General features: G+C 44.1%; 2 protein-coding genes across 4 annotated transcripts; both read left to right on the top strand.

Moving 5' to 3' along the window:
* Nucleotides 1–29,880: 29,880 nt before the first annotated feature.
* LOC109751542 (thiol protease aleurain) lies at nucleotides 29,881–34,777 on the top strand. Of its 2 annotated transcripts, XM_073500348.1 has the most exons (9): nucleotides 29,881–30,005; nucleotides 30,811–31,149; nucleotides 31,275–31,396; nucleotides 31,486–31,604; nucleotides 32,260–32,333; nucleotides 33,625–33,889; nucleotides 33,984–34,115; nucleotides 34,228–34,363; nucleotides 34,462–34,777. In XM_073500348.1, exons 2-9 carry the CDS (start codon nucleotides 30,953–30,955, stop codon nucleotides 34,500–34,502), a joined length of 1,086 nt encoding a protein of 361 aa, XP_073356449.1. In that variant the 5' UTR covers nucleotides 29,881–30,005; nucleotides 30,811–30,952; the 3' UTR covers nucleotides 34,503–34,777. The 2 variants fall into 2 exon arrangements, with proteins under 2 accessions (XP_073356449.1, XP_020166016.1); XM_020310427.4 differs by lacking the exon at nucleotides 29,881–30,005 and having other exon boundaries at nucleotides 30,755–31,149.
* Nucleotides 34,778–38,166: 3,389 nt separating this feature from the next.
* LOC109751554 (protein GAMETE EXPRESSED 1) lies at nucleotides 38,167–41,983 on the top strand. Of its 2 annotated transcripts, none has more exons than XM_020310445.4 (6): nucleotides 38,167–38,251; nucleotides 39,393–40,560; nucleotides 40,667–40,793; nucleotides 40,896–41,082; nucleotides 41,192–41,348; nucleotides 41,436–41,983. In XM_020310445.4, exons 2-6 carry the CDS (start codon nucleotides 39,488–39,490, stop codon nucleotides 41,734–41,736), a joined length of 1,845 nt encoding a protein of 614 aa, XP_020166034.1. In that variant the 5' UTR covers nucleotides 38,167–38,251; nucleotides 39,393–39,487; the 3' UTR covers nucleotides 41,737–41,983. The 2 variants fall into 2 exon arrangements, with proteins under 2 accessions (XP_020166034.1, XP_020166026.1); XM_020310437.4 differs by lacking the exon at nucleotides 38,167–38,251 and adding an exon at nucleotides 39,067–39,277.
* The last annotated feature ends 30,106 nt before the right edge of the window (nucleotides 41,984–72,089 follow it).

Raw genomic sequence — 72,089 nt, 5'->3', positions numbered from 1 at the left:
CGATACTCAAAAACAAGAAAAAAAACAGAAACTGGCACTGGGCTCTAGGTTAATAGGTTAGTCCCAAAAATCATATAAAATAGCATATAAATGCATATAAAACATCCTAGAAGGATAATATAATAGCATGAATACTTCATAAATTATAGATATGTTGGAGACGTATCAGCATCCCCAAGCTTAATTCCTGCTCGTCCTCGAGTAGGTAAATGATAAAAGAAATAATTTATGAAGTGTGAATGCTAGCAAGTGCATAAGTTTGATCAATGATAGTTCCAATCACTTTTTCTAGCATCATTATATATCATAACAGTAGCTCATATCATAAAGCTTCTCATAATCAAGTAACAAACTATTCACATGTTAAAGTATAGATCATAAACTTTCTTGAAAACTAACAAACCGTTCTCAGTCATCAAACAATTGCAATTCATCTTATTTTCAGGAAGGGTCTATGTAAGAGCTTTGATTTAGCAAATCGCACATAGTCAACTATCATATAGTCTTCCATGATTGCTACCACTCAAAGCATATTTTTAGAACAAATAGCATCCATCGAACACAGAGAAAGATAGGGGCTTAATGTTTCGCCTCCCAACTTATTTATCATATAGATAATTGTCAACAATAATAATTCATGATCAAATATATTTGAATGGCCATATATGCTTAGATCTTTCTCAACCACATGATGCTTGCCAACTAAAAAGTAGGTTGGAATGAGAAGGAATACTACTGACTCTTGCATACAAGTAAAAGGTAGGCCCTTCGCAGAGGGAAGCAGGGATTTGCAGAGGTGCCAGAGCTCGAAGCTAAAACAAAGATGAAAATAATTTTGAGATGTATGCTTTCATTGTCAACATAACGACCAAGAGTTCCCAATATCTTCCATACTAGATACATTATAGGCTGTTCCCAAACAGAAAGGTAAAGATTTTACTCCCCCTCCACCAACAATCACACTCCATGGCTTGTCCAAAACAACGGGTGCCGTCCAACTATCAACAATCCTGGGGGAGTTTGTTTATATTATTTGCGATTTTTTTATATCTTTTGATCATAGGACTGGGCATCCCAGTTACCAGCCATTTTCTCATGAATGATGAGCGGAGTCCACTCATCGTGAAAATAACCCACCTAGCATGGAAGATACTGACAGCCCCTAGTCGCTACATGAGCGATTCGGGCATACAAAAATTTACTTGGAACGGCAGGTAAATACCGCATATAGGTAGATATGATGGACACTCATGGAAGAAACTTGGTTCAAGGAGTTTGGATGCACAAGCAGTATTCCCGCTTAGTACAGACATTTTGGCTAGCAAAGGGTTCTAAATAGCAAGCACCACATGTTAGAGGATCCATAACAATATAACTTCTATACAAATATACCCAAGCATAACTCATTATGTTGTCTTCCTTGTCCAACTTCAACTAATTTTCTCAGGTTTGAAAATAATTAATGGGGCTCACAATCATAGAAGATGTCCAAGATAGTATATTTATATGTGAAATCTCTCTTCCTTCAATATTCTTTCATGAATTGTTCAAGTGACAAATACGATGTTTGCTAACCTTCAAAAAATTTACCACCTCTACTTCTTATATGCGAAGGCATTACTCCCCATGGGAAAGGCATATGAAACATATATAATTTTAGATTTATGACATTCAAATCATTCAACCATTTACTCATAGGATATAAGTGAAGCACACGAGTAAATGACAAACTACTTCAAAAAGATATAAGTGAAGATCAATGAGTAGTTAAATAATTATGTAGCTTTGTGAAGACTCTCTATCATTTAAGAATTTCAGATCTTGGGATATTATTCAAACAGCAAGCAAAACAAAAGAAAAATAAATAAAATGATGCTCCAAGCAAAACACATATCATGTGGTGAATAAAAATATAGCCTCAAGTAAAGTTACCGATAGACGAAGACGAAAGAGGGGATGCCTTCCGGGGCATCCCCAAGCTTAGGATTTCGGTTGTCCTTGAATATTACCTTAGGGTTCCTTGGGCATCCCCAAGCTTAGGCTCTTGCCACTCCTTATTCCATAGTCCATCGAGTCTTTACCCAGAACTTGAAAACTTCACAACACAAAACTTAACAGAAAACTCATAAGCTCCGTTAGTATAAGAAAATAAATCACCACTTAGGTACTGTTGTGAACTCATTCTAAATTCATATTGGTTTAATATCTACTGTATTCCAACTTCTCTATGGTTCATACCCTCCGATACTACTCATAGATTCATCAAAATAAGCAAACAACACATAGAAAACAGAATCTGTCAAAAACAGAACAGTCTGTAGTAATCTGCATCAAACGCAAACTTCTGGAACTCAGAAAAATCTGCCAAAATAGGAAGACCTAGAAAATTTGATTATTGATCTACTGCAATTGGAATCAGTATTTCATCACTTTCTGGTGATTTTTAACAATTGTTTTCATGAGCAGAAAGTTTCTGTCCTTTTCAGCAAGATCAAATAATTATCATCCAAGAAGATCCTATAGGTCTTACTTGGCACAAACACTAATTAAAACATAAAACCACATCTAACCAGAGGCTAGATGATTTATTTATTACTAAAGAGGAATAAAAAGCAAGGAACAAAAATAAAATTGGGTTGCTATCACGACAGGTTTTCCAATAAAACATTTATTGGGAAACCGACCCCTTTAACGGACCAGTATGGAAGAATCCTTCTTACTGGTAGACAAATCCTTGATTTCAGAAATCCAGAAGTACTAATTATTATACAGGGTTGAGCTGAGGCTTTTCAACAATTTATTACAAGCACGCCGATATTATACATAAAGGCGGATATGACACAAGGGATATGGTGGCATAACTACTGACTCGTAATAAAAGTGGTGGTGGATATGTCACAGTGAAGAGGGTGACATGACTCCTAAATCTTACAACTCATCGAGCGCCGGAGTGAGGCTCGATGACTTTTATTCTGGGTAGCGGAAGCATATATAATACAAGTTACCAATTCCAGGATCGCACGGGACTGACTGGGACTCCTCTAGGTGTCGGACTCGCTATCGAACTCTTCATCCATAAGGTCGCCTTCGTCAACATCTGGCCAAATCAACAAGCCAGGTGAGTACTATGAAAGTACTCGCAAGACAGTTTGGACATAAGATATAACAAATGCAAACATGATGCACATGAGCAGATTAGTAATGCGCACTCAGATAAATAAAATTGCACTGCATGGTAAATAAAAAGGAAGTCGGGCGGTAGTCCTCCCGAAATCCCAATGAAATAACTGAAGACCGATCGAGTGTCTGAAGCGACGCCTCGAAAAGGTAAAAAATAAATTAACAATGCCGCAGTCGGGCGTGAGGGCGACACCACATAAAGGGCTTATATTGGAATGTAAATGACAGTGCGTGCCACAGTTGGACGTCTGAGCGACATCACATAAAGGGCTTATATCAAAAGTAAATAACAAGAGTGCCACAGTCGGACGTCTGAGCGACATCACATAAAGGGCTTATATCAAAAGTAAATAACAAGAGTGCCACAGTCGGACGTCTGAGCGACATCACATAAAGGGCTTATATCAAAAATAAATAGCAAGAGTGCCACAGTCGGACGTCTGAACGACATCACATAAAGGGCTTATGTCAAAGGTAAATAACAAGAGTGCCACAGTCGGACGTTTGAGCGACATCACATAAAGGGCTTATATTTCATTATTCAAATTCAAGTAGCTCATGATTTTAATTCATCTCAAGGAAATACTCATGTACGTAATAATAATCTGGTTAGTCCATCCACAGGAATAACATTCAACCTGGTTTACCACTCATGTTTGTTCACCGGGGATTTTTACTGGGACTGACACAGAGACTGACGCTGAGACTGATATGGATACTGATATGGATATGTTGACCAAGGTCCTTGACCATGGACACGATTACTCGGAAAGTTTTGACTCTGCAGAGTTTGTACTTTTAACCACAGCCAACGGATTTCAGTAGTCACAAGGGACTAGTTCCGTTTATGGTGTTTTAGGCGAAACACATCTAACCAATACACACCCATTCCACATTTCCGCTGCCAGGCATCACCCTAGGCAACGTTCAAGAAAAACCTTGAGACGGGGAGGCTACAACCTCGCGTAGCATGGGATCAAATTTATATCGCGCGCTCTAAGGGGTGCCCCCCTCTCGGTCCCAACCGGAAACACCCATGCCCCCTGACCGGATGACTGGCTTTAATCCAGGGCCATGGAACCCTCATCGCGGCCCCTCTATTTGGTGTGTACCAGGAAAGAGGTTTGCAACTTACTAAACCGTATTCTTGGCAGAAAACATGTGGCAGCACGAAAAGAGGGGACGGACGATAACGTGGCTCGGTCCACGTTGACGCCGGAGTTAAAGGTTGACATAAGACTGGCATGCTTCAACAATACCATCTTACCACATTTCATGTCACCACATGATCAGGTTATCTCCCATCAAAGGATCACATCAAGTTTCGAAACATACTGGTAGTTGCCTGGCATGCAATATAACACTCACTGACACTCTTATAAACATGCCATGCACTTAACTATTCAAGCAAACATGCAAAACACTCATCATATCAAAGGTTCAAACATGCTTGCCTGGTTCGGAGTAGTCGGAGTCTAGCTCGGCGAAGTTCGCGGCTCCGTCACCTCCTCCGGTATCTACGGTATAAAGAAACCGTATACTAACGTAAATACCATGTGTGTATAAAAATCATTCCAATTTTTTTTCAAATAAATACTATAAAAAACTAGACAAAAATATAAGACTAACAGTAAAAGAATCAACCAAAAAGCATCTTTTGTTTAAAAGATATAAGGGTTTTAGTCCAAGGACTAATCTGTGATGAAACAGAAAAGACCCAGGGGTTAGTTTATAAAAACAGAAAACGTTTCGGCTAGAAATACGCCAACCCAGAAGGAAAACACACTTTGCCCGAAGGCGCCTTCAGAAAACGGTTCGAATAAGAAGAGGAGAGGCTGACGAGGGGGTCCCACTCGTCAGGTTCAAACTTTGCAACAGAGCTCGCCGGCGCCTGAGGGCTGCGGTGGTCGCCGGCGTTGATCCACGGCGAGGCAGGGGGATCGGAGGGTACCTAAGGGTTCACGGTGTCTTTCCGCGTCGGTGGGTGGTGGTCTTGGTCGTCGGCGAGCACCACGTCGACGGTGGCCTTAACTCCGGCGGACGGTGGTTCGGGCGAGGATGGTGCTCTCCGACGGAAGCTGCAATCTTCAAATTAGGGCGCGGGTTAGAGAAGTGGATGCACTAGAAGGCTACTGGCATGGTTTGAGAGGCGGGGGTGCCCTCACCGGAGAGAATCGTGTCGGAGCCCGAAGCTGATCGGGGCGGCCGGAGTCGGGGAAGAAGGCCCCCTCGAGGTTCTCCTAGTGGCTGGGCGTGGTTCTGGTGATGTGGAGTGATGGTACTTGGTCGAAGGCGAGCTCGGGGTCGCTATTTATAGCCGGCCCGAGGCGGATGCCGTGAACGGATAACTCCGGCGGGCGATTACGGCGAGGCAGTGGTCGGGCTGGAGGTTTAGGTGATTGGGCATCATCGTGATGGTCCACTGGTACCGTTTCTCAGTTAAATCACGGTCGGACTTGGGCGATACTCCGGCCCTCAACGGAATGGCCTCACGGGCACGCCGGCGGCAGGGGGCGCGCCCTGTGCCTTCCAGTTAACGACGATGGCTCTGCAGCACGCACAGGGAAGGGGATGGCCACGCGGAGGCGTCTGGTGGTTTGGGCGGTGCTGGGTGGCGCCGTCCCTCGCTGTGCCTCTCTGGCAGCCGCAGCGAGTGCTGCTGCCGCCGCTCATGGGGCGATGCACCTCTGCCAGCTTGCCGCCGACGCCTGCAACCTTCCAGGCGACCGTGCGGCGCGGTGGATAAGAAGGAGGAACATGGAGCAAGGCGCCACCGCAGTTACTGGCGAGATCGACGTGGGTTTCTGAAGAAAACGACACTGACGCCTGAAACTGTTCTCTGAAACTCTGAACTTGACAGGAACAGTGCATGCCAGGTGTTCGACGATATGTTTTGGGCACGAGGAAAAATTTTCTGGAGCTGGGACTTGGTGAGGTGACCTCTTGATGCATCTAGAGGCTGCCTGATTTTTCTCGGATTTTTAGGAGAAGAAAACAAATGAATTTCATCAAAAATGAGAAATCTGGTCCAAACTTGCAGCAAGCACATTTTGAAAATTTTGAACTGTGGACCAGTGGATCTTCCTGGATCTTGGTTGAGGGTTCTAAGGACTAACCAGGGAAACTTGTTTGGAAACAAAACTCAAAGGAATTCTAGTGGTTCCTTTGTAAATCTCTAAGGGCCAAAATAGGAGACAGAAAAGATTTTTGATAAAAAAATAAATGGAAAAGAATTCAAGGGGGAGTTAAACTTGCTGGATTTGAAGCTTGACTTGACACAAAGTGGGAAGATGGCTTTTGGGAGGGGATTTCAACTTAGGTCATGGCAAGAGATAATTTTTGAAAGGGGAAGGATCACTCCATAAGCCATAGGGTTATCTTTAAAAGAAAAGATTTCAAAAACTTTTCCCAAAGAAAAACATTTGTGTTGAGCCAACACAAGATGAAAAACCCTCAAGACCAAAGATCAAGTTTTGGATGAACCCAAAGAAAATACTTGTCATAAAAGAATTTTTTTGAGAAGGAGAGTCCTTTAGAAAAAAAATTGAACTACCTCCTTCAAGTCAAATAAAGAATTTGACAAAACCAAATAAAATTTTTGGGGTGTTACAGTTGCCTCCCAACAAGCACTAACGTTTAACGCCCCTAGCTAGGCATGATGATTTCAATGATGCTCACCTAAAAGATAAGAATTGAAACATAAAGAGAGCATCATGAAGAATATGACTAGCACATTCAAGTCTAACCCACTTCCTATGCATAGGGATTTTGTGAGCAAACAACTTACGGGAACAATAATCAACTACCATAGGAAGGCGAAACAAGCATAACTTCAAGATTTTAAGAACATAGAGAGGAAACTTGAAATTATTGCAATTCCTACAAGCATATATTCCTCCGTCATAATAATTTTCAGTAGCATCATGAATAAATTCAACAATATAACCATCACATAAAGCATTCTTTTCATGATCTACAAGCATAGAAAATTTACTACTCTCTACATAAGCAAAATTCTTCTCAATCGGAATAGTGGGAGTATCATAAGAAACTCGAATACTATAAATTGTTTCCACATTAAAAGAGTAATGTTCAGAAAAAGGGTAATCATAATCATGACAAGTTTTATAAATACAATCATCACTACTTTTTATAGCATAAGTGTCATCACAATAATCATCATAAGTAGCAACTTTGTTCTCATCATAATTGATTGAAACCTCTTCCAAGATAGTGGAATCATTACTAAATAAAGTCATGACCTCTCCAAATCCACTTTCATAATTGTCACAATAAGATTCAACACCCTCCAAAATAGTGGGATCATTACTTCCTAAAGTTGACACTCTTCCAAACCCACTTTCATCAATATAACCATCATAAATAGGAGGCATGCTATCATCATAATAAATTTGCTCATCAAAACTTGGGAGGCTAAAAATATCTTCTTCATTAAACATAGCATCCCCAAGCTTGGAACAAACATTAATTGTAGCAAATAAATTCTCAAACATGTCATTCTCATCAAACATAGCATCCCCAAGCTTGGGCCTTTTCATATCATAAGCATAATCACTCTCATCATTAATAGTATGGATAGCACCAATAGTATAGCAATTATCATCATCACAATGAGTAATAGGAGAAACATCATTTGGGAGGGATAACTTTTTACCTTTGTTTCTCCGTCTTTTCTTTTTCTTCTTCACACCATGTGTGGGTTTAATCCTCTTTTTGGAGCTCCTTATTAATGAGATCGGTTGAATAGAAGGCTCCTCCTCGTTACCTGATTCATCATAAGAAATAATAGGAAGATATTGGGAAGTCTCTTCCCTTTCATTAGTATTCTCTTCATCTTCTATTTGTTTTCTTGTCTTTATGTAATTGGCAATATAAGGATTTTCAACGCAATTCACCGCACAATACATAAAAATTTCTTCTAGATCAAAATCAAGAAATCTATCAAGATTAAATTTTGGAATACCCTCAGTTATACGTTTCATTTCTTAATACCCCAAAAGAAGACTAAGCTCTTTATGATGCTCAAGGGTAATCAAGTTATCACAATTTTTGGACACGATTTGATCATGAAACAAATAGCATTGGAGCTTTAAATGGCCATGTTCATTGCAAAGTTCACAAGGATGGCGATAAATATTGAATCTTTTAGCACAATCACCTAGCCTTTCTTGCAACCATTTAGTTTCCAAATACTTATGCCTCTTGCAAAATCTATCTTCCCTATTTGGTGTGTGCTTGCAAGCTCTATGTATTCCACAAAAGTTGACATGCTTATAAGAGACATTTTCATCATGACTAGTGCAATCATCATTAGTACTATGGATATAGAATTCATACTAACAACATTGCAATCATGCTCATCATTCAAAGATTTAGTGCCAAACATTTTAATGCATTCTTCCTCTAGCAATTGAGCACAATTATCGGAATCCTTATTTACATGAAAGATATTAAAAATATGAAGCATATGAGGCACCCTCAATTCCTTTTTTTGTAGTTTTCTTTTATAAACTAAACTAGTGATAAAACAAGAAACTAAAAGATTCAATTGCAAGATCTAAAGATATGCCTTCAAGCACTCACCTCCCCGGCAACGGCGCCAGAAACTGCTTGATGTCTACTACACAACCTTCTTCTTGTAGATGTTGTTGGGCCTCCAAGTGCAGAGGTTTGCAGGACAGTAGCAAATTTCCCTCAAGTGGATGACCTAAGGTTTATCAATCCGTGGGAGGCGTAGGATGAAGATGGTCTCTCTCAAACAACCGTGCAACCAAATAACAAAGAGTCTCTTGTGTCCCCAACACACCCAATACAATGGTAAATTGTATAGGTGCACTAGTTCAGTGAAGAGATGGTGATACAAGTGCAATATGGATGGTAGATATGAGTATTTGTAATCTGAAAATATAAAAACAGCAAGGTAGCAAGCGATAAAAGTGAGCGTAAATGGTATTGCAATGCGTTGAAACAAGGCCTAGGGTTCATACTTTCACTAGTGCAAGTTATCTCAACAATAATAACATAACTGGGTCATATAACTATCCCTCAACATGCAACAAAGAGTCACTCCAAAGTCACTAATACCGGAGAACAAACGAAGAGATTATTGTAGGGTACGAAACCACCTCAAAGTTATTCTTTCGAATCGATCTATTCAAGAGTTCGTACTAGAATAACACCTTAAGACACAAATCAACCAAAACCCTAATGTCACCTAGATACTCCAATGTCACCTAAAGTATCCGTGGGTATGATTATACGATATGCATCACACAATCTCAGATTCATCTATTCAACCAACACAAAGAGCTTCAAAGAGTGCCCCAAAGTTTCTACCGGAGAGTCAAGACGAAAACGTGTGCCAACCCCTATGCATAAGTTCACAATGTTACGGAACCCACAAGTTGATCACCAAAGCATACATCAAGTAGATCACGTGAATATCCCATTGTCACCACAGATAAGCACATGCAAGACATACATCAAGTGTTCTCAAATCCTTCAAGACTCAATACGATAAGATAACTTCAAAGGGAAAACTCAATCCATTACAAGAGAGTAGAGGGGGAGAAGCATCATAAGATCCAATTATAATAGCAAAGCTCGCGATACATCAAGATCGTACCACCTCAAGAACACGAGAGAGAGAGAGAGAGAGAGATCAAACACATAGCTACTGGTACATACCCTCAGCCCCGAGGGTGAACTACTCCCTACTCGTCATGGAGAGCGCCGGGATGATGAAGATGGCCACCGGTGAGGGATCCCCCCCTCCGGCAGGGTGCCAGAACAGGGTCCCGATTGGTTTTTGGTGGCTACAGAGCTTGCGGCGGCGAAACTCCCGATCTAGGTTATGTTCTGGGGGTTTCTGTATATGTAAGAGGTTTTGGCGTCGGGAACAAGTCAGGGGGGTCTCCAGGCTGTCCACGAGGTAGGGGTGCGCCCAGGGGGGTGGGCGCGCCTCCCACCCTCGCGGGCAACCCGGGACTCTTCTGGCCCAACTCTTTTACTCCATGGCCTTCTTCTGGTCCAAAAATAAGCTCCGTCAAGTTTCAGGTCAATTGGACTCCGCTTGGTTTTCCTTTCCTGCGATACTCAAAAACAAGAAAAAAACAGAAATTGGCACTGGGCTCTAGGTTAATAGGTTAGTCCCAAAAATCATATAAAATAGCATATAAATGCATATAAAACATCCTAGAAGGATAATATAATAGCATGAATACTTCATAAATTATAGATACGTTGGAGACGTATCAATTCCAACTCCCAAAAATCACATATATTCCAAAATAATTCTCCGTGAAATTTTATTGCATTTGGACTTCGTTTGATATGGGTACTCTGCGATACAAAAAACATGCAAAAAACAGGAACTGGCACTGGGCATTGGATCAATAGGTTAGTCCAATAAATCATATAAAAAGTTGCCAAAAATATGTGAAAGTTGTATAATATTGGCATGAAACAATAAAAAATTATAGATAGGACGGAGACGTATCAACATCCCCAAGATTAATTCATGCTTGTCCTCGAGTAGGTAAATGATAAAAAAAAGATAATTTTTGATGTGGAATGCTACCTAGCATAAACTTGATCATATTTCTAATCATGGCATGAATATTAAGACATAAGTGATTCAATGCAATAGTCTATAATTTGACATAAAGACAACAATACTCAGGCATCCCAACAAACAATCATGTCTTTCAAAATATCAACGCTAAAGAAAGCTATCCCTACAAAATCATATAGTCTTGTCATGCTCTGTCTTCTTAACACAAAGTATTTATCATGCACAACCCCGATGACAAGCCGAGCAATTGGTTCATACTTTTTAACGTGCTTTAGCTTTTTCAACCCTCACGCAATACATGAGCGCAAGCCATGGATGTAGCACTACGGGTGGAATAGAGTATGATGATAGGGGTAAATATAAAGAATACAAAAAAATAAGAAAGTCTCACACCAACGCGGCTAACCAACGGGCTATGGAGATGCCCATCAATTGATATCAACATGACGAGCAGGGATTGCCATGCAACGAATGCACTAAGAGCTATAAGTGTATGAAAGCTCAATATGAAAACTAAGTGGGTGTGCATCTAATCCTATAATGGAAAATTTCCACTAGTATATGAAAGTGACAACATAGGAGACTCTCCATATGAAAAACATGGTGCTACTTTGAAGCACAAGTGTGGTAAAGCATACTAACAATGCCCCTTCTCTCTTTGTTTTTTTCCTTTTTCTTCTTTTTTTCTTTCTTTTTCTTTCTTTTCTTTTCTTTTTTTTTCTTTTTTTTTCTTTTTTCCCTTTTTCTTTTTCTCTCATTGTCCGGAGTCTCATCCCGACTTGTGGGGGAATCATAGTCTCCATCATCCTTTCCTCACTGGGGCACTGCTCTAAAAATGAATAATGATGATCTTCACACTTCTATTTACTTATAACTCAAAAGAAATAAAAATTACAACTCGATACCTATGACAAAATATGACTCTATATGAATGCCTCTGGCAATGTACCAGGATGTGCAATGATCTAGCGTAACATGTATGAAAAATGATGAACGGTGGCTGAGCCACAACTACTATGTCAGCTATATGATCATGCAAAGCAATATGACAATGAATGCTCAAGTCATCAAATGGAAGCGGTGGAAGTTGCATGGCAATATATCTCGGAATGGCCATGGAAAAGCCATAATAGGTAGGTATGGTGGCTGTTTTGAGGAAGATATAATAAGGCTTATGTGTGATAGAGCATATCATATCACGGGGTTTGGATGCACCGGCGAAGTTTGCACCGACTCTCAAGGTGAGAAAGGGCAATGCACGGTATCGTAGAGGCTAGCAAATTGCGGAAAGGTAAGAGTGCGTATAATCCATGGACTCACATTAGTCATAAAGAACTCATATACTTATTGCAAAAGTTTATTAGCCCTCGAAGCAAAGTACTACTACACATGCCCCTAGGGGGATAGATTGGTAGGAAAAGACCATCGCTCGTCCCCGACCGCCACTCATAAGGAAGACAATCAATAATAAATCATGCTCCAACTTCATAGCATAACGAGAGACTATACATGCATGCTTCGGGAATCATAAACCTTAACACCAATATTCTTACTAACCACAACCGTTTACTAGTACCTCCCACATATTCCATCTCTATATCGCAAAACTATTGCAAGGAATCAAACATATCATATTCAGTGATCCATAAGTTTTATGTAGGATTTTATGACTAACCATGCAATTGACCAATTCCTTTTGACTCTCTAAATGGATATAAGTGAAGCATGAGAGTTTAATTCTTTCTACAAAAGATCATGCTCTAACAAATATAAGTGAAGCAAAAGAGCATTCTTCAAATAACGGTTTTCTATGTGAAGAGAAATAGGCAATCCAAACTTCAAATGATTTAAGTGAAGCACATGAAGCATTCTACAAAGCCACACTCAAAAGATATAAGTGAAGTGCAATGAGCATTCTATAAATCAACCATGGACTATCTCATACCAGCATGGTGCATAAACGAAAAGTGAAAACTAAACACAAAAGATGCTCCAAGATTTGCACATATCACATGAACGAAACAGAGACGAAAACATACCAATACTTGTTGAAGAAAGATGGATGCCTTCCGGGGCATCCCCAAGCTTAGACGCTTGAGTCTCCTTGAATATTTACTTGGGCTGCCTTGGGCATCCCCAAGCTTGAGCTCTTGCCTCTCCTCCTTCTCCTCATATCGAGACCGCCTCGATCTTTGATCACTTCATCCACACAAAACTCAACAGAAACTTTTAGTGGCGGGGTTAGTGAATATGGCAGTCAAATCCCATCATGTTCTGCTATAACATTATTGTATAATCATAATCAAACATTACCTACTGTATGCTATCACAATTCTATGGCCCCAAGTCAAGGGAGGCTCAACAAGATTTCAAACATACGCAAATAATGAAGCTATAACAGCAATTTGTGAAAACAGGACAGTCTGTAAAGATCTGAACATTCACCATACTTCTGTAACTCTAACAATTCTGAAAAATTAGGATGAACTAAAAAAATTGTATAGCAAGACTGCGCAAAAAGTTTCAGAATTTTATCACGTTCCAGTGAATTTAAACAATTGTATTTCTAGGAACAAAAGTTTCTGTTTTTGCACCGCTCAAACCAACAAACAATCTAATCATCCTAAAGGCAAATCTTGGCACATTATTTTTATAATACAATGGAATTGTACAAGGGGATAATTATTTTTGTTGAAAAGTTTCTGTAATTAAGATTCACAAAGTTTCCGTGAGCATGAACAAAGTTCAAGGAGCTCCCCCACTTCAACAATGCTTGTCTCTCTCACTTTCACTTTCCTTTTTGAAAAGTTTTGTGTTCCCCTCTATATTTTTTTGTTTTTAAACTTTATGAAAGCACTCAACAGAAATAAATGACTCTCTAAAACTTCCGGGTTGTCTCCCTGGCAGCGCTTTCTTTAAAGCCATTAAGCTAGGCATAAAGTGCTCAAGTAATGGATCCACCCGGATCCCAAGGTATATCAAAGCCAATTTTAATTAGCAATGATTTGGCATTTAGTAGTGAGCACAAAGCAACATATATCATGCAATGATGAAGTCTAACTCTCTTCCTGTGCATCGGCATGTCATACAAGAACAATTCATTCACATCAATTAAAGGCCAAGACATAGCATAAGTAGTTTCTTGCAATTTTATCGTGTTGGAAACATAGAAAGGCGGAGACGTAGATCCTCTCTTATAATAACTGCAAGTAGGAGCAGGAAGCACATGCATATTATCCTCATCAAAATTATCATGTGTAGTGGTAGAACACAACCCATCAATGTAATCTTTAATAAGAGCAAACTTCTCCGACATACTGTAGTTTGGAGAATTCAAAAAGATAATAGGACTATCATGTATGGGTGCAATAGCAACAATTTCATGTTTAACAAAAGGCACAATAGCAAGTTCATCTCCATAAGCATAATTCATATTGGCATCTTGGACACAAGCATAACAAGCATCAAGTTCATCAAAAAGGGATATTTCAAATGAATCAACGGGATCATAGCAATTATCATAGCATTCGTCCTTCGGTAAGAACGAAGGGGCATTAAATAATGTATGAGTTGAAGAGTTACTCTCATTAGAAGGTGGGCACGGGTAGCTAATCCGCTCTTCCTCCGTTTGTTTTTCGCTCTCCTCGTCATCTTTTTCATCCAATGAGCTCGCAGTTTCATGAATTTCTTCTTCCATAGACTCCTACAAAATATTAGTCTCTTCTTGGACAGCGGAGTTATTCTCAACAAATACATCAATATCGTAATTGTATTTATAATGATCATAGCAATATTGAAGGATAGCAAGATTTTCAGGTCTATAAAGTGAATCATCAAAATCTTCAAACTTTTCAAACAAAGATTCAATTTCATGTGCACCCTTAAAAGCAACAAATTCTTCTATTCGTTCCACATCATAGTAATCACATATACCATTAGCATAAGAAGCTAAGGTTTCATTATCACTAAATTTGCATGAAAAGGGAAGATGTGGAGCATTCATTCTAGAGCAACAAGTATAATCATGTCTCAAGCATAGATCCCGAGAATACCAACACAACATATAAATTTGATCCCATAAAAGTTTCCCTTTTTGTGTCAAGCGGTAATCCCTAAAGTATTCACGTTGATCCAACGTTACTCCCTTTATATAGTTGAATGGGGTTTTCTCAGGATTATCAAAGTAGTGCATAATATCTTTCACATAACGAGCATTAAGGGTTTTAGGAGGTTCCCCATCTCCATGAGTAGCAGGTACAACTAATTTTTTGGTGTTTCGTGTTCCATACCCATAAATAAAGATAGAGAACAACTTAGAACAGGAAATAAAAACTACTTGGTGATAAAGCAAACAAGCACACACGTGAATATTCACCCCACGCTATAACTCCCCGGCAATGGCGCCAGAAAAAGGTATTGATAACCCACAAGTATAGGGGATCGTTTGTAGCCTTCTTCGATAAATAAGAGTGTCGAACCCAACGAGGAGCTAAAGGTAGAACAAATATTCCCTCAAGTTCTATCGACCACCGATACAACTCTACGCATGCTTGATGTTTGCTTTACCGGAAACAAGTATGAAACTATTTTGTAGATGTGATGCTAGAACTAGTTTGTAAGAATAAAACTATAAGTACTTTGCAAGATAATAAAAGTTAGGTGTTTAGTAAAAGGGTTTGTGTCAACAAGAAAGTTATTTGTCCCTAGGCAATCGATAACAAGTACCTGTAATCATTCTTGCAATTCTATATGAGGGAGAGGCATGAGCTAACATACTTTCTCTACTTGGATCATATGCACTTATGATTGGAACTCTAGCAAGCATCCGCAACTACTAAAGATCATTAAGGTCGTGAAACCCAACCATAGCATTAAGTATCAAGTCCTCTTTACTCCCATACGTCATACCCCACTTACTCGGGTTTAAGCTTCTGTAACTCTCGCAACCCACCATAAGCGAACCATGAACATATTTTAACACCCTACAGCGGGGGCCCCTCATGTTTGCGCGAGAACGGAGGGCACCGTAGGACAGCACCATAAATAAAATATATAATCATACCAACCAAGATCACGATTAACCCAGAGGACAAAACGGATCTACTCAAACATCATAGGATAACCATAGATCATTGGGAAATAATATGTGGAGTTGAGCACCATGTTTAAGTAGAGATTACAGCGGGGATAAGGGGTGTTACACCGCTGCATAGAGGCTGAGAGAGTTGGTGTTGACGGTAGCAAGATTGTTGATGTAGATCGTCGTCCCGATCGTTGCCCCGGCGGCACTCCGGCGCCATCGGAAGCGAGGGGGAGAGAGCCCCCCTCCTTCTTCTTCTTCCTTGGCCTCCCCCCTAGATGGGAGGAGAGTTCCCCCTCTGGTCCTTGGTCTCCATGGCGGCGGAGGGGCGGGAGCCCCTCCGAGATTGGATCTCCCTCTCTGTTCTCTTCTGTTTTGTGTTCCCCAGATCTGGCCGAAAACCGTTTCTTATATTCCTGTAACATCCCAAATTTTCAATTTGGAATGTTATACATTAGATCATCATGCATAACATATTTTATTGCATTTTGTTTTGCGATCCTAGAAATTCTACGCAACTCAAGGACCCACGGAGAGAGTTGGGGATTTCATTATTTTCATATTTGGATTTTCTCAAATTTTGAAAATAGGATCATTTGTTTTAATTATTTTCTCTCTCAAAATATTTCATATCAAATATATGAGAGGGAATAAAATGACTTCTCCACAAATAATGAAATATTGGAGTAAAAATATTAAAAACAAATATTTGATTTTATTTGGGTTTTATTTGATTTTATTTGAATTAGGAAAAATATGCGTGTTTCAAAATTGCATTTTAGGCCCAAATAAATGTTCATCTTGTCCGGCCTATTTTTAGAGGACGGGGAAAATTTATTTCGGGATTTTTTGAGTCCGTTTAGTAATTATTTTCTTTCTTTTTCTGCACGTCCGATTTAAAAAAAACGAACCGACCTACCGGGCCGTGTCCGGCTAGGACTCTGGCCCGGCCGGCCTTTATAAGCCGCGAGGCTGCCCCGCCAGCCCAAGCCGCCCGCCCCCACGAAACCCTAGCGCCGCCGCCGGTTCCACGCCGCCACCGCCCCGCCGCCGCCGAACCGCCGTCGCCGCCCCGCCGCCGCCCGGAGCCCCGCCGCCGCCGTCCCGCCACCCGAGGTTGACCGCCGCCGCCGCCGGTTTTCTCCGGAAAACCGTGCGTGTTTTTTAGAAAACCCCGGTTTATTTTTTTTGTTATTAGATCGGTTTTATTTTTTTTCGGTTTAGCCTATTTCGCGGACGTTCGTCCGTACGTTCGTTTTAACGAACGGTTTTCGTCGTTTAACCGTAGACAGCGAACGTTCGTTCGTTAGCCTGTTCGTCGGTTTTTCTTTTTCTTGGATTTTCCGCGATTATTTTTGATCGCGATTTCAGATCTGTTTTTCGTTTTAGTATAACTTTTCGCTCGTTTATCGGAATCAGGCGATTCAAGCGCCTAGAGTTTCGTCTCGAAACCCTCTTTCTGTTTAACCAACTCAAACAAGTTTTTGCTACTGTAAAATTTGACTTAGGTCCAGATTAGTAAACGAAGCTTGTTTCTTTCGCCGTTTGAGTTTCGTTGCTTCGTTCGATTTGATTCTTTTTGCAAACCGGAGTTCTTAAGTTGAACTTTCTGGTTAGGTCTTTTATTATGAGTTTTACCCGTGCACCCTTGCTTGATTGCTTATGTATGTATTATTTGTTTGCGATAGAATACCCGGAGTGCGAAGCGTGCTACCACGAGTCTCTAGGTTTCACGGATCATCAGCAAGGCAAGTAACACTTTGATCATACCTCTTTACCACCCAGTTTTATTGCATTAGATCAATCCTCAAACTATTGCATGATTAGGATCTGATTAAATGTGGGTTTTGGGAAGTAGATGAGGTAGTACCTATTGCCCTGTTTATATCAAACCATTGGGAGTTACTTCTACGTTTGCTTATATTGCTATGCTATGCTCGTAGACGTGGATTGGGTTTGAGAGTTTTCCATGACAGATGTGAGATTGTTAATTAATGGTTCAACTTAAGGTGGTTACTTTAATTTACATCTGGGTGGATTGAGGCACCTGGAGAACCCAGTGTTGCCTATATTTTTGGATATCCCGGAGTACCCGTGTGATCATCCTATGGACCTCCACCCAGACTCAAAGGGATCATGAGATTTTTCATGCTAGAAACTTCCGTGTGCAGCCACAAGATATTATGGGCTCTAGCATAGTTGAGTAGATTACATGACCTCTTGAAGAGGTGGGCTAGCAGATGTAGGGGAAAGTAGGTGTAACTGTCCACCCGGAGTAAAGAGTATTGTTTCTGAAAGACTGTGTCTCGGTCATCCGTTTCTCAAACACCATGTAGTGCGAGAAATCAAGCGGAGGCGATCGAGTCTTGTGGGGAAAAGTGCGCAAACCTCTGCAGAGTGTACAATCTAATCATGATTAGCCGTGTCCCCGGTTATGGACATCTTGAGTATCTAGTTCTTGGATTATCATGTGAATCTCATCATCATGTTACTTAATTTAATTTGATTGGGTTAATCACGTTCTTAATTGGGATTGAGTTGCAGGTACCTTCTCAATGTTTAACAACCACCATGATAGTTAAATAAAATTTATTCCTTTGTGGTAGGGAAAAAATGGCTTTTCGCAAAACTGTAACCATAGAGCTTTCCACCAGCCAAACATGCATGTAGTGATAGCATTATTCTGTTCATTACTCTCTATGTGTTACATTGCCAGCATATTCCATGTGCTGACCCGTTTTCGGGCTGCAACGTATCATGTTGCAGACTTTTTAGACGACGAGTAAGGTGCCATAGGTCGTGGTCTTATACTCAGTGATGCCGTTGGAGTTGATGGACTCACTTTATCTTCCAAGCCTTCCGCTGTTATCGTTTTTAGATGCCCTTAAGCAGTATTTATTGTAATAAGTTCTCTTTTTTGAGACATTCGATGTAATAAGTGTGTGATTGATACTCTGTTATAAATCCTTCAAGTACTGTGCGTGTCAGCATTACCGATCCAGGGATGACACTGATGCACAGAGACTACACTGTTTGAGGTCTGGTCGCTACAATTCCGGGAGATCCGTAACTCCGATTGCGCTGAGATTTTAACACGATTTTTTTCCAGATATAAGCTTCCTTGCGCCCGAAGTAGAGTCCCAACCGACGTTCGAGGAGGGCACAACCCACCACCACATGCCAGGGGCCTCTGGCGCGCCCTGGTGTCTTGTGGGCTGTGTGGGCCACCATTTGCGGTGATTTCAACTCCCAAAAATCACATATATTCCAAAATAATTCTCCGTGAAATTTTATTGCATTTGGACTTCGTTTGATATGGATGCTCTGCGATACAAGAAACATGCAAAAAACAGGAACTGGCACTTGGCACTGGATCAATAGGTTAGTCCAATAAATCATATAAAAAGTTGCCAAAATATGTGAAAGTTGTATAATATTGGCATGAAACAATCAAAAATTATAGATACGACGGAGACGTATCACACACCCACGACGACACATAGAGAGGGGATATCTAGCGGCGCTCCAATGGAGTTCGACGAGCATAAAGTGGAGACCCACGCGAGGGAGACGGATCTCTCGGTGGTGTACACCATTGACCCGGCCGTGGTGGACGACTACATCAACACCGTTGAGCAGTTTCTTGCTCGAGACAAGTAAAAGGTGGTCGGCATCGACCTCCCGTACACCACCGGTCATCCCAACATAGATCAGAAGGTTGCCGTCGCCCAGTTGTGCATGCGTGATCATCTCCTCATCTACCACTACTGCATGGCCACAGATCCTTGCGACCGTTTCACCAGGTTTGTCAACAGCACCGACTACAAGTTTGCCATGGTGGAAACCACCGATGATGTAAAAGCGCTCAGGGTTAGGGGCTTGGCCTGCGAGAACCTTGTTGAAATCCGTGAGCACTACAGGGTCAGGGGCAGCACGGAGAAGGACTCCCTGGTTGAACTCGCCTCGGCCATCAGCGACCCATTCTACGAAAAGATGAAGCAGAATCCCAACAGAACACGTCCTGTATCCTAGCACGGAGTCTAGATGCGGCAACTGGATGAACCTCAGCTTAGGTTCACGGCCAAGAGCGTTTACACATGCTACGAGATGCATAGGCGGATCGTTGACATGAGGAAGTGCCTTGTTACGGAGATCGACGAGGCCGGAGCGAGCCACAAGCAGAACAAGCGTCACAAGAAGTAGATGATGATCAAATGACCGTTTATCCTAATTAATCATGCATGTAATATATAGTTTACTTTGGTGTGTGGAAATGTCATGTGTGTAGTAGCCACCTATGTAATCCCATCGCACAACACACACGTCTTATTAGCAGCAATCGTCTGTGTTATTATCATTCTTCGCACACATTTCTGATTACAGACATGTTTGCCGCGTATCACACACATCTTGTTATATTGAACCGTTTATGTTCTCATGTCTCAACGCAAACAGTTCATCCGAGTGAACCGCATGCCGTATATCGCACACACCTTGATCTGGCTGACCGTTTTTTTGTTGCCTAATCACAAAAAGTTCATCCGAGTGAATTGTATGCTGTATATCGCACACACCTTCATCTGGCTGCCTGTTTCTTTTGTTCCTCCTCATCGCAAACAGTTAATTGAACTGAATTGTATGCCCTACATCGCACACGCAACTAAAATCTGAACCGTGTTTGATGCATCCATCATCGTTAACGGTTTGCACCTTTTTTGACGGGTTTTTTACACCACCGTTTGCGATTATTGCATCGCACACAGTTTCGTCGAAGGGTCTCTTATCGTAGTGTCACGTTAGCAGCATGCATCCTGCAGTAGTGAAAGCCCGACCACGGCAGAAGATAGAGAGAGAATGAAAGTCATTCCCTATGCCTCAGCCATAGGTTCTATACGATATGCCATGCTGTGTACCACACCTGATGTGTGTCTTGCCACTTATCTGCAAAGAGGGTACAAGAGTGATCCAAGAGTGGACCACTAGACAACGGTCAAAATTATCCTTAGGTGCCTTAAAGAGGACTAAGGAAATGTTTCTCAGTTATGGAGGTGATAAAGAGTTCGTCGTAAAGAGTTACGTCGATGCAAGTGTTGATACTAATCTAGATGACTCTAAGTCTCAATCTGGATACATATTGAATGTGGGAGCAATTAGCTGGAGTAGCTCCATGCAGAGCTTTGTAGACATAGAAATTTGCAAAATACATACGGATCTGAATGTAACATACCGGTTGAGTAAACTTCTCTCACAAGCAAAACATGATCACACCTTATTACTCTTTGGGTGTTAATCACATGGCGATGTGAACTATATTATTGACTCTAGTAAACCCTTTGGGTGTTGGTCACATGGCGATGTGAACTATAGGTGTTAATCACATGGCGATGTGAACTATAGGTGTTATTCACATGGCGATGTGAACTAGATTATTGGCTCTAGTGCAAGTGGGAGACTGAAGGAAATATGCCCTAGAGGCAATAATAAAGTTTTTATTTTATATTTCCTATTCATGATAAAGGTTTATTATTCATGCTATAATTGTATTGATTGAAAACCTTAATACATGTGTGAATACATAAACAAACACCGTGTCCCTAGTGAGCCTCTACTAGACTAGTGTTGGGGATCGTTGCAGAAATTAAAAAAATTCTACGCATCACCAAGATCAATCTATGGAGTTTACTAGCAACGAGAGGGGAGAGCATCTTCGTACCTTTGAAGATCGCGACACGGAAGCGTTACAAGAACGCGGAGGGAGTCGTACTCGTAGCGATTCAGATCGCGGTTGATTCCGATCCAAGCGCCGAACAACGGCGCCTCCGCGTTCAACACACGTGCAGCCCGGGTGACATCTCCCACGCCTTGATCCAGCAAGGAGAGAGGGAGAGGTTGGGGAAGACTCCGTCCAGCAGCAGCACGACGGCGTGGTGGTGTTGGAGCAGCGTGGTACTCCGGCAGGGCTTCGCCAAGCTTCGCGGGAGGAGGAGGAGGTGTTGGGGAGGGGGAGGGCTACACCTTGGATGTGGTGCGGCTGCCCTCCCACCCCCCTCTATTTATAGGGGCAAGGGAGAGGGGGGCCGGCCCCCTCTAGATGGATCTAGAGGGGGGCCGGCCAAGGGGGGAGGCTTGCCCCCCCCCAAGCCAAGGGGGGCGCCCCCTTTAGGGTTTCCCCCAAACCCTAGGCGCATGGGCCCTAGGGGGGTTTGGCACCCAGCCCACCTAGGGGCTGGTTCCCCTCTATATTCCGCCCATAGGGCCCTCCGGGGCAGGTGGACCCTCCCGGTGGTCCCGGTACAATACCGATAGACCCCCGAACACTTCCGGCGACCGAATAAGGACTTCCCATATATAAATCTTCGTCTCCGGACCATTCCGGAACTCCTCGTGACGTCCGGGATCTCATCCGGGACTCCAAACAACATTCGGTAACCACGTACAAACTTTCCCTATAACCCTAGCGTCATCGAACCTTAAGTATGTAGACCCTACGGGTTCGGGAGTCATGCAGACATGACCGAGACATCTGTCCGGCCAATAACCAACAGCGAGATCTGGATACCCATGTTGGCTCCCACATGTTCCACGATGATCTCATCAGATGAACCGCGATGTCGAGGATTCAAGCAATCCCGTATACAATTCCCTTTGTCAATCGGTACGTTAATTGCCCGAGATTCAATCGTCGGTATCCCAATACCTCGTTCAATCTCGTTACCGGCAAGTCACTTTACTCGTTCCGTAATGCATGATCCCGTGACTAACTACTTAGTCACATTGAGCTCATTATGATGATGCATTACCAAGTGGGCCCAGAGATACCTCTCCGTCATACGGAGTGACAAATCCCAGTCTCGATCCGTGCTAACCCAACAGACACTTTTGGAGATACCTGCACTGCACCTTTATAGCCACCCAGTTACGTTGTGACGTTTGGTACACCCAAAGCATTCCTACGGTATCCGGGAGTTGCACGATCTCATGGTCTAAGGAAATGATACTTGACATTAGAAAAGCTTTAGCAAACGAACTACACGATCTAGTGCTATGCTTAGGATTGGGTCTTGTCCACCACATCATTCTCCTAATGATGTGATCCCGTTATCAATGACATCCAATGTCCATGGTCAGGAAATCATAACCATCTATTGATCAATGAGCTAGTCAACTAGAGGCTCACTAGGGACATGTTATGGTCTATGTGTTCACACATGTATTACGATTTCCGGATAACACAATTATAGCATGAACAATAGACAATTATCATGAACAAGGAAATATAATAACAACCAGTTTATTATTGCCTCTAGGGCATATTTCCAACAACTAGCTCGGTGATCAAAGATGGTTAAGGTTTCCTTACCATGGACATGAGTTATCATTTGATAATGGGATCACATCATTAGGGGAATGATGTGATGGACAAGACCCATCCGTTAGCTTAGCATAATGATCGTTCAGTTTTATTGCTATTGTTTTCTTCATGTCAAATACATATTCCTTCGACTATGAGATTATACAACTCCCGGATACCGGAGGAATACCTTGTGTGCTATCAAACGTCACAATGTAACTGGGTGATCATAAAGATGCTCTACAGGTATCTTCGAAGGTGTTTGTTGAGTTGGCATAGATCGAGATTAGGATTTGTCACTCCGAGTATCTGAGAGGTATCTCTGGGCCCTCTCAGTAATACACATCATAAGCTTGCAAGCAAACGACTAAGGAGTTAGTCACGAGGTGATGTATTACGGAACAAGTAAAGAGACTTGCCGGTAACGAGATTGAACTAGGTATGAGGATACCGACAATCGAATCTCGGGCAAGTAACATACTGACACACAAAGGGAATAACGTATGTTGTCATAACGGTTCGACCGATAAAGATCTTCTTAGAATATGTAGGAGCAAATATGAGCATCCAGGTTCCGCTATTGGTTATTTACCTGAGAGGTGTCTCGATCATGTCTACATAGTTCTCGAACCCGTAGGGTCCGCACGCTTAACGTTCGTTGACGATATAGTATTATATGAGTTATGTGATTTGGTAACCGAATGTTGTTCGGAGTCCCGGATGAGATCACGGACATGACGAGGAGTCTCGAAATGGTCGAGAGGTAAAGATTGATATATAGGATGATCGTATTCGGACACCGGAAGTGTTCCGGAAGGTATCGGGTATTTATCGGAGTACCGAAGGGGTTACCGGACACCCCCGGGGGAATATATGGGCCATATTGGCCAAGAGTGGGGGAGCACACCAGCCCACAAGGGGTGGCGCACCCCCCTATGGCAGGAGGCCAATTGGGAGAAGGAAAAGAGGGGGTTTGCCCCCCCGTCCTTCTCTCTTCCCCCTTCCCTTTTCTCTCTGGTGTTTTATGGAAGGGGGCCCCACTTGGGGAAACCCCAAGTAGGATTCGGATCCTACTTGGGGCACACCCTGGCTGCCTCCCCTCTCCCTCCCACCTATATATATATATATATATATGGGGGTCCCCTAGCACACCCCAGACAATTGCCTAGTCGTGTGCGGTGCCCCCCCCCACCGTTTACACCCTCTGCCATATCTTCGTAGTGCTTAGGCGAAGCCCTGCGAGGATCACTTCACCATCACGGTCACCACGCCGTCGTGCTGACGGAACTCATCTACTACCTCGACATCTTGCTAGATCAAGAAGGCGTGGGACGTCACCGAGCTGAACGTGTGCAGAACGCAGAGGTGCCGTGCGTTCAGTACTTGATCGGTTGAAGCGCGAAAGAAGTTCGACTACATCAACCGCGTTGAGAAATGCTTCCGCTTACGGTCTACGAGGGTACGTAGACACACTCTCCCATCGTTGCTATGCGTCTCCATGGATAGATCATTGCGTGTGCGTAGAATTCTTTTTGTTTTCCATGCAACGATTCCCAACAGGGTTCGACACTCCTACTTATCGAAAGGACTACGATTGATCCCCTATACTTGTGGGTCATCAGAGGGGTTAATCATAAGTGGGAGGATTGTTTAAGTAAGAACATCACCCAAGCACCGGTCCACCCACATATCAAATTATCAAAGTAACGAACGAGAATCAAACAAATATGATGAAAGTGACTAGATGAAATTCCCGTGTGTCCTCATGAGCGTTTTACTTGCTATAAGAGAAAGTTCCGGCTTGTCATTTGCTACAAAAAGGATTGGGATACCTTGTTGCACCTTTGTTACTATTGCTACTTGTTGCTCGTTACAAATTACCTTGATACCAAACTATCTGTTACCGATAATTTCAGTGCTTGCAGAAAATACCTTAATAAAAATTGCTTGTCATTTCCTTCTGCTCCTCGTTGGGTTCGACACTCTTACTTATCGAAAGGACTACGATTGATCCACCATACTTGTGGGTCATCAGTGAACTGAGTTGATTTTTTTCTCTGTGTGATGAACTCAGTCTCTCCGGCTTGGCACACATTACTCACACCGAAGTGCAACTAAACCCTGCACGCAGTTCATTGGTGCAACCGAAAAGGACTAACTCGGACCAGCCGATGTGGTCTGTCTATACACTCCTTAACTTGGAGTCACCGATCAGAGCAACTCGGTGTCACTGACTTCACTGCTGAAAGAACCTTTTGCCAAATTGTTTATTCTCTTTAGCCAGCTCCACTCAATGATTCTTTCCCACTAATCGCATCTAAAATCAGATCATGCTTAGCTGTGTCTCTCCAGGACCACACTCACTTGACCCATAACCTTGAAGCTAGACCCTTATTGGAAATTGATGTCAAAGGGGAGAGAGATGCACATCAAAGCTTATCTCTAATAGAAGAGAGATGTGTTTTACAAAAGAGGAGAGAACTTGCATGTTTCTAAGAGGGGAGAAACATGTCGTTAATTCTAGTTGAGTCTTTATTGTCTATCTTTGCGCTGACTCAGCTTGCTAATAAAGTTTGCTCTGATTTTAGTTTGTGCTCTGATTTTATCTCCCTACCTACTCCTATTATCCAATATTAGATTCAGGGGGAGGAATTTCAAGTTTAAGGGAGAAAAATCCTTGGAATTTTATTGCAAATCGTGTTTGAGCTTTTGGGGACATGTTTGCACCTAAAGGGAGTACTCAGTTAGTGATACTTATCTCACACATGTCATCCCAATCTTGGATTCCTTGTTTGTCTTGTATCCTATCTTGGAGAAATTATCTTGTGTTACCTAACCTTGTTTTCTCAAGCTTATTCTCTTGAAGAACTTGATCAAGAACCTCAAGGTAAGTACATGCATCACACTCATGTGCATGATGATCTCTTGCTTGTTGCACATATCGTTTGCAAGAAAGAATCATGGACATGAAGGTATATCTTTCATCAAGTTACTCTGGTGCATATAGCCTAGATACATGTAACTCATTACTCATCCTTCCTATTGTGCACTCCTAGTTCATGAGCTACTATCATTTACATGATTGCACACTTGTAGGAGGAGCATATGCATTTTGCATGTTCCTTCAAAGCTTTCATATATACTTTATGCTATATTCTTACTTGAAGCTTTCATGTATGTTGTCATCATACCAAAAGGGGGAGATTGAAAGCACATTTTCTCCCTTGGTGGTTTTGGTAATTAATGTCAACATACATGTTGTTGGACTAACACCTTTATCTAGTACATTTCAGATAAGTTCAACACTAGCATGGCAAGGACATGAGGATGTGGACCCCTTCAAAATGATAAGGACAAGGGCAAAGCTCCAAAGACTCTACATTTTTTTGTTAAGTGTCCCAAGATCACATTGAGTCCATAGGAAAGCCAATACTATTAAAAGGGGATGAGGTTTTGGTCATGACTCAATTACTCAAGTGCTTAGTGATATTGCACCGAAATCCTCATACACTTATCCACTCCATTCCCATTCAAAACCCTAAAGTTGATCTCGGCCCCACCGAAAAGCTCTCATCTGGACCCACCAAGATTACCATATACATTGCCACATGCCAAACCCTAACACTTCGGTATAGCCGAAATGGATCTTGGTCTCACCGAGATGGCTTGACCAAGTTTCTGTGATGAAGTTGCTTCATTTCGGAATCACCGAGATGAACCGCTCGGAATTTCCAAAACAAGATCTTGCCCTAGCCATTGCACTTCGGCCCCTTCGAGATGTTCTGTTCGGTCTCACCGAAAAGCCTAACGGTCAAGACTTTTACACTAGTCGCTCTCACTGAGATTTTCATGTCGGTGTCACTGAGTTGGGTCAAAGACTTGTAACGGTTGGATTTTTGGTGTTGCCTATATATACCCCTCCGCCACCACTTATTCTCCAAGAGAGCCATCAGAACGAAACCCAACTCCTACGACTCATTTCTGAGAAGAGAACCACTTACTCATGTGTTGATATCAATAGATTCCAACCCAACCATTTGAACCTTGATTTCTAGCCTTCCCCAAGTTGCTTTCCATTCATTCCCCTCTCCTACCAAAAGCCAAATATGTGAGAGAGTGTTTGAGTGTTGGGGGACTATCATTTGAAGCACAAGAGCAAGGAGTTCATCATGAACAACACCGTCTTTTACCTTTTGGAGAGTGGTGTCTCCTAGATTGATTAGGTGTCACTTGGGAGCCTCCAAGGTGTGGAGTTGAACCAAGGAGTTTGTAAGGGCAAGGAGATCGCCTACTTCGTGAAGATCTACCCAAGTGAGGCTAGTCATTCGTGGATGTAAGCCATGGTGGGATAGGCAAGGTTGCTTCTTCGTGGACCCTTCATGGGTGGAGCCCTCTGTGGACTCGCGCAACCGTTACCCTCCGTGGGTTGAAGTATCCATCAATGTGGATGTACGATAGCACCATCTATCGAAACCATGCCAAAAATCATCGTATCTTCATTGCGTCTGAATTTCCATTTACACCCCTTACTTCCGCACAATTGCATGCTTTACTATTTCCGCTGCTCTATCTCTAGATATGCATGTGTAGGAAGTCTTGGTGATATCTTAACAAGTGCCAAAATCTTCCTAAACTTCAAGAGAACTAAAAATTGCACCTCTCGTTGGTTAAGAGTCTATTCACCCCCTCTAGACCTATTTTCTCCGATCCTAGAGATGGTGTTGGTGAAGATGTTGATGAAGATTGGTCCTCCCACGATGAGAGAAATGTTGGTGATGCCGATGGCTTCGATCCCCCCTCCCGCGTGGAGGGAAGTATCCCCGACGGAATCGCTCTGCCGGAGAGGAAAAGTGCTCATGCCCAGGTTCCGCCTCGAGACTGTGGCGCTTCATCCTGAAAGCATTCTCCTTATTTTTTAGGGCAAATGGCTTCATATAGCAGAAGGAGGGTACTAGAGGGCATCTGTGGGCCCCACAAGACATCAGGACGCGCCCTGGGGGTGGGCACGCCTTGTTGTCTTGTGGAGAGGTGGCCCCCTCAGTAGTTCTTCGTTCCAATATTTTTTATATATTCATTAAAAAAAATCGTGAAGTTTCAGGTCACTTGGAACTCCGTAGAATAGCTATCTTTGTTGTAGCTCTTTTAAGTCCAGAATTCCAGTCGCTAGCAATTTCCCTCTTCATATAGATCTTGCAAATTAAGAGATAATAGACATTATAATTGCATCATGAAGTGAAATAATGACCAAAAAATTATAAATAACAGTAGAAAAACGTCATGCAAAATGGACGTATCGGTCACCCATCAAAACAACGCCACCTTCTATTCCTTTCCCATCACTGGCTTTCAGCTCTTACCAGCGAGCACATTCAATCCCGAGCAAAAAACTCGTTGGTGGGAATTGGACCTACCTCGAAGTTTGACGCAATGGCACCATGGATTGTCAAAACAGGACGACGTGTCATGCATGTGGAGAGGAAGAGGCATGTGAAATGCGAGCGGGGCGAGCGAGTGGGAGGAGCCGTTCCAAAATCCACCACGTAATAGAAACCACCCCATCACCCCACGTCGATCACGCGCCATCCTGGGAACGAACGGTCGCCGTCGACTCGCCGCACCGTCGAGATTCGTGCGAGGGATGCAACGCTTCGGCTTGCGCCGCACCAGGAAAGCCAGGAGTGAACGTCAGCTAGATAACATTTTCATAAATATCATTGCTCTTGTAAACTGGAGTATATATTTTTTAAGGAAATGTTTGTACCTACGAAATAAAGTAAAACCTATGAAGTACGTTTGTCTCATTCCATGGTGCGCCTAGTAGGATATTTTAGGTGTTGTTCCTTGTCACGAAAGAGCACTGACGTTGAGTTGCACGTAAACAAATCCAGTCCACGAATGCTGACGCTCCACGATGGCAACACTGCCGTGGATGCCTCTCCACCATCCTCTATCACCGCAGCAGTCGTCGTCGCCGAGTAGATACCGTGACGTCGACGCTCGACCGAGCACACCGGCGGCTACGTGTACCCTCCAAACGCCGTCCGCCGGCAAGCCCCTATGAAAAGCAAGCTCGAGCCGCACCTCCCATGCATGATTCTGTTGCGCCGCCACACTGGCAGAATACCGTACGAATACGTTACAGAATCCTCCGAGCTCTGAACTCCGGGCGCTGCTCGCCGGATGACGTTATGGTACTCTAGTGGCAGTGTCCAAGACGGATCGCTTTCTGCTGCCGTTGTCACCATTCCGACGGGCATCGCCGGACCAATCACGCGCTGATCCGTCCCAGCAAAATATCGTCTTGGCCGAGGCGGAGAGTACTGCCGCGCCATTTTTGTCCAGCTTCCGCCACTCTGCTGGCCAATCGGCTCAGCTTCCCCGAGCTCACTCATTGGCCGCGTCGTCACCCCTGGCGTCACCGTGTTGGAAAAATGCCCCCAGTACTCGGATGAGTCAGCCATATCCCGCTTCCAGATCACTTATATTACTAGTACAAAATAATACTACTGGTACTCATCAGAATTAGATTCCCCCGACAAAACACAAGAATCCATGACAGTACACTCCTCCGAACGAAGCCATTCACTTTACTGATGTTTCATGCTCTCGGGATTTTCCATGTTGATTTGGTGTTCAACGAAAGTTATAAAGACTAGGAGTACCTAACATGCACATGTGTTACCCGCAAAAAAAAAAACCCAAAAGAACATGAACATGTGTTAGAATCAAGCAATGATTTTTCCTTCCCCTGGCATGAGGGGCCGCTAGGGCAAAGAACTCATCCGCTTCAGGTTCCGTCGGTGAGCTTGGGATTTGCCTTTCCTTTGTTTGTCGCTCCGACGGTTAGTGGCGGGGAGAGAAAATCCGGTGCATCGGCTCCGGCTAGTAGTCCAGGTTAGAATTTTTGTAGTCTTCGTAGGGGTGACGCTCGGGTGAACGGCGCCGCTTCATCTTCGAGCTGGTCTTATGGGCTTCGATATTTCTCGACTTTGTCCGTGGAGACAAAGCTTGGACGCAGACCCAACGGTTGCGAGATCTTGTGCCAAACGCTTCAGATCGATGCAAGAGTTAAACGACGACGGCTGTAGCTCCAGCTGCAGGCCGCTGGTTTCTAGAAACACGTGTACGGATAGTTCTTGGCTACCATCGACAAAGTTAGGGGGTGTTTGGTTCAGGGACTTTTTAGTCCCAGAGACTAGAAAAAGTCCCTAAAAAGTCCCTAAGAACCAAACGGGAGGGACTTTTTCTACCGGGACTAGAAAAAGACTTTACTAGAGAGTCTTTTTTGATTAGTCCCTGAGACTAGAAAAAGTCCTAAGACTTCTGAACCAAACACCCCTTTAGACCGGCTCCAGTAGAAGAGCAGCGACAATGATTATTTAGTGGTCTGCGGGCCTCGATGTTATTTTTATTATGTCAAGTTGTTTGTGTTACCAGTGAACTTTTATATAATATATTGGTCGCATTGAAATAAACATGCGCACGATGTTATCGCGCTGGATATTTGGCCTTGAAGATTGAGACAAAGAATAGTAATCCTCACTAGAGGAGGAGTAGATTATACTGTACTTACTACTGCAGATCACAAATATCCTCTGCGTACAGCATTTCGAGAGTCTCAAACAAGTGGTCAAGCGTGCCCCGGTGCGCTCCCCGATATAAAACCCCCGGCACCGGGACGCGAGCTCCCTACTGGCCTGCCCGCCTACCCAACCCAGTAAACTACTGCCACCCATCCGCCGGCGAAATGGCCCACGCCCGCATCCTCCTCCTGGCGCTCGCCGTCCTGGCCACGGCCGCCGTCGCCGTCGCCTCCTCCTCCTTCGCCGACTCCAACCCGATCCGGCCCGTCACCGAGCGCGCCGCCTCGACGCTCGAGTCCACCGTCCTCGCCGCGCTCGGCCGCACCCGCCACGCCCTCCGCTTCGCGCGCTTCGCCGTCAGGTCCGTGCTGCATACCCCCAATCCCCTGCCCGTCGACTCTCCGTCTGCTCGGCTGCTCGGCCGCCGCCTTCCCCCACCCCATGACAGCTGACATCCCGGTCGGTTCATTCGATCCGCTTTCGCAGGTACGGCAAGAGCTACGAGAGCGCGGCGGAGGTGCGGAGGCGGTTCCGGATCTTCTCCGAGAGCCTCGAGGAGGTGCGCTCCACCAACCGGAAGGGCCTCCCCTACCGCCTCGGCATCAACCGTACGATCCCCGACCATCTCCTAATCCCCACCGTCCCCTTCCGGTCCCTCCGGGTCCTCAAAACGCTCGTCGCTTTTGCTGTCCCGCAGGCTTCTCGGACATGAGCTGGGAGGAGTTCCAGGCGACCCGGCTCGGCGCGGCGCAGACCTGCTCGGCGACGCTCGCCGGCAACCACCTGATGCGCGACGCCGCCGCGCTCCCGGAGACCGTAAGTTTTACGTTTACTGTTTACTTACTCGTCACAGAAATGAGAAATCCCATCAAGGCATACCCTGTATGAACTGTTGCTAGCGTAGCTGCGTACCCTGTATTGTATCGTCAGTAACGGTTGCTGAGAACGAGCAGGGCCCCATGGTCTGAAAGTTTCAGATGTCATACTCTGTTCGAAAATCAGGAAAAAAAATCACCTTGACTAATTTGCGTTTCAAACCAGCTAGCTATCGAGCTTTCTGCTTTGCCTGAATTGCTGCAGATTTTGCTGGTCGCTGTATTTGCTCAGCAGGGCCAACGTGTGCTAATTATTGTCCTCGGGACTTTATTGTCCCCCCGACAAGGAAGGCCGTGTTAGCTGTTCCTTCCACGGTCCCAGCACATGATGTAGTTAAAAGTTTACTACTTTTATGTACAAATCAGCCAATGAACCTTCTTGCTGATCGCCTGTTTGTAAGGAATGCCGCACAATACTTCTTGCTATTTATAAGTAGTATGGTTGTGCTAAGACTGTATAGCATAGACTATATCCTGTTGTAGCCGTTGACGCTTAATTTGCAAGTATTGTGCCGCTTGATCCAGCAAGCAGAGTTGGTGTACGTACCAATCGACTCCATTAATGTGGGGAGTAAGTGATGTTGTCATTGCTGCAGAAAGACTGGAGGGAGGATGGGATCGTTAGCCCCGTAAAAGACCAGTCCCATTGCGGCTCCTGCTGGACGTTCAGGTAACTACTGAATTTCTACAGTGCTGTTTTTCTCCCCACATGCCCCGCTGTATCAATAATAACCAATGTGCCCAATACTGTACCTGCTCATGGTGAAGCGTGCTCAAATCTGGTGTTTTTCAACTTTGACATTCATACTGTAATAACCAATGTATCCGTCAGGAAGTAGAATGATCGATCTGATCCAGTTAATTGTCTGGGCCATAGAACAAAGAGACTTTAATTCAATCATCGACCTGAAAGTAATATATTTGTGGACGCGCCTTCGAATCGTGCTGCTTCTAATAAAGTACTAGTATTAAAAACTACATCTGATGGCCCAGGACGGGGACCGACAGATTGATCCATTGCCATAGTTGAAAAATGCTGGCTCTCAGAGCGGTGGTTGAGTATTCTTGAGATCTTTTTCATCAGACACAATCACGAATTAATTGGAAGTGTTCAACAAAGGAGTTAAAATACTGCACTCGTGTGACATGCGAGCAAGTAAATAACTGAGCAACTAATATGATTATGTATATAATATTGATTTCATGGTCTCTTTCAGTTGGTGTTTGGTGACCAGTTGTTATCTTATGGGGCCTTTCATGTCTCCTGTTCATTATTCCCACATCTAAATAGAAGTAATATATCTTTCAAATATTGTCAGCCGAATGCAGTTCCATATGCACACAAGTTACAGTGCCATATGAAGCTAGTAACATAAGCATCAGTGGAAGAATTTGCTTCATGACTTCAGCAAAATTTTACAGTTAACATCCGAGGAACGTTAATTGTAGCAAAAGGCTGTAAAATGCGCCCAATTTTAAGCAATTATTCGGTCAAGTGGCATACAGATAAATATATATCGCAGTCTTCAATGAAGTTACTTACCCTAATTACGTGAAAACTTTGTGATCACGGTAAGATTCAGTAGTTACATCATTAGTTCACTTTCAGTCTGAAGGCCTAGACTGACAAGAAAACATAAAGTTAGATTTGTATGTTATCATGTTATGTGAATTTGTATGATTGGGTGCGATTTAAGCATTTTAATAATAAACTTACCCTGTGACTTTTGTCCATTTTCTGTACAAAAGTATTCTCATTGGCATCTATTAAAGTAGCCTAGCTACAAGCTCTCTCTATATATATTTTTAAATGTTCATGGCATATTTTCAGCATTGCACTCTTTTATGTGATTGCCAATCGAGAAGATAGCTCATTTCCTAGAATATTTCCTCAAAAGGAAAAAGAAGAAATGGGTTGTTCCACAAACAAAGCAATTGAATTACTATACTTATTCTTGCAGCACTACTGGCGCACTTGAGGCAGCATATACTCAGGCCACTGGAAAGAACATCTCTCTTTCAGAGCAACAGCTGGTTGACTGTGCCGGTGGATTCAACAACTTTGGATGCAGCGGAGGCCTTCCATCCCAGGCATTTGAGTACATCAAATACAATGGTGGCATTGACACCGAGGAGTCCTACCCTTACAAGGGTGTCAATGGCGTCTGCCATTACAAGGCTGAAAATGCTGTAGTTCAGGTTTTGGACTCAGTTAACATCACACTGGTAAGGAAAAGGGGCTCCGCTCTAGTTGATCTTAATTATTTATAATCAACTAACCCAAGTTTTAATTTATGCTGATCTTTTTGTCGCTGTTAAGAATGCTGAGGACGAGCTGAAGAACGCCGTTGGGTTGGTTCGCCCAGTCAGTGTCGCCTTTGAGGTGATCGACGGTTTCAGGCAGTACAAGAGCGGAGTTTACACCAGTGACCATTGTGGTACTACACCTGATGTGAGTACGACTAAACTGTAGGCCATCAAACTATCATGTGCTTCCTACCCTTGTATCACTGCACTGTTCTACCATTTTGTTCTGAAAATGCAAGTTGTGCTGAAACTACTAGGATGTGAACCACGCCGTCTTGGCGGTTGGCTATGGTGTGGAGAACGGCGTCCCATATTGGCTCATCAAGAACTCCTGGGGCGCTGACTGGGGTGACAATGGTTACTTCAAGATGGAAATGGGCAAGAACATGTGTGGTGAGTACCATTCCGTGTGCACTTCCATCTTTTGTTTGCTCTTCATGCCATAGCGCACTCGTGACGCGATACTGACTTGACTGTCGCAAATGATGCAGCTGTTGCTACCTGCGCGTCCTACCCCATCGTGGCGGCATGAAGCGCCAAATCGACGAGTCCAAGTCTCGATTCGCCAGACATGAATAACGTGTTTTCAGCCCATAAGACATGAAGATTGGGGGATACAGAAACTGAAACTCTGCTGTGAATATAAAACCACAAGGACTACAGTTGCAGTGAACCACGTGCGTGTACTCTTCTTCTGTATGGTTGTATGGCTATATATGTAGGTGATACAGCAATTTATTGGGGTTTCGCATGTATGTCTACGACATTTTATTTCCGGGACAAATAAAATGGCCCATTCATAGTTCACCGAGGCATCATCTTACTGTCGATATTAGCAGGAAATTGCGTGCCACACATGCATATTGCCGTATACTTGGGGCTCATTCCGTTTACAGGATTTCGAAATCAAAGAAATTGAAAAGGTAAAGGATTAGGATGCCCTATACACTTCAGTCCTTCGGAATTTTCCATGAGGCCTCACGTAATGGTAAGAATTGTGGGGAATCTTTTCTAACATGTTAGGAATCAGTCTAATATGGACACAATTCTAACAAATCTAGTATCCCCAATCCTATGAAGCAAATATCATGCATAGGGAAAAAAATGAGGATAAGAATCCTCCAAAAAACTTGCAAACTGAATGAGCCCTTGCTCATTAGCTCAAGCGCGACTCACTCTTCTTTTCTTCTTTGACGAAGCGTGAGTCTCTTCTTGGTCCTGAAACAACGCTGGCTTCTCCCCCCTCTGCTTCGGTGGGAGCTCGTGGCGCTTGCTATTGTAGATAAGCTCGCGCTAGAGCTCCAAATGAAAATTATGCATGTTGCCTCCGTTGTTGGTGATAAGATGCAAGTCAAATCAAGATTTCCCCGCTGCATCATGTTTCAACAAGCTGCAAGTGTGTATTGATGTTTGTTGTGTATCCACAAGTGACATGTTGGAAATATTTTGAATGTATGCTTCAAGGTGATTTTCTTATATTGCAAAAAAAATGTCGTCTTTGCTTTTTTAGATATGTTTGCAGCAGGCATTATGACACATTTTTTTAACGTTTTTGCTGCAGAAAGTCGGATTTGTAACATATAGGGATTGCTTCGATACTAACACACTATTCACGTTTCCTAGGAGTCTGGCTTAGTGGAGCCTGTTTGAAGGCATGCAGTCTTTAGGCCACATTCTACATCATGATTGGCCGTTTGCAAAATCCAGCCCGCATCCTCCCGTGAAGTGTAAATTGCACTTCAACAAGTCTGCCTCTCAGGAAACGACCGCTTAAGACGTTCCCCCAGAGCCTGGCTGAGAGGTGCTTTGAGCTTCGTGTCGTGCAGGCTCATGCAAGCTTATGGATAAGCAAACAGCCGAATCTTGGGTCACTAGACCATGTATGAGCCTCGTGTAGGCTACCAGACAAGCCCGTGAAGAAATATTTGTTATGTGGACACGTTTAAAATGATGCGACACATTCGTCAAATTCTAAACGATACCAAAAAAGACTCTTGCCCTGCTTTATAAATAAAGCACCGACCATACAAAATCAATGCATACAACTCAACACCACAACACAGCGCACACACACACTCAAGGCTAGATACAACAGGCAAAAGAACAGCCACACCACCCCAACACACCAAGCCAACGGCGAATGTGCAATAAGGGCCCTACTTGAAGTAGTCGGAGTTCTCCACCATGATAGAAGTGTCACAAAGAGACGAAGCTACGCTGACGAATGTTGGCCTCCAAAACAACCCCTTCAAGAAGGGAAACAACATCGGAGCGCCGTTGGCGCTCGATGCAAATAACCAATCCAAAGGAGGAGCGTACTCGTGACGGTGCCTCTAGGAAGGAGATGACGCCCACGGACGCCATTGGTTTGACCAAAGCCGGGCAAGTATTATCCCTAGGCACACATGTTCCACCTCTGAAACGCCACCGCTCGCCGAAGCACCGGCCACCATGCCACCCGACCGACCATGGCAACCACCTCGCACCTGAGGCGCGCGCCTCGCCCACGATCACCGCAACTCCCACCACCTAGTCTGCCGCCCTAGCAACCAAGACCACCACTCAATCGCCACCCGGGCAAATGGATGACGCCGACCGGTGAAGGATAGAAGGCACTTGCTTCCACCCCAAAACAAACACTTTTGCATGAAGGTGGCCCAGCCAGCCAGATCCAAATAGGGGGAGGGTTGCCAGCAGCCACCGGCCTTGCCGCAGCCACCACATTGCTCACCGGGGGACTAGGACCACCAACACGACACGCCTGGCGACTCTTGATCTCGACATCGACATGACCGTGAAGCCCCCTACCCCCTCCCCGGTTTGCCCCCGCCACCACTGGCAAGCCAACGGCGCCATACGCAGGGCCACCGACACCCCCAACAAGGCTACCACCGGCCATCACTCCCAGCCGAAGAGCAGAGGAGGGAGAGGCCGACCATCCCTATCACGCCACCACCCCCACCAGCCATACGCATACTACTTCACTCCTAAACGCTTCAGTGAGGCGACTAGACAGGCGAACACAATTGACCGCCTTCTTCCTTCAGGCGACATCACCAGTCACTGCCTCCTCCATCTGCTCCGGTGGCTGGAAGGGATGGGGACCCCGGTGGTTTGGCTCTGGTCATAGATAGGGTAGGGTTCGTGTGTGGGGGCGACGTAGCTTCTGACAGTGACAGGAACGACACATCCAAGAATAATGCCTCGGTTCCAGTCTTGTTTCGACAGCATCGAGGAGCCAATGTGCTCAGTCTCCCGTCGACCCTTTTGGTCTGCGGTTTTAGGTCTTCGGTCGGTGGCCGTCATCCTAGGTGGTGTCACCGGTGGGCGAGAGAGAATGACAATTCTGGATCTACGCTTGAGGATTGATGGTGGTGGATCCGGCGCTCGGCCTTGAAGACGTCGATGGCTAACAGTGGTTCCGGGAATCGTGGAGGGTGGGGATGATCCCCGGTAGACGCACCACAACGACAACGGACTTGCCGACAACGGGCTTCTTCATCGATTCACAACGTATTTCTTGGCAATGGCTTTTCTATGAGTCTGGCGGTAGTTAGCAGCGGTGATGGCAGTCGCAGGATTACTTAAGGATTTCTCTGTACTTTTCTTTTTTGGAGAGTATTTTCTACAAAGTTCTAAGGACACGTGTTGTCTTCCGACCCTTCTGATCAGTTCCACGTGCGTGCTTGTATTCATCTTATTTGTGATCAATGATACATACGGTGAACTTCAAAAAAAAACATTGAGAGAAGAGAGCGGCGGAGTGGGCGTGTTTGCGATTGCAATGCAAAATTTGCAAACACAGCTTTAATCTGCAAAAAAAGAAGGAACGAGCACGAAAGTGCTTCTAATCACAGGTTTTGCATTCGGCGGAAGTGCCAGCACGCTGGCAAATATGGACGGTGGTACTACTCCGTGATGAGGTGGCGTCTCTCCACTGAACGGGCGCAACGAGTGACCAAATTTAACCACGCGGTGGTTTTGCGACTCTTGGTCTCTCGACCACTGTTCCCATTTCTTTCCTACGCGGGGAGGAGGAGGAGGAGGAGGAGGCGCCCTCTCGCGCGAACCAACGCGACGTTTTCACCGCGGCGGCCCCGCCAGTTTCTTTCCACCCCTACCAAACGTCCAAACCACAGCCGGCTTCCCCCACTCCACTATATATACGCGCCACTCACCCGCTGCGGCCCCGCCCTGTCTCGATCGTCTCCTGCTGTCGTCAGGCCGCTCCTCCCCCATCATCGCCGCGACTCAAGCCAACGGTCTGATTCGCCACCGCCGGTGAGTTCCCGCAGATCATTCTCCTCGCCGCTTGTCTCTTCTTCTTCTTCTCTTTTCCTAGTGAAATGGTGCCTCGTCTCTTCCCAATTTTGGTTTTGCGACCGAGTTTCTTTCTAGTTTGCTCTGCTTTCTCCCCGGTGCATGGCTGCGCGCGATGCGATCCATGAACAAAGCTTTGGATGAATTACTCCTAGATCGTAGTGTTTCATGCGTACAAAAGCTTCGTTTTCTGTAGGATAGTGTGTCAGAACCACATGATCGGGAGGGAAGATAGCAGAAATCCAGCGTTCATGTCAGTCGGTGCACTGCTCAGTACTCAACGCAATGCCGCGTCCGTCCCACGTAGGAGAAAGGGGATTGCTTCGCTCTGACATGGCTGGCCCGGCCGGGCTGTTCTCTGAATCTTGTGGCGTAAGGCAGTGCCACCGACCTACAATGGCGCCGACTTAACACTAGTTGGTTGGCGATCCAACTGGTGGTTACTGTAATTAACAAAGCCTCCTTGCCGCGAACGGAACATAGCATGGCAAGAGATCTCTGAACTCTCTTCTCTTTTGGCATTTCCGTCGACATCCCAGTAGTGCCCAGTGTTTTATTAATTAACCAAAGGAAATTCCAAAATAACACGACGAAACCGCCATTGCTCCCGTGAAATCCTGTCCGGTTCAGTGCATGAGTAGTGCGAGTGTGCGCTGTCCGGGTCCCTTTCATCCGTGGTGTCAAAAGCCCCAAACCGACGTAGTACTATTTTTTTCCCCTTAAAATCTCCGATCGGATCTTACCTCTGCCTTGCCGGCGAAGAAACGCGGGGCACTATATTTATCCGGCGCCCATACCCTTTCACACGGCAGGGCACCAACCCGTCGCGCTCTTGTGCTTCTCTCTTGTCTCGGCCGGGGAGAAGATCGTTTCTTGCATTAGGCTGGAACTGACTGAATTGGATTTTGATACTAGTTGGATTTTACAGTACGTGGTCGAGTAATTGGAATCAGGAACTTGGGATTTCGATCTGGCCTCTTTAATTTGGTAATTAATCAAGAATTTCAGAGTTAATATGAATTATGATGCGAGCATGACAACAATCTGCATCCAGTGAATACGTTTTAATTCTTGCTTTCTTGACCATCCTTGTCCTTGGCAGGGAAGATTTACACTGCAATTGACCTCTGATTCAACTCTCCAGTCTCCACCAAGATCACTCTTTTTTTGCGGGTGCCTAATTGATCGGCCAGCGCCATGAGGAAGAATGCGTCGTTTGTCCTGTTGATTTTGGCCTGCTTGTGGCTGTGCCCTCTGCGGGGCAGCGGGCTCTCGTGGAACATTTTCTCGTCTTCGTCGTCCTCGGCGGCCGGTAACAGGGCCCCGATGATGGAGCTCGACGGCGCGGTGGCCGACTTCTCCATGGACGTCACCAACAACCCGCGAGGGGTGAAGCTGCTGGAGAACGCGCGGAACAAGCTCGCGGGGCCCAAGAACTGCTGGCAGGACGCGTACCGGAACCTCTTCGCCAGCTGCGGCGAGATCATGGCCGACAAGGAGCGGCAGGCGCGCCTCGCGTGGCACCTCAGCAGCTGCTACCAGGAGGACTCGGGCCGCCCGGCCTTCCCGTCCTGCGCCGGCGGCTCCAGGATGGTGCACTGCCGCAAGAAGCTGGGCGACTCGGAGAGCAAGGTGTTCCTCGAGTTCTTCCTGGAGACCAACACGCTGTGCCACCAGCTGCAGGCGGAGGCCTTCAAGCACAGCACGGAGCGGCTGGTGAACGACCTGACGAGGTCCTCCAAGTCGGCGGAGGAGAAGCTGGAGGTGATCGAGGCGCGGTCGGAGGAGATCATCAAGGAGTCCGGGAAGGTGCGGGACGCGCTGTCGTCCATCGAGGCGCAGGCGGACCGCCTCGCGGAGACGTCCAAGGGCGTCGGCGCGCAGATCGACGACGTGCTGGCGCACTCCAGGACCATCTCCGATCAGTCCAAGGAGATCGCCGCCTCCCAGGCGGAGCTCAAGGAAGGGCAGGCCGAGATGAGGAAGAAGATCGAGGCCGGCATGGAGCGCATCCAGGAGTCGTACGATAAGCTGGGGGACGGGATGGGGAAGCTCACGGAGGAGGCCGTGGGCATTCAGAAGGAGATTGCAACTGTCGGCGACCTGATGTCTTCCAAGATGCTGGTTCTGCAGGGCACCGCGGATGAGATTGGGAATGTGGCGGGCAAATCGCTGGAGAATCAGATGCAGCTCTTGGATGGGCAGAACAAGGCCATGGATGGATTGACTAGCCTCCACATTTTTCAGTCACAGGCTCTGGAGGAAAGCAGGTAATGCGTTTTGTCGCATCAAACATAGCTGAATTTTTAAACTTTTTTTTAATGTGTGTGTGGACTGTGGACTCAAAGAGATGCTGATTTTTATCTGAAATTGCAGGGAAACTTTGGAGAAATTTGCACTGTTTGGGCAGCGTCAGCAGGAAGAGTTGCTGTCCAAGCAGGAGCAGATCCGGCAGGCTCATGATCATCTCATTTTGAATTCACACTCCATACTGGCAGCTCAGGTACTTGGTTATTATTTCTCAAATAATATTAGTTTCATAATAGAGTACTTTAAACAAAAGGATTCAAGCCTGCTTGCTAACTAAACTTGTTTGGGCCTGCAGGAGGAGTTCAGAGCGAAGCAGGCCAACATCTTCGCGGCGCTGGACAAGCTCTACATCCTTCACAACGCAATTCTAGCCGAGTCCCGCTTCATCAAGGCCTTCTTCTTCTATTGCTGCATCGTCTTCATCATCTACATGCTCACCAGCGCCAAGCAGACGTTCAGCATCAGAGGCCAACTCTACTTCGGTAAGGGCTTTGTTTTTCTTCAGTTTTCTTAATCTCTGAACTAGTTGCTGCAACCCATTGCATCTATGTCACTGCATCTTGTTCGATTTTCTAACATCTTTTTGGGCAGGTTTGTGCATCACGCTCCTGCTAGAGATGGGCCTGATCAAGTTCGCAGCCGGCAACTTCGACAACCAGTTCTGGGTCCTGTCCAAGGTGTTCTTGGTCAGATTGTTGTTCCTGGCTGCCGCCACTATTCAGATATTGCATTCCATATTCACGTTCAGGTGAGTAAGAAACCACGAACTCCCAGATTGCGCACTTACAAAAAGATGGTTGAACTTAATTAACTTTGTTGAAACGTTATGTTTCAGGGACTATGAAGTGCTGAACCACCGGCTGCTCCAGACGCTGGTGGAGAAGGTCCGGACACTGGAGAAGAACGCAGGCGACAGGATGCTCTCCTACGGCTCGGAGAGCGACGAGAGCCTGAGGAATTACTCGTGGGTCTTCGACGAGCTGACGGATGAGGCGGACAGCACAGCCGACCCTAACTACGCCTTGCCGGCGCAAACTCGCCGGAGGTACAATGCCCTGCCGGAAGAGGTCGCCGAGAACTCCATCACCACGTCGGGTAGCCGGAGGTACAACCTGCGGCGGCGGAGCAAGCAGTGATGGAGATGAGAGTTTTTGCTCCTCGTGGAAATGCGGGGTTCCATTGTGATTTTATCTACGAAGAGGGTTCGCGGCAGTTCTTAGCTTGGGTGTGTCATGCTAGTAGTACGTCGTTTGTATTTGGCCCGTATGAGTTTGGTTTTTGCCAGAAATGATAGGATATGTATAAGGATTTTTTTTTTGCGAGGATATGTATAAGGATGTTGACGATATGTTTATAGCAAATTTAACTTAATTGTAATGAAAACTACGACTGTTGAATAACTCTTTACTGTAAATCATTCAAACGATTTTCATTCCACATTTTTTTCACTGTCAATTTTGTAGCGTTTTTTTTTTCAGTCGGTCTTGCTAAATGTGACCTCTTGCGAGCAATAGGCCCATAAGCCTGCATCGCATGAAGCTTTATACTCCCTCTGTTCGGAATTACTTGTCGCAGAAATGGATGTATCTAGATGTATTTTAGTTCTAGATACATCCATTTTCAAGACAAGTAATTCCGAACGAAGGGAGTACATGGGCAGAATCTTGTTTGTCCCTTTAATAGATAGTGTTATTTTTCTTTTTCTATAAATCTTTTAAAATATATTTATTATCGGTAATTTTATAGAGCAGATTAACACTAACTAAAATGATAATGTGTTGTTAAAAAGAAATGTTCACCTCTATGTAACAGATTCAGTGTCCGTGAGAAAAAAATATTCATGTGTTTCAAAAATGAAGAAGAAAATGTTCAAATATTTCAAATAAGTCTTGGTGTTTTTTATCTTATATGTGAAAAAAATCATATATTGCAAGCAAAGAAAAACACACATATCACAATAAATGTTCATGTACTCCAAAAAAACTTCATATTTTTCTAAAAAAATATTCATGTGTATGAAGATAGATGTTCGTTTTTTGAAAAGAAATATTCACATGTTAAAAAAGGTGTTCATACATCTAAAAAATAATCATGATTTCACCCAAAAAAGAAAAAAAACAGAAAGGACAGGATAGGTGGAAACAAAGTTTTTTTAGCAAATGCAAACTGAAGTAAACAACATATAAAAATGTTAGTAAGTTGGCCCATGTTCCATTGATCGCAGTCACACACATGAAAGCTGGTACCTCTTCACCGAACAATAGAAACGGTCACAATGAGATTTATCCCTTTGGCCCAATAAGCTTTTGAGATGACCCAATAAAACAATAACCTTTTCAAGAAAAAAAGATTAATTCTCCAACGAGTAACAGGACGTGTCACACTTGGAGAGTTGGTAATGGTGAAAAAAATTAAAATTTTGGAAGATGCCTGGATCCCACAATTTCCCTCTAGGACGACGATAACCAATAGGGGTAATCAACTCCTTTCTCTAGTTTGTGACCTTATATTGATCCAGTATCGGGAGACTAGGATGAAGATCTAGTAAATCAAACCTTTTGGCATGATGGTGCACAAAGGATCTTAGCAATTCCCCTGCCTATCCATGAAATGACAAATTTCGTGGCATGGAGCATGACAAAGACTGGTATTTTCTCTGTTCGACCAGCTTATAACGTGGAATGGGACTACCGGTATGACCAAAAAATGTAATTAAATGCGAGCTCATCAACCCCATAGGTACATGTGACTTAGTGTGGAGACTTCGATATCCTTCAAAAATTATTATTATTTATTTGGAGAGCCTTGCACGGTGCAATTCCTTGTCGTGCCATTCTTGCACACATACACATCAAAGTCAAACACACTGCCCAACTTGTAACTTGGAGGCTGACAATGTTCAACACATTTTATTTCAATGTCGAATTGCTATTGAAGTGTGGTAATTGGTAGAAGTTTCCGAAGTGATCGAGGTGATCATTATTGACCGGGGGTCGAGAGGCCATGTTGGAGTATCTACAAGTTTGTCAGATCAAGACGTCGTAGTTTTTGGGCTGCCAAAGTTTAGAGAAACAATTGCGACAACCTCTTGGTATTTGTGGTGGGAGCATAGAAAGGTAACTCATGGTGAAGAAGTACAAGATGCAGATCAAATTAATATGGCGGTGAGAGCCCTTGCTGCAAACTTTGTCCTTGCTTGGGCACCGAAGGCTGGACAAAACCACGAAGTGGATATGTTCAACTCAACGTGGATGCTGGTGTTGATGTTGACTCACTTGAGGGCACCGTTGGAGTTGTACTATGTGATCATAATGGGAAATTGATGCGGCTTGAACTACGTCGGTATTTTTCTAAAAAGGAAAGGAGATGCAGCACAGCTACTGTAGGTATTTCCCTCAGTGATGAGACCAAGGTTATCGAACCAGTAGGAGAACCACGCAACACCACGTAAACAGTTTCTGCACACAAAGAACAAATACTTGCAACCCGACGTAAAAGAGGGGTTGTCAATCCCTCATGGGTAAAAAGCTAGGTAAAATTGTAGTAGATTGGATAAATAGATCTCGCGGGAACGCAAGATAAAATAAATAAATAAAAATTGCAGCAAGGTATTTTTGTATTTTTGGATTAATAGATCTGAAAATAAAAGCAAATAAAAATAGATCGCGAAGGCAAATATAATAAAGAAAAGACCCGGGGCCGTAGATTTCACTAGTGGCTTCTCTCGAGAAAAATAGCATACGGTGGGTAAACAAATTACCGTTGGGCAATTGATAGAACTTCAAATAATCATGATGATATCCAGGCAATGATCGTTATATAGGCATCACGTCCAAGATTAGTAGACCGACTCATGCCTGCATCTACTACTATTACTCCACACATCGACCGCTATCCAGCATCCATCTAGTGTATTAAGTTCATGGAGAAACGGAGTAATGCAATAAGAACGATGACATGATGTAGACAAGATATATTTATGTAGAAATAGACTCCATCTTGTTATCCTTAATAGCAACGATACATACATGTCGGTTCCCCTTCTGTCACTGGGATCAAACACCATAAGATCGAACCCATCACAAAGCACCTCTTCCCATGGTAAGAAAAATCGATCTAGTTGGCCTAACTAAACCAAAGATTCGAAGAAGAAATACGAGGCTATAAGTAATCATGCATATAAGAGATCAAAAGACTCAAATAACTTTCATGGATAAAAACATAGATCTGATCGTAAAATCAAAGTTCATCGGATCCCAACAAACACACCGTCAAAAGAGTTACATCAAATAGATCTCCAAGAGACCATTATATTAAGAATCAAGAGAGAGAGAGAGAGAGAGAGAGAGAGAGAGAGAGAGAGAGGAAGCCATCTAGCTACTAACTACGGACCCGTAGGTCTACAATGAACTACTCACGCATCATTGGAGAGGCACCAATGAGGATGATGAACCCCTCCGTGATGGTGTCTAGATTGGATCTAGAACTTGCGGCGGCTGGAATTGATTTTCGTCGACTCCCCTAGGGTTTCTGGAATATTGGGGTATTTATAGAGCAAAGAGGCGGTGCGGGAGGCCACTGAGGTGGGCACAACAAACCTGGGTGCGCTTGGGGGCCCAGGCGTTCCCTGGTCGGTTGTGCTCCCCTCGGAGCTCCCCTCAGGTACTTACTTGGCCCAACAGGTGTCTTCTGGTCCAGAAAAAACCCAGAAAAAGTTTCACTGTGTTTGGACTCCGTTTGGTATTGATTTCCTGCGATGTAAAAAACAAGCAGAAAACAGCAACCGGCACTTGGCACTATGTCAATAGGTTAAAAAATGATATAAAGTTGCTATAAAACGATTATAAAACATCCTAGAATGATAATATAACAGCATGGAATAATAAAAAATTATAGATATGTTGGAGACATATCAGAAATTCATTGCCGCAGCCAATGGAAAGATGTATATTTGTTATGATGTGTTTGCTGCTGAAGCTATTGCTATGAGATTCGGGATGAACCTTGCTCGAATGGTTGGCTGCAGCAAATTAGAGATCATTTCAGATAGCATGGAGGTTGTGATCGCATTGCAAGATGGGAATTCTTCTTCCGTTGCGAGTGCCATCTTCTACGATTGTTATTTTATGTCCCTAGATTTTACTCATGTTATATATGAATATTGTATTTGTGAGAGTAATCAGGTATCCCATGAACTTGCGAGAATTGCTAGATTCTCCCCTCCTAGTCTCTAGATGGACTCTGTCCGAGAGGCCATTATTTTGTTGGTTATAAATGCTGCCACTATCCTTATGAATGAATAAACGGGGGGATTGATTGTAAAAAAAATAACTTCACTACCAAAAAACACTTCCGTGATGATACGTGTTTGTCATAGTAGGTCGCATTTTCTGTCATGCATGTACATCCATGACGATTTTATGACAGAATCAAGATAGTCATACCTGTGCTGTCGTAGAAGTGTTCCATGACATTACCAAAATTATCATCACGGAAGTGTCCACTTCCATGACGATAAATTGCGTGTCACAGAAGTGCTTTCGTCAAGGGTGACCGACACGTGGCATCCACCGTAACGGAACGCCGTTAAGCTATCGGGTCTGGTTTTGGATCCGATAACCCGTTAACAGCCCGGACCAATGGGGATTTTCCACGTGTAAAATCATCATTGGCTGGAGGAAACACGTGTCAGCTCCGCGTTGGCACAGGTGTCACTCATCCAATGGGCGAGATGCGCCTCTGATATGTTGGCACGTGGACCGGCCCAAAAGTGGCCCATAACGTTTAAATGGGCCGGCCCAACTAAAGGCCCACAAGATTTTGTGGACCATAACGCGACGGCCCAGCTAAAGGCCCACGAGATTTTGCGGACCATAATGGGCTGGCCCAGCTAAAGGCCCACAAGATTTTGCGGGCCATAATGGGCCCGCCCAAGTAAAGGCCCACAAGATTTTTGCGTGCCATAATGGGCTGACCCAGGTGAAGGCCCACAAGATTTTTATGGACCATAATGGGCCGGCCCAGCTAAAGGCCCACGAGATTTCGCCGACATTAATGGGCCCACCCAGCTGTAGGCCCACAAGATTTTGAGGACCCTAGTAGGCCGGCCCATTAACTGGCTGTCATGTTTTGGGCCAAATGCCGTCCCATATTTGATTCGGTCCATTAATGGCCTGCCACGTTCCGGGCCTAATAATGACCCATATGAGATCCGGCCCGTTAAAAGCCTACCATGTTCTGGGCGAAATTACGGCCCACATTAGGTCCGGCCCTTTAAGAGGCTTTGGGCTAAATTATGGCCCATATCAGATTCGACCCATCAACTAGACGCTATGCTTTTGGGCCCACTTGCTAAAGGCCCATTTAGTAATTCAGCATGATATTAGTTTCGGCCTGTTAAGGGCCCGTTTAACATTTAGGCCCTATATTAATTTCGGACTGTTAAAAGCCCGTCATATAGTTGGGCCTAACTACGGCCCGGTTTGCATCCGGCCTGCTCGCAGCCGATAATCTGATTGGGCCAATCAAGGACCGAGACAATTTTGGCATGTTAAAAGCCCATGATTTGATTGGCACAATCATGGGCCGGGGTCCATTTCGGGCTGCTGCCGGCCCGTGAGCTGTTCGGCAAGTTTCAGGCCCAACCTACTTCTTAGCCTCCTAAAAGCCCATTGAGTTTTCTTGCGAAAAGAGGGCCGGCGGTTTACTCGGTCTATTAAAGGCCCGAATCTACTAGTGGGCCAGTTTACATTTAGGCCTTTTAACGGACCAAGATGACGGGACCCATGATGCGGATCATACATCGTGATTGCATGACGACCCGATTATGTACCGTAATTTTACGATTTGGCCGGTTTACGGCGAAGACATGATATATATACAGTAAAATAACTGCAACATCGTGAATAAGAAAAAACCTAGACTATACAATAAAGAAGTTATGGCATATTACATCCATTGGGCATCAAAGTTCGCCACTATGATAATAAAGCACAAGCAGACAGCAGATTACATACACTGGGCATCAAAGATCGCCACCAGTGCAAATAAACATGCCGACAAAATAATATACAAAATTGACAGCACTTCAATAGAGTTCAAGAAAGGTTAGCCCTGCTGGGGAGCTGCAGCGCAAGCAGCTGAGCAAGCTGATGAGTCTGCGCTTGTTTAACACTTATATCCTCCTCACTCTGAAAGATAAACAAGCAGATAGATGACAGGTTTTGCACATAAAAGTATCAGTGCTGACAATTCATCACATTTCTTACTGACGAATAAAGTGACACAGTTTAAAATTGCATTAACACAATATGGTATTGTTCAGGTCAAGACATGGCAGGAAATTATATTGTGAAGGAGTTGGCAGCTTCACGACACCACTGGATTACAGATCAAGAATTCATAAGTATCAATGGTTAGTGTGCTGTCAATTTATCCCATTTCAGATTGGCAAATAAAGAGACGGTTTAAATAATAGTAGAATGATATGACATGGTTCATAGTTAAGACATTGCAGAATATGACATTGTGCTGTAGTGGGTAGGTTCACCACACCACTGGATTACGGATCAAGAACAGAAGCATACATGCAGTGCAAAAGAAGATCACTTGCTCTGTATAGTTTAATTTACATGGTATGAAGAAGGAACTTGGTTGTACAACTGAAAACTTAAATTGACAAGGACAAACTTTTGTTTATGAACTACATAATAAACTTTAAACATGCAATTTGATGCAAACACAAAAATAAACAGCTGTTGCAGTCATGCCTAACCAAATATACACAACAAAGTTTGAAGGCTTGAGAAGGACAAACTTACATTATTGGTGAAGACAGGCTCTATAAAGCCCTTGTCCATGCTGATGGGGGGCAATTCAAGAAGTTTACCAGAGAATCTTCTTCGTAAGCATTGCCTTTATTCTACATTTTGTTAAGAGTAAATATAGATGTGATAATATAAGAAAAAATGGAGAATATTTAAGATAAGATGAAGAGTGATGCTACATAACCAAGTAGCTATAAATGTAAGTACAACAATACAGGTAAAAGGTACAGCCAAGAGCAATGCACAACTAAACTTCTTCAGTACCATCGGTGTTATCCAACCTTATGGTAAGAGTAAATATAGATCTGATGTGTAGAAAATGGAGGGCAAAGGAAAATAAGCTGCAGAGTGATGATACATGAACAACTACCTGCCAATATAAGTACACTGATAAAGGACATCAAGTACTTACAAGAAAAATGCAGAGCTAAAATTTTTTATTGGCATTGGATATATTCTACACTAATGTAACCATTTATACAGATCAGATAATTTGGAGCGAACAATTGATAAGCAAGCTATCACGCATACTGCTGTCACATAATGAACCTGGTATGTATGCAAGTACAGTGATACAGGACAACAGGTACTAACAAGAGCAAAGCAGCGGGCAGCATATTTGCGATATCATGTCGTTCTTTTCAAACCGGAATTCTTCTTCGAGCAGATTTCCTGCAAAAAAGATCCGTAAGGCACATGCGGAAAAGTAGAAGTTCAAATTGTCATGTGATTTCATAGATAGTGCCTCATCCTGGGAACAAGGCCAGTGCATAACAAGGTTTTTCCATTCAATGTCTTCTAAATTTAGCACAGGAGACTTCACCAGAAATCCCTTTATAGACTTGCCATCAAAGTGTGATTTCCTCAGGTAACACCGATATTGCTGCAATGCTTCCTTGAAAAGCACAAGTAAGCTTTGCTCGTCATGACTATCCAGATTGACCCTCGCCCACTTACAACAATGTAATGTAAATCATTGATGTGTTCAATAAGCAGAAAACAGGAAAATAATAACCATGAATAATAGCACTTACACGTAAGTTGGTCAGGAAGATGTGAAAATGGTGTTTGTCTTCACTATAATCTTCCCATGATGGGAATATATGCACGTAGTCCCTAACAACATTGAAAGCATTGTCTTTTAAACTGGGAATAACTGGAATGGGGTTCTAATCTGTAGGAATTGGCCGTCTCTGCAGTTGGGATAGGTCTTCGGCCGGTTGACTTGCTGTATTTTTGCTGGAGTGGGATTTTTCTGTGGTACGGCTGGTGCTATGGCAACTGAAATCGGTATACCTTTTGCTGGAGTGCAGGTCGTGTGTGGTGGGGCTAGTGTTGTGGCCAGTGAAGTATGGGTACAGTCTACTGGAGTCGGTCCTATGTTTTGTGTCACTGGTTGTACAACCAATATAAGTGGGGTGCTGTCTGATTTCTCCGGCACCACCATGTTTTTCAAGGACTTTGCTGGTGCTCCTTCAGGTTCGGCAATCACCCTCTTCCATTTTGATGTCTGATGCACAAGAATAGCATTTGAGTGGAAAAACATGGTATGATGACAGATGGAATATGTATTGATAATGGATGGGCATGGCATCTCGACATATATGATGAGTAAACTAAGCAGATGGTGGTGCAACAAAGTAGAAGAAATGCAAGACAACATATGCAAGATACGCGCAATCAATAAAACCTTGCCAAATTAGAACATGCACCTTGATGGGTGAATAGGACAGGCCATCTGCCTTTGACTCCTCGAGGTTAGAATAGTCATTAGGATCATATTCTGAACAAGAATCAACAGGTGGGGAGCGTATGAGTTTCATTGCATCCAGAATGGCACTCAATGCCTTGGTGCCAATTTTGTAAGTCATTGCAGTGTTTAGCTTCAAGAGTGGACTGCTGCTAGTGCGACACAAAGCAGCTACACAGATCATAGTGTAGATATAACGGGAAAACCGTAAGCATCAGAGTAAAATCAGCAAAGTGGAACTTGCTGGAATATATGTGATAGTATTGCCGGTACGGCTAGAAAGGCTTCAGATACCAGCTCTCCTCAACTGAAGGTGCGGTACTGTTAATATCAGTGTAACTCTCAAAGGCGACACAGCTCCCCGCATTTCCTTGCTATTCTTATAGGATTCAAGTGGGCAGGCCACTACAAATCCTATTCCCATGTTTACAAAATCCTACGAATCAAAGAGGCCCGAAGAGTTCAAAGTGTCCATCACAACCGACCGAATAGACCTCTACACTGCAAATGTCCCTGCTCATCTTCACCACAAGGAACATACTGTACTACTATCATACTCCCTCCGTTCCAAAATATAAGTCTTGGTAGAGATTTACTATGGATCACATACAGATGTATCCAGATACATTTTAGAGTGTAGATTCACTCATTTTGCTCCATATATAGTCCATGGTGGAATCTATACAAAGACTTGTATTTAGGAACGGAGAGAGTACTTATTAAAGAAGAACGGAAGTGGAACAAGCTAAAGAAGAGCAAGCAGATTTTGGATAATAAAATGTTTGTTGCGCAGTGCCCACACATGATGAACCAGAGTGCATTAAGAAAGCAACTCCCTGCTGTCTCTCTATATGTGGTGCACGTGCTTTTCGTAAGTAATGTAGGAACATTAGCTAACCAATTAGATGTTATCTGTTTTAGTAATATCAGCATCATATCAGATTCGTACTTGAGCAACAAGTTTGGAATTATGAGTGGCACGTTGTTTAGCTTGATGGATTCAGGAGCAGTGCTAAGCAGGTACGATGATGGTACTGAATATAAAGGCATGTCTGCATGCAAGTCGCGCGACTTTTGTCATTTGGGTCAGTCGACCATTTCAGGCGGTTGGATGAAGATCCTATGTCTCCTAACCCTTCTTCTTCCTCGTCTCTGATTCTTCCCATACAGAACACCGCACGGGCCGCCGGCCGGACCACCAGCCCCCACCGCCTGTGTTCCTCCGCCATCCCCACCCCCCACCCCCGCCCCACCCGCGTCGAGTTTTCTTCGTTCGGCGAGGCCCCACCACCGCCCCCTCCCACAACCACCGTCCCCACCCGAGCCCCTACGTTCGCACCGGCGAACTCCGGCGAGCTCTGAAAAATCGACTGACCCAATTTTGAAATTTAGTCTACTGTGATTTAACTAGTGTGGAATATAGAAGGGGAAAACCATAAGCATTGGGAGTATAGTGTTGAGCGTGCCATGGCGGATCTGAAGGTGCAAACCGGACAAAGGCGACTTCGCAACCAATGTTTGCTTTCAACTAGCAAGTAAGTGATGGACAAGAAATCAGAGTAAAGCAGTGGCGATCTATTTTCTTGCTGCGATAAATAAGTTGAGCAGATACGAAAGAGTACCGCCTCTGGTGCGGCGCCATGTATGCATCTGCTGAGAATTTGACGGTGCTGCGGTAGCGATGGCTGTCAGCGGCGTGGAAGCAGATCTAGGAGGGTAGATGGTGGCGGCGGGGCGCGGTGGACGAGACGGTCGTAGGAGCGGCGCTGGCAAGGTGGACGACGGCGGGGATGAAGCGAGAGGACGGGATGCAAGGATCCCGGTCCGAAGCCGTGGATGAGAGAGGTCGATCTCTTGTAATGGACGGCGGCGGCGGGGTATCAGCTCCGGCATGGTGGAGGAGGACGGCGGTGGATGGGGTGGCGGACGGAGGAGGCTGGGGTGGAGAGGGTGTTTTGGCGCCCACGGAGTACGAATGGGGAAATGGAGCTAGAGAGGAAGGGGGAAACCATGTCTTCAGGGTGCGCTTGTCTCAAATGCGAGGAAATTTACAACTTAGCCCCCGTTTCAAATTTCCTACATCACAGCAATATTAGTCGGTTGGGGATAGGACGGTAATCTCGCATACACCAAATATTTGCCGACGAGAGTTTATTTTTGGCACCCACCGTGTATGAATCGGGGAGGGAGTCGATTTCGGCTGAGGACACACTATGTTTTGGCGCCCACCGTGTATGAATCCGGGTGAGAGGCGGTTATGTCACGTTTGAGTGAAATTACAAACCTACCCCTATCGAAACCTATAGAAATCAAGCAGATAGGCTTTGCGTGGCAGGGATAGGCAGTAGTAATTTCCATCTCGCAGATTTTGGTTTCGGGCGGTTACTGCGACTTTCCCCACTTCGTTCAAATTTTGCAGAGTGCACGTTTACCGTGCCAACTCAATTTGAATCCCGTTTGTATTCTACTTTTTTTTGGGCGGGATCCATTTTCGATTGGAATAAAATTCTATATACATCATTTTTTTATATATACTTTCAAAAGCACAACAAAGAATTCTGCTCCTTTATATGTATAATATGATTTACAAATACAATGATCTCAAAATCATAAGGTTGAATTAAAAAAATTAAACCAAATTATGTTCTACTAAAATGTATGGATTAGTAATATCTCCATATTAAATAACATAGATGCGCGTGAATTCATATGAGTATGCATGTTTGATAGATCAATATTGGTTCGAGTATGGATTACATGTATCATCATCTCGAATTCAAATATTTGAATCCCTTTTATGTTCACTCCTTTCACGCCCATCTCTCTCGCATGCATGCTCCTTCATGTAGCTATCACTCTCTTTTCTTCAGCTCACCCGCACGCTCACTTCATGTTTCTCCTATCCTCGCAAACATGGTCTCTCGACGTCTCCCTTGAGAAGTGTCACACTCTCCCTATCATTATACATTACACGGTTTTCATTATCTCTCACGTCTCTACCGTTCTCTCGTATCACTAGGTACCTAAGCTTTATTTTTCACCGCCACACACACAGTCTCCACTCGTCTTTCACTTTGTCTTTCTCTCTATGGGATTCTCTCACACACCCTATATGTCTCTAGATATGACTCATACCACTAAAATTATTCTCTCTCTCTCCTGTAGACACAACATTTGTTGCGGTCTCCTTTTCGTCTCCATCCCAGACTGACATTATTCATTTGTTTACCGATCAGACAAACTCCCCCCCTCTCTCTCCCTCTCTCACACACACAACTCCTGCTTCCACTCCCCTTCCCGACTACCGTCTCTCTCACACACACACACAAAACTCTCGCTTTCGCACCCCTGACTCGTATTTCTCTCACAAACATTTATCGACTAGCCTCTAGATAGGTTTATACACCCGCACACTCGTGCTTCCACTATCGCGTACATGTCTCTCTCCCGCTCCTTGTATCTATGTAGATTTTTCTTCCCTTCTTGAGACACGCCCTCTCGATCGTGCACACACACACTATCACCTCATTTTAAGCTGATACCTCTCGCACACACACTCTTTGTGTCTTTGTCACACATGCACTCCGTCCTCCTGCTCTCTCCCTCTCTCTCACACACATGGGCTTGTTGCAACAACTAGCAAGATGCCCATGCGTTGCACGGAACATCCAGATGCATTTGTATGAGTAGTTTATCTTGTGGGAGAAAAGGATGAATGAGGGAAGGCCTTATTTGCAAGTGTGGAGAGGGGTGTGGGTATCTTTTTGCAAAATTGCCATAGTTTCCTTCCTATCCGTCAGATATAGATCGGACGGCCTATATTGCAGGATGGCAGGCACACGATCATCACCGACTATGCTTTTTTATAAGAGTAGGGATAAAAACAGAGTTGGTGATGATGGTGGGCCTACCATCCTGCAATATAGGTTGTCCGATTTATATCTGACGGATAGGAAGGAAACTATGGCAATTTACCCGCACTCCTCTCCACATTTGCAGATAAGGCCTTCCCTCGTTCATCCTTTTCTGCCACAAGATCTTGATGTTCCATGCAACGCACGGGCATCTTGCTAGTAAGAGTAGAAATTAGACATATACCACTTCTCGAATCTTGAAACCAACAACATTCCTCCCTTATCTCATCAAAACCGCTAAAGGAATATATTTTGAGTGAAACATAACATATTTTTAGTGATATACGTATTTCAAAACTAGACTTTTTTTTATCAAATCGGTGAGTATGTATTAATCTACTCTGATCATGTGGTAACGCATTGGCACATTGCTAGTAGTTATTATAATTTTTTGGACACCAGACAAACGATGGAGTACATATACGAAGAGAAGACGCGCACGCACGCAGTCGATCTCTCGCTGTCTCGCACACATGAGTGTTACATAAAGGCAACGTTAAAAAATAGACCCTAAAACCCTAGGCGCGATTGCTGTATTCGCGGGTACCGGGTACGTGGTGGAGCGCACCTTTGGAGGAATAGTCAGCTCGCGTGATAATTTGATCTGTAGGAGTTGATGGTCGGGACCACAGGTAAACGACTTGGAGGCGGTGGCTCACCAGTTGCCACAGATCGAGTAGCCACGTTTAAAATATCATTTTTTAGCGGGGTTAAGAGTTCCGATTTTCAATGGCGGGTTATAAGTACTAAGTAGTTTTTAGAACGATTGGTATGGAGCGAAAATGGAATTCATAGTACTACGTACCTCCTTGGCGTATGGTTGTATGGGTTTATGTCGCGAGATGTTGAACCTGGTAGTTCTAGGGCAAATACTATGGTATAGATTTAGATGTTGGTTTTCAGTAATAAAAATCGGAAGGGGGAAACCCTTCTTTGATTAAAAAAACTACTACCTCCGTTCTGGTTTACTAGTCCCCATCGTATTTTGGGTCAAAGTTTGTCCACGAATTTTACTTCTAAAATGTGAATGGAAAACGAGATTTTGTTATACCCAAACAAAAAAGACTGGAGGGAGTGATTGCTCTGACACGGACGCGACCTCTCATAGCGCAGGCGTTGAACTGGCGCGCCGGCCAAGAGGGCCCCACTCGCTGCAGGCCCGGCTGAACACGCCTCCTCACCACATGCAACCGGCTTCAGACTGCCCCGCCTGCCTTCACTAAATCCGCGCGTGTGCCGGCATCACGTCCTTCCGCGAGCCGGCCAGCATTTTAGAACACAAAAAATGACCAAAATATAATTAATTACGCATGGTCTTGACTTGTTGTGCTCGCACTGGTAGCAGGAACTAGAGGTTTTTCTTTATTTATAACTCTCCTCAAATTTTTTTTGGCTTTGAAGTGAATCATGGTTGTGGACATTATGTATGAATGTGCAGATATCTGTGAACATGAGTTTGATGTGGAAGTTGAACTTGGAATGTCGGGCTTGCGCGTGAACTATACCATGTCCAGTGCTTCGTCTGTTATTGTTTGGAAAGTAATTGTTGTTATTACATGACCCAAAAAATATTTTGTGCCACATCAGTAGATGCATGGACATCACAACAGGCATGCTGACTGGATAAACATTTGAACCTAGCTATTATGAAGGAAATTTTGTATTGACAACCGTTTTAGATAGCAGGAGACGCCTAGCCTGCTCTGCCTCTGCTAGCTTATTTCTGGCTTCTTCCATCTCTTCTTTGGCATGGGTGAAGAGAGCATCTGATTGCTCTTTTCGCTTCTTCAGGAACTCAGCTACATTCTCAAGGGCTGCTGCACGCTTTCTTTCAGCCTTTACTAGAGCCACGAGGACACGAACAACTGACGACTCCACCTGGCTTGTGTGTAATCCAACATCATCTGGGAATTTGCACCTTGTGTCTAATCTAGCATCACTAGGAAACTGGCACCTTTTGTGTAATCCAGCCTCATTTTGGAAACATGATCTCGAGGTTGAATATACTTCCCTCCTCACAGGAACTGCATCCTGACATGAAGTTACTTCTTTTTTAGAACAATACTCAGAGCAACCCAGATCCATTTAGTAGAAGCCAGATAAACAAAACTGGGAGAAGTGAATTCAAAAGGAAAAAAATATAAAAACAGACTACAAGGTGAGAACACCCACTTCCTACATCAAGCTAAAACGAAAGCATTAGGACGATTTGGACTCTTATTATTACACATCGAAGAACACGAGGCTTAAGAGAAACAGAAACTACAACATATACACATCGAAGAACATGAGGCTAAACGAAAGTAATTGAAAGGGTGTTACTTACCAAAGCTCGTTTTACAGGTTCGGTGCAGCTCCTCTTTAACTTGCCACGCTCCTTGAAGATGTCCCCAATATCCCGTGTTTGGTCTTCATTGATCCTCTGCATGTTCGCACTCGTGGTTTTAAATCTCAACATGGCAAGAAAAATATACTACTAGTAATACTCGTGCATCTTGTGGGCAGCATTAAAGCACTCGTCTGCCATGTTAGAGCATCTCCAACAGAATCGCAACGCACGGCGCTTTAAAAAAGCGTTTACAGTGCTGAGATCGAGAAGTAGAGATAGAGAGTAGAGGATACTCTAAGCATAGATAGATAAAAAATAGATTATTCAACTACTCCTCGTCGTCCGACTCCTCCTCGGTGATGTCCTCCTCCGACGTCTGACTATAGGCGTGAAGATACCGATCGTTGTCGGATTCGCAGGGCGATGCTGCTCCTAGCCTCATGTTGAATTGAGCGTCCGCTTTTTGCCTATGCTTGTCCTCGCAATAGGCGGCTCGCTCCACCCCCCTATTATGCCTCTCCGCCCTCCTTTGCACGAAGAACTCGCGCTCGTTGATGATGTCCTGCGGGAAGCGTTGGCGCCACAGCGCCATGGCTTCCTCGTCCATCTCAACGATGCCGAGGCGGCGCTCCCGCCTCCGGTTGTCGCGATGATCCTCGTCGGTGATAAGCCGCGGCAGAGGCGCGAGCTCCTGTGCCCGTTCCCGCGTCGGCACGTTGGGGAAGTTCAATGTTCTATGAGGCCACCGGAGGCGCCACGCCGCCGCGTCATACGTGCGGGTGGCCTCGTTGGTGGTGTCAAAATTGCCGAGGCCGAGGCGCATCCCGCGGAACCGGATCTCGGCAGAGAAGCCACCGGACGGGCACGCGCGGACGCCGTGGTATCCCCAAGTTTCCCGGTGACGCGGCGGCATGGTGGCGCGGCGGCGGCGAGGCGAGAAAGAGCGGGGAGAGAGCGGCGGCGAGGCACAGAGCGGGGAGAGAGCGGTGGCAAGGCACAGAGCAGTGGGAGGGCGTTGGATTTTATAAAGCGCGCCGGACACCGCGCGCCAAAACTAGCGCACGCCCGACCTCTTTTCCGCCGCGCGCGCAATCCTTTCCCGGCGTCTCTGCTATCTCTACTCTCTTCTCTACTGTTATATTTATTTTATATTTAACATTTATCACTACTTCTCTACTCTCTACTTTTTTCTCTACTTTTTTTCTTATAAAAAAACAGAGTTGGTGACGATGGTGTGCCTGCCATCCTGCAATATAGGCCGTTCGATTTATATCTGACAGATAGGAAGGAAACAATGGCAATTTTGCAAAAAGATACCACACCCCTCTCCAGATTTGCAAATAAGGCCTTCCCTCATTCATCCTTTTCTCCCACAAGATAAACTACTCATACAAATGCATCTTGATGGGTGCAACGCATGGGCATCTTGCTAGTTCTAAAAAACTTTCCATCATTTTCCACACTACTGGTTGCAGATGAAAAACCTACCCAAGCACAGCGCGATACAGGAGCGACGCACAATTACAAGCTGATATTCTGTTGGACAATGGAGGCTATAACTAATTACTTTTACGGGAACAATAGCACCCAGGAAATTTGAAGGGTAGGTATGAACAAAATTGGAACTGCACATGTACTGCTAAGTGTTTCAATACACACATTACCAATCGAGGAGGAGAACGATGGTCACGGCGGCCTCTGTGAGTCATGGTCGGCAACGGGAGTCAGTTCATTGTCCACGACGGTGGTGCTTCTGCGCTTGGCGTCGGCTTCCGGGAAGTAGATCCGAGACCATGGAAGACGGTGCCGGGGAAGAGGCTCCGTGTACGACGACGACGGTGGACCGGCTCAGTGCGGCGTACGAGGTCGTCGATGAGGCAGATGCGCTGCGGTGGACGAGTGCGCCGATGTAGAAGGGGAGGAGCACGAAGGTTGTGGTGCCGTGGAGAAGTCTATTTTGCGGTGGGGATAGAAAATGAGGAGTATTCAGGTGTACTACTCTGGGTGCCGGGGTGGGGTTGGCTGGGTAGGGTGAACCTGAAGTTATCAAAACATCCCCCTACCATCCGTCATCCGTAGGCCTGTTCCGAAGGCTATGATGGTAACTTCCCACTGCTCGAATCAGGGTCGCGGGAGATTTTCCCGCCGATCTCAAAATTTTGTGACACTGAACTCCCCGTGTGGCGTGTTGGGTGATTCGGCTAAGCAACTAGCAAGTAGTACTAGTAAACTCTGCATATTAGGTTTGACCGAAGTCAAACTTCCTAAAGTTTGACCAAGTTTATAGAAAAATATAAATATTTACCATAACAAATATGTATGATGTGAAAGTACATTCAATAATGAATCTAATGGTATTTATTTGTTATTGTATATGTTAATATTTTTTTATAAACTTTCTGAGAGTTTACAAAACTTGACTTTGACCAATGCTAATACGCGGACTTAAATAAAAACGGAGGGAGTACACATTTGTTTTCTTAGTATGTAGTGAATTAATCATTTTTTGAAATTGTGAAATAAATATATTAGGCTACTGACTTCGAATGTAATGGTCTATACAATTCAATAGTTACAATCATTGTCGAATTCCAAGATGTATACGAGGTCTATAGTACTTCACAACATGCTCAAACTCACATAATCCCAGTCAAATGACAATCAAAATGCATTTCATAGTTATTACTTTGTAGGATGCAACAAAACCAACAATAACTCTACATCAGCCATTACAAAAGCAACATTTTGAACATATCCCAATGTGTGAATGAAACGTGCAGAGAGAGCTTGCGAAGATGCAGTAGATAGGGCGAGAAAGATTGTATGTATGTGGACGAGAGAGTAGGAGACAAACCTAACGACACAGAGAGAGATATAGAGAGAGAAAGAGAGAGGAAGAAGTTAGGTCTGTGAGAAAGATGGAGACATGTAATATACGTGAGATGCGTGTGCATCCGGATTCTGTACACGTGGAAGGAGAAGAGACAACAGGTTTGATGAGAGAGCTGGAAAAACATGGATGAGAGGGGAAGGATCTCGTGAGTTGAGGGATTGATAATTTTGTGTGGGGGAGAGAGGGATTGGTAATTTTGTGCGAGAGAGAGAGGGTGGGGGGAGGAGTTAGTCAGCCGTCGTCACATCATCCTGCTTCCAAATGGCCCCGCATTCTCTAGCGTAGTGTGGTCGTCGTCTTCGATCTCCTCGATGCCCTCTTTGAAGATTGAGGTGTTGTGCATGCTGGGGTGCAGAGAAGCACAAGCGAGAGTGGTCGCCATATAACCTTGGATGGGGATGAATTGTGTGCTCGGGGGAGGGGGTGTGTGTGTGCTGTGTGTGTGTGTGTGTCAGATATTGAGAGAAAACAAACCTAAGGAGAGAAATGTGTGTGTATGTGACGGAAAGCTACATGCTAAACAGGGTATTCACGAAGAGATTGTGCGTGCGAGATAGAGAGCGATGTGCGGGCGCGTTGATGCATGTGTTACATGCGATCGTGCGAGGGACGGACGAATCGAGAGAGATGGTTGTTGTGTTACGGATGCTCCTCTCTCTCTCTCTCTCACACACACACACACACAAGTAAAATAGAAGACCGTTCTCTCATGTATACACAACGTATCGGCATCTGTCTATGTCTCACTCATGCATGATCGTTTGCACATTCACACCTCTCTATGTCTCTATCACACGCGCACCGTCTCCACATTGCCCTTCCGCCACAACACACATATGGACACATACACACGTTCTCTCTCAGTCACACACACAAAATCAGTATTAAAAAAAGGGCGCACCTAAAACGTCCAAATCCAAATAAACATGAACCGGGGCTAAATTCAAATATATGGAAATATTGTAGCATCAAGAACTTTTCCAGGAAAAAAAAGTTGAGTAATATTCGGGGATCGTTTTCACACACACAAAAAAGTTCGGTGGATGTCCTTCGAGCGCGACACGGTGACGCACGTTCGATCGACCGCGCGGCCGCAGTTCACGCGCTTGCACATGATTCCATATCGTGGCTGTGGTAACTAATAAAAGCGCTGCCTAAGTCTAATGTTTACGTGTACTAGTACGGTTTTCTTTTAAGTTTGACCAACCCTATATAAAACTAAACTAAGCTCCTATACACGCACTCATCAATATGCCGCCACCGCCGTTGCGCATGCCGGCGCCCGCCTGCTCCGGCCAACAATTTCTCGCCCATCACCACCGTGTCGCTGCCATCCCTGTGCCATGAAGCCGAAGGCTCGCCCACTCACGTCGTCTGCAGTCCCTCCTCGCGATGCCGCCGCGCTGCCAAGCACGCGAGCAGCTGGTGGAGCCGCGTCTATGCACGCAGCGTACGAAGAGGAGGACGAGTGCGTGCTCCAGCACGCCGGCGAGGAGGAACTAGCGTGTCATTGTCGTCTCTGCCCGCGCGGAGGAGACACGCATGGTGGCTGTCGTGGCAGAAGCCGGTCGCACGCGCGTCGAGCCCGCAAACCGGTGCGGACGCAGAATCTACCATCAAGACCTTGAATGCCACGTGGATCCTGCAATCTGAAGGAGCAATTTGGGCAGTCGACTCTTGTGAGCCGTTTGATGCAACATGGATGGCTAGAAGGGCTTCTTCAACCTCCGAAATTGATTCACGGTTCATCTTCTCAGCCCGCCACACGCCTAACCGCCTGCCGCCGCCGCGCCCTCCCCTGAACCGCCTGCCACCGCCATGCTCCCCCCACCCCCGCCATCCGTTTAACCCTGGGCACGATCCATTTTTTCTGGCGAACTGCATTCCACACCCAACACTCATAAGATAGATCATGGGCACCCTGCCACCCTAATATAGATACTGGGGTAGCTTCTCTGCCGTCTTCTTCCTTCGCTCCATCAAACTTATTTCACAAATCGACTGACCCAAATTATACTACTAGTATGAACGTATTAAGTATAGTAGGAACACGAAGATATGAGCAGTAGTACCAACTGCAAGAAGAACAGTAGTAAGACATAGTACTAGTACTACTGTACGTACTAAAGAGTTCAAATAATGAGAAAGAACATAAACATAGTTCTGCTAGGGCCTCAGCACGACACACCCTTGAAAATAAACTAAGCAACTAGTCCGCTTGACACTACAGTAGAACCAGCATGAGCGACGACACTGCCACCTACTCGGAGTCCGAGTCCACGTCCTCGGCTTTGTCCTCGTCCCTCTTCCTCTTCCTCTTCGCCGACGCTTCTTTTGCTTGAACCGGACACTGGGCTCTGCTTCTTCATCCAACCCTTGTAGATATTTAAACAAAGGTAGGCATCCATTGCTGCGTACAGGATGTGATCTTCATCTAATGTCTTCGACTCCCATGCATGATGAAACTCGTGATGAGGTTTCTTCAGTTTAGCGTACGAAGGATCAATCATGGTTGCTGCCAGGGTCAGCATTGAAGGCTGAGAGGAGGACACCAGGCTTGCCTTCTGGAGATCGAAGGGCTGGCCTACAACAAGGCCTATCCGACCCAGGACATCCCTGTCATTCCTAAAGTCTACAGTAACGAATTTCACTCTTTCGTCCTTGAGGAAGTTCTTAAAATCCTGGCAGTCAACGTCGGCATGGCATATGTGGTAGACCAAGCACACATTATGTACGCAAACCTGGATCACGGCGGGCTTCTTCTTCTCTGCCTCCTTTAGAATCTTCTCTCTTTGCAGGACTGTGGTGTATTCAACATCTAGCCCAGCGACCCACTCATCCGTTGAACTGTTGAACATGCGTAGGAAGCGAGCAAGGCATGCTTTCACCATCACGGATCCACGTGTGTAGATGACGATGAACTCATTGCCGGTGATGGCTCTAACCCGGTACTCAGCAGCGACCATGGAGATTTGGGAGGCCATGGATTTTGGAGGAGGGTTAGGAGAAGTTGAACTGGTGTAATGTGAAAGGACAGGACGACTGGGAGCGAACTGTTGTAAGGTACTGTACTAGTAGAAGACGGGGACGAGTAGGGCATGCGAACGGCGTGGGGTTGCTGGCTTGCCCGGTGGATAAACGGCTGCAAGCCCCCAAAGAGTTCTCGAGAACTATGCGGGACCCACTAGATGTCATGTCTACTAGACCCATATTGTAGGCCTGACGGTATAGCTTCTGCCTGTTCGCACGCCATGCCGGCACGTGGGTAACTTCACTTAATTCCGTCAACCGTCGTGCCTCCCACGACCTTCGCCTCCCTCGCGCGGTCGCGCCCTTTGAGACTTCGACCGGCTATAAATGAGCAATTTTTTTGCCTACTCCGCATGCATGATACTCCCTCTGGTCCTTTTTACTTACGTCAACCGTTTGCAAAGTGTTTGACCAAATTTATAATAAAAATATCAATATCTACAATACTGATTATAATGAGTATAAGAACTACGTTTTATAGTGAGTATAAAAATATTGATTTGACATTGTGAATGTTGATACATTTTTCTATAAGTTTGGTCAAAGTAGAGGTACATTGACTTTAGACAAAACTTAAATGCACAACGCAGACTAGTTCCTCCGTCCAGGTGCGTGCCATGTCCTATCTTGTCATCACAACACGTGCCCTGTTTGGATACTCCAACTCAGTTAAAGGTTAGAGTTAGATTCTAATCCTGAACTAACCCTGAAGTAACTCTAGCGAAAGAGGTGTTTGGATGACAGGGTTAGATGAAGCGCGGATATGGCGAGTTATACATCTCCATCGTATCTACTTTTCCAAACACTTTTGCCCTTGTTTTGGACTCTAACTTGCATGATTTGAATGGAACTAACCCGGACTGACGCTATTTTCAGCAGACTTGCCATGGTGTTATCTTTGTGCAGAAACAAAAGTTCTCGGAATGACCTGAAACTTCACGGAGATTATTTTTGGAAATAGTGAAAAATACCGGCGAAAGAATCAAGGCCAGGGGGCCCACACCCTTTCCACGAGGGTGGGGGCGCGCCTGCCCCCCTGGGCGCGCCCCCTGCCTCATGGGCCCCCTGGAGCTCCAGCGACCTCAACTCCAACTCCATATATTAGTGTTCGGGGAGAAAAAAATCGGAGAAAAAGATTCATCGTGTTTTACGATACGGAGCCGTCGCCAAGCCCTAAACTCTCTCGGGAGGGCTGATCTGGAGTCCGTCCGGGGCTCCGGAGAGGGGAATCCGTCGCCGTCGTCATCATCAACCATCCTCCATCACCAATTTCATGATGCTCACCGCCGTGCTTGAGTAATTCCATCGTAGGATTGCTGGACGGTGATGGGTTGGATGAGATTTATCATGTAATCGAGTTAGTTTTGTTAGGGTTTGATCCCTGGTATCCACTATGTTCTGAGATTGATGTTGCTATGACTTTGCTATGCTTAATGCTTGTCACTAGGGCCCGAGTGCCATGATTTCAGATCTGAACCTATTATGTTTTCATGAATATATGTGAGTTCTTGATCCTATCTTGCAAGTCTATAGTCACCTACTATGTGTTATGATCCGGCAACCCCGAAGTGACAATAATCGGGACCACTCCCAGTGATGACCGTAGTTTGAGGAGTTCATGTATTCACTATGTGTTAATGCTTTGGTCCAGTACTCTATTAAAAGGAGGCCTTAATATCCTTTAGTTTCCATTAGGACCCCGCTGCCACGGGAGGGTAGGACAAAAGATGTCATGCAAGTTCTTTTCCATAAGCACGTATGACTATATTCGGAATACATGCCTACATTACATTGATGAATTGGAGCTAGTTCTGTGTCACCCTATGTTATGACTGCTACATGATGAACCGCATCCGACATAATTCTCCATCACCAATCCAATGCCTACGAGCTTTTCACATATTGTTCTTCGCTTATTTACTTTACCGTTGCTACTATTACAATCACTACAAAACCCAAAAATATTACTTTTGCTACCGTTACCGTTACTATCATACTACTTCGCTACTAAATACTTTGCTGCAGATACTAAGTTATCCAGGTGTGGTTGAATTGACAACTCAACTGCTAATACTTGAGAATATTTCTTTGGCTCCCCTTGTGTCGAATCAATAAATTTGGGCTGAATACTCTACCCTCGAAAACTATTGCGATCCCCTATACTTGTGGGTTATCAAGACTATTTTCTGGCGCCGTTGCCGGGGAACATAGCTCTATTCTTTGAGTCACTTGGGATTTATATCTGCTGGTCACTATGAAGAACTTGAAAGACGAGAAAATTAAAATTTATCCCTCAACTACGAGGGGAGGTAAGGAACTGCCATCTAGCTCTACACTTGATTCACCTTCTGTTTTGAGTAAGTTTGCGACACCTAAACCTGCTTCTGCTATTAATTCTGATATGTCGCATGTTATTAATGATGCCACTTCTGCTATGCATGATACTTATGATGAATCTACTTCTATGCTTTATACTACTGTGCCACTTGGTGAATTTCTTGATGAACAACTTGCTAGGGCTAGAGAGAATGAAATTATTGAACCTGGTAATATTGATGAAAGTGATGATGAAGATTCTCCCCCTAGATATGAATTACTTGTTGTGCCTGAGGGCTATGTTATGGATGAAGAAACTGCTAGAGACTTTCTTGCTTGCAATGATAGGAGTGATCTTAAGAAATTATTAGCTAAGCTGAAACAAAAATCTCTGAATGCTAGAATGAAATATGATCCTGCTTATGCTACTTCACCTATTTTTGTTACTAATAAGGATTATGAATTCTCTGTTGATCTTGATATAATTACTTTGGTTGAATCTGATCCCTTCTATGGCTATGAATCTGAAACTTTTGTGGCACATCTTACTAAATTAAATGATATAGCCACCCTGTTCACTAATGATGAGAAAACTAGCTATTACTATATCCTTCAAATATTTCCGTTCTCATTAAAGGGTGATGCTAAGATATGGTTTAATTCTCTTGATCCTGGTTGTGTGCGTAGTCCCCAGGATATGATTTATTACTTCTCTGCTAAATATTTCCCTGCTCATAAGAAACAAGCTGCCTTAAGGGAAATATATAATTTTGTGCAAATTGAAGAAGAGAGTCTCCCACAAGCTTGGGGGAGGCTTCTCCAATTACTTAATGCTTTTCCTGATCATCCTCTCAAGAAAAATGAAATAGTTGATATCTTTTATAATGGACTAACCGATGCTTCCAGAGACCACCTGGATAGTTGTGCTGGTTGTGTTTTCAGGGAAAGAACACCAGATGAAGCTGAAATTCTATTGAATAATATGTTGACAAATGAAAATAATTGGACACTTCCTGAACTAACTCCTAAGCCAACCCCGAAGAAAAGGGGTGTTCTATTTCTCCGTCCTGAAGATATGCAAGAGGCAAAGAAATCTATGAAAGAAAAAGGTACAAAAGCTCAAGATGATAAGAATTTACCTCCTGTTGAAGAAATACATGGTCTTAATTTACCGCTTGTTGAAGAAATACATGATTTTAATCCATTACCTATTGAAGAAGTACACAGTCTTGATAACCCGACACAAGTAGTAAAGGTAAATTCTCTCTATAGATTTGATGAAGGTGATACTCCTCGTTATAAGTCTGCTAGCCAATGCTTAGATGAGTTTGATAATTTTATTGTCAAACAAGAAAACTTCAATGCTTATGTTGGTAGACAATTAAAACACAATGCTTATATGATTGAACACTTGGGTGATTATATGTCTAGAGTTAAAGGTGAACTTAAACTCATTAGTAAACATGCTTCTATGGTTACCACTCAAGTAGAATAACTACTTAAAGCTCAGAATGATTTTCTCAATGAATTGAATAGTAAGAATAATGATTTTGCTGTTAGAGTGGCTACTAGAACTGGTAAATTGACTCAGGAACCTCTGTATCTTGAAGGCCATCCTAAGAGAATTGAGCAGGATTCTCAGAGAAATAATATTGATGCACCTAGTCCTTCTAAAAGGAAGAAAAAGAAAAATGATAGGACTTTGCATGCTTCTAGTGAACCTGTTGCTGACACCCGAGAATCCCAATGATATTTCTATTTCTGATGCTGAAACACAATCTGGTAATGAACATGAACCTAGTGATAATGCTAATGATGATGTTCATGTTGATGCTCAACCTAGCAATGACAATGATGTAGAAATTGAACCTGCTGTTGATCTTGATAACCCACAATCAAAGAATCAACATTATGATAAGAGAGACTTTGTTGCTAGGAAACACGGTAAAGAAAGAGAGCCATGGGTTCAGAAACCCATGCCTTTTCCTCCCAAACCATCCAAGAAAAAGGATGATGAGGATTTTGAGCGCTTTGCTGAAATGATTAGACCTATCTTTTTGCGCATGCGTTTGACTGATATGCTCAAAATGAATCCTTAAGCTAAGTACATGAAAGAAATTGTTACTAATAAAAGAAAGATACCAGAAGCTGAAATTTCCACCATGCTTGCTAATTATACTTTTAAGGGTGAAATACCTAAGAAGTTAGGAGATCCAGGAGTACCCACTATACCATGCTTCATTAAAAGAAACTATGTTAAAACTGCTTTATGTGATCTTGGAGCCGGTGTTAGTGTTATGCCTCTCTCTTTATATCGTAGACTTGATTTGAATAAGTTGACACCTACTGAAATATCTTTGCAAATGGCTAATAAATCAACTGATATACCTGTCGGTATTCGTGAGGATGTGCCTGTTGTGGTTGCAAATGTTACTATTTTAACGGACTTTGTTATTCTTAATATTCCCGAGGAAGATAGTATGTCTATTATTCTTGGAAGACCCTTTTTGAATACTGCAGGGGCTGTTATTGATTGCAACAAAGGCAATGTCACTTTTCATGTTAATGGCAATGAGCATACGGTACACTTTCCGAGGAAACAACCTCAAGTTCATAGTATAAACTCTATTGGAAAAATTCCATCGATTATTTTTGGAGGTTTTGAATTTCCTCTACCTACTGTCAGGAAGAAATATGATATTCTTATTATTGGGGATGTGCATATCCCCGTTGAGGTAACATATTGTTATTCAAAATTTCTCCGGTTCCATGTTATTCGGAATGAGTTTGTTAACAAGACCTGATCAACCTTGTTAGTGGATTCCTTTTGATGAGCATGAGATGGATGAAGTTAGAAGGCACAACCTTCTGTACCCTCCTTTTAATTTCTGTTATTTAGATTAAATAAAGTAAAATTAGTATTTTCTGTCTGTTTTCTGAATTATCCGTGCAAAAAAATACCCCGAAAATAAAAGTTCTCCAAATGCCCCAAAAATGAAATATGATTTTTTCTAGAATATTTGAGAATATCTGACACTGAGAACACATTAGGGGGAGCAAGCACCTGGCCACGAGGGTCCAGGGCGCGCCCACCCCCCCTGGGCGCTCCCCCTGCCTCGTGGGCCCACGGTGGCTCCCCTCCATTTATTTGTGCACCCACACACTCCTTCTTCCTCCCAAAAAATCACCAACCAGCTCAAGCATGAGTTCTAGCTCATTTTGCTGCGATTTTCGATCTCCTTGCTCAAAGCACCTCTCACAAAACTGCTTTGGGGGATTGTTCCTTGGTATGTGACTCCTCCAATGGTCCAATTAGTTTTTCTTCTAGTGCTTTATTCATTGCAAATTTATGCTGCCTAGGTGACCATGTTCTTGAGTTTGCATGTCAAATTTATATGGTTCCAAGTAGTTCTAATGCATGATATGGTCTCTAGGCACTTGTGGGAGTAGTTGCTATCAATTTTGTTGAGCTTGGTTCACTTTTATTTGAAGTTACTAAAATTTTCAGAAATTTTTTAGAGGAAGAAATATGTTTAGGAAAATGTACCAAGGTGGCCCTTCAAGGAAGCAAGGACCCAGGCTCGCAATGCGCGATGTCGACGATGAACCACCAAGGGACGCTCAAGTGCGGGCTTGTGAATGGCCTTCAGAGGACTTCATGGATCGAGCAGGAACCAAAGAAGAATTTAACGCATATGTGCGTAACGCTGATCTTGTGCGCTTCAAGGCAGATAAGTGCCGTCAGTACCACTATCTCACTGATTCCTTTGTGAGGAGGTTCCAATTTTCATCGTCACGCAATTCTCAAACTGTCCTGTTTGATCTTTATGAAAATTCTTATACTATGGACTTAGAGGATTTTAATACTTCTTGCAAACTTCCACAATGGGGTAGTCCTAGTGAACCTCGCAAATCTGAATTTAGAGATTTTCTTGCTAGTATAACTGTGGGGGAATCTAGAGACATAGCACAAGCAACCATAGGGAGCATTCATTTTCCTGCTATACATTATTTTGCTCTCTTCATAGGTAGGTGCATAAATGGTAAGGATGAAGCATGCCACATGTGTGTCCCCGACCTCAGTGTTCTCAGGAGTGCTGTATTAGGAGATAAACATTATAATTTGGGAGCCATTGTTGCACGTAGGTTGCATAATAATAGATTTAATGGAGATTTCTTTGGTGGAATTTATGCAACCCGTTTAGCTAATTTTCTTAATATACCCATACATGAGTATGATATTGAGTTGCCTCCTGTTTATTTAGATTATGAGGCTATGGTTCGTCATCGTTCTGTTGAGAGGAATGATCAGTTCCTCCAGTACCGACTAATCTTTGACAGACGACGCACCTATCACGTCGCTCTCCCTACTCCTACTTTCTTTGACTTTCAGGCGAAGGGGAGATATTTCATAACCAAGGAGGAGGTGAACGAGTACGAGAGGAGGGCTGAGATAGCTCGCCTCCAAGCTGCAGCCCACGATGCAATAACTGCTGCATCTCAGTACGACCCCAACTATAACTTTGGATATCTGCCAGGCCAGCCATGGCAATAGACCAACTTAGGCCAAAAGCCTAAGCTTGGGGGAGTACGTATTTCTCACTGACATTACATTTATGTTCACACACTCATTGCTAGCTGTCGGTGCTCATACTTTTTCACTGTAATATCCATGCTAGTTTATTTTTCTCGCTTTCTTTTTTTGTGTTTGAAAAATCTTAAGAAAAACTAAAAAAGAATTAGTAGTAGCTTTTAGCTAGCTTATTTTCTTGCTGTAGTAGTAATAATTAAAAGAAAACCCAAAAATATTTCCTGTTCTTCTTTTGCTTGTTGGGAGTTTTCCCGTGTAAATAGTTTTATTTCTTTTCTTTTCTTTGGGGGTCAATAGGAGAAGACCATAATGAAATTGTTGAAGTGGCTCTTATATGCATTATTGTTGATTTAACCAAGAGCCCATATTGCCTTGTCTTCTCTTGTTTATTGAATGCTCGCAGATTCCAGCTTAGTCCAATGCACGTGCACCATTATTATTATTCACATCGTTCGGTCGTGCAAGTGAAAGGCAATAATGACGATATATAATGGACTGATTGAGATGAGAGAAGCTGGTATGAACTCGACCTCTCTTGTTTTTGTAAATATGATTAGTTCATCGTTCCTGATTCAGCTTATTATGAATAAACATGTTTGCAATGACAATTAGAGATTATAGTTACTTATGCCATGCTTAATTAGCTAGGAGCTTATAATGGTTTACCTTGCGTGCCAACATGCTATTAAAATGGTTGTGATGTGGTATGATAGGGTGGTATCCTCCTTTGAATGATTCGAGTGACTTGACTTGGCACATGTTCACGCATGTAGTTGAAACAAAATCAACATAGCCTTCACGATATTTATGTTCATGGTGGATTATATCCTACTGATACTTGCACTCAATGTTTATTAATTTTAATGCATGTTCATAACTGTTGTCGCTCTCTAGCTGGTCGCTTCCCAGTCTTTTGCTAGCCTTCACTTGTACTAAGCGGGAATACTGCTTGTGCATCCAATCCCTTAAACCCCAAAGTTATTCCATATGAGTCCACTATACCTTCCTATATGCGGTATCTACCTGCCGTTCCAAGTAAATTTGTATGTGCCAAACTCTAAACCTTCAAATGAAATTCTGTTTTGTATGCTCGAATAGCTCATGTATCAACTAGGGCTGTCCGTATCTTCCATGTTAGGCGGGTTATTCTCAAGAGGAGTGGACTCCGCTCCTCTCTCACGAGAAAATGGCTGGTCACGGGGATGCCCAGTCCCATGCTTTATGCAAATCAAATCAAAACAATTGCAAACAAAACTCCCCCGGGAGTGTTATTAGTTGGAGGCACTCGTTGTTTCGAGCAAGCCATGGATTGATGCATGTTGGTAGAGGGGGAGTATAAACTTTACCATTTTGTTTGGGAACCGCCTATAATGTGTGTAGCATGGAAGATATCGCCATCTCTTGGTTGTTATGTTGACAATGAAAGTATAAAGCTCAAAATATTATTTATCTCTATTTCAAAACCGAGCTCTGGCACCTCTACGAATCCCTGCTTCCCTCTGCGAAGGGCATATCTATTTACTTTTATGTTGAGTCATCACCCTCTTATTAAAAAGCACCAGCTGGAGAGCACCGCTATCATTTGCATCCATTACTGTTAATTTATATTGGGTATGACTATGACTGGATCTCTTTTACCATGAATTACAATGTCTAGTCAGTCCTTGATCTTAAAAGGTGCTCTGCATTTATGTTTTGCGGTCTCAGAAAGGGCTAGCGAGATACCATCTTGTTATATCATATTATGATTGTTTTGAGAAAGTGTTGTCATCCGAGATTTATTATTATTGCTCGCTAGTTGATTATGCCATTGATATGAGCAAACATGAGACCTAAGAGTTATTGTGAATATGGTTAGTTCATAATCTTTGCTGAAAATTTGAATGCTGGCTTTACATATTTACAACAACAAGAGCAAACAGAGTTTGTAAAAGTTTTTTCTTTATCACTTTCAGTTTGTCAACTGAATTGCTTGAGGACAAGCAAAGGTTTAAGCTTGGGGGAGTTGATACGTCTCCATCGTATCTACTTTTCCAAACATTTTTGCCCTTGTTTTGGACTCTAACTTGCATGATTTGAATGGAACTAACCCGGACCGACGCTCTTTTTAGCAGAATTGCCATGGTGATATCTTTGTGTAGAAACAAAAGTTCTCGGAATGACCTGAAACTTCACGGAGATTATTTTTGGAAATAATGAAAAATACTGGCGAAAGAATCAAGGCCAGGGGGCCTACACCCTTTCCACGAGGGTGGGGGGCCTGCCAGCCCCCCTGGGCGCGCCCCCTGCCTCGTTGTCCCCCTGGAGCTCCACCGACCTCAACTCCAACTCCATATATTCGTGTTCGGGGAGAAAAATCAGAGAGAAAGATTCATCGCATTTTATGATACAGAGCCGCCGCCAAGCCCTAAACTCTCTCGGGAGGGCTGATTTGGAGTCCGTTCGGGGCTCCGGAGAGGGGAATCTATCGCCGTCGTCATCATCAACCATCCTCCATCACCAATTTCATGATGCTCACCGCCGTGCGTGAATAATTCCATCGTAGGCTTGTTGGACGGTGATGGGTTGGATGAGATTTATCATGTAATCGAGTTAGTTTTGTTAGGGTTTGATCCCTGGTATCCACTATGTTCTGAGATTGATGTTGCTATGACTTTGCTATGCTTAATGCTTGTCACTAGGGCCCGAAGCCATGATTTCAGATTTGAACCTATTATGTTTTCATGAATATATGTGAGTTCTTGATCCTATCTTGCAAGTCTATAGTCACCTACTATGTGTTATGATCCGGCAACCCCGGAGTGACAATAATCGGGACCACTCCCGGTGATGACCGTAGT

Source organism: Aegilops tauschii, chromosome 5 (genome assembly GCF_002575655.3).
Source record: "Aegilops tauschii subsp. strangulata cultivar AL8/78 chromosome 5, Aet v6.0, whole genome shotgun sequence".
NCBI lineage: Eukaryota > Viridiplantae > Streptophyta > Magnoliopsida > Poales > Poaceae > Aegilops > Aegilops tauschii.
Note: the sequence above shows the minus strand (reverse complement) of the source record. Positions and strands in the feature narration are given on the sequence as shown.

Coding starts and splice junctions, on each gene's coding strand:
- LOC109751542 (XM_073500348.1), top strand. CDS start 30,953: ATGGCCCACGCCCGCATCCTCCTCCTGGCGCTCGCCGTCCTGGCCACG. Junction 32,334..33,624: donor GGCTCCTGCTGGACGTTCAG/GTAACTACTGAA, acceptor TTATTCTTGCAG/CACTACTGGCGCACTTGAGG. Junction 33,890..33,983: donor ACTCAGTTAACATCACACTG/GTAAGGAAAAGG, acceptor GTCGCTGTTAAG/AATGCTGAGGACGAGCTGAA.
- LOC109751554 (XM_020310445.4), top strand. CDS start 39,488: ATGAGGAAGAATGCGTCGTTTGTCCTGTTGATTTTGGCCTGCTTGTGG. Junction 40,561..40,666: donor CAGGCTCTGGAGGAAAGCAG/GTAATGCGTTTT, acceptor CTGAAATTGCAG/GGAAACTTTGGAGAAATTTG. Junction 40,794..40,895: donor ACTCCATACTGGCAGCTCAG/GTACTTGGTTAT, acceptor TTGGGCCTGCAG/GAGGAGTTCAGAGCGAAGCA.